This window comes from Triticum aestivum, chromosome 2A (assembly GCF_018294505.1).
Source record: "Triticum aestivum cultivar Chinese Spring chromosome 2A, IWGSC CS RefSeq v2.1, whole genome shotgun sequence".
Lineage (NCBI taxonomy): Eukaryota > Viridiplantae > Streptophyta > Magnoliopsida > Poales > Poaceae > Triticum > Triticum aestivum.
The window spans coordinates 575,067,824-575,139,912 of NC_057797.1; the positions used below are offsets into that span (position 1 = coordinate 575,067,824).

The 72,089-nt window shown below is 47.3% G+C and overlaps 2 protein-coding genes and 1 long non-coding RNA gene across 6 annotated transcripts; 2 read left to right on the forward strand and 1 right to left on the reverse strand.

The window, feature by feature from the left end:
- The first annotated feature begins 4,223 nt into the window (after positions 1 to 4,223).
- On the forward strand, positions 4,224 to 6,093 carry LOC123185611 (putative protein Brevis radix-like 5). The gene is made up of 2 exons (XM_044597468.1): positions 4,224 to 4,941; positions 5,053 to 6,093. The coding sequence occupies exons 1-2, from the start codon at positions 4,864 to 4,866 to the stop codon at positions 5,830 to 5,832; spliced, it is 858 nt and encodes a 285-aa protein (XP_044453403.1). The 5' UTR covers positions 4,224 to 4,863; the 3' UTR covers positions 5,833 to 6,093.
- Positions 6,094 to 14,322: 8,229 nt separating this feature from the next.
- On the reverse strand, positions 14,323 to 16,809 carry LOC123189512 (uncharacterized). Of its 2 annotated transcripts, none has more exons than XR_006495875.1 (2): positions 15,771 to 16,809; positions 14,323 to 14,595 (listed from the first exon to the last, which is right to left on the reverse strand). XR_006495875.1 is itself a non-coding variant. In XM_044601939.1 (2 exons), the coding sequence occupies exon 1, from the start codon at positions 16,682 to 16,684 to the stop codon at positions 16,154 to 16,156; it is 531 nt and encodes a 176-aa protein (XP_044457874.1). In that variant the 5' UTR covers positions 16,685 to 16,809; the 3' UTR covers positions 14,323 to 14,595; positions 16,145 to 16,153. The 2 variants fall into 2 exon arrangements, 1 of the variants encoding a protein (XP_044457874.1); XM_044601939.1 differs by having other exon boundaries at positions 16,145 to 16,809.
- Positions 16,810 to 52,434: 35,625 nt separating this feature from the next.
- On the forward strand, positions 52,435 to 59,097 carry LOC123189513 (uncharacterized). Of its 3 annotated transcripts, none has more exons than XR_006495878.1 (5): positions 52,437 to 52,768; positions 52,849 to 52,945; positions 54,185 to 55,107; positions 55,984 to 56,297; positions 58,719 to 59,097. It is a non-coding gene; the product is annotated as an uncharacterized lncRNA (long non-coding RNA). The 3 variants fall into 3 exon arrangements; XR_006495877.1 differs by lacking the exon at positions 58,719 to 59,097 and having other exon boundaries at positions 52,441 to 52,768; positions 54,185 to 54,264; positions 55,024 to 55,107; positions 55,984 to 56,680; XR_006495876.1 differs by lacking the exon at positions 58,719 to 59,097 and having other exon boundaries at positions 52,435 to 52,768; positions 52,849 to 53,860; positions 55,984 to 56,680.
- Positions 59,098 to 72,089: the final 12,992 nt, after the last annotated feature.

Below are 72,089 nucleotides of genomic sequence, written 5' to 3' on the forward strand. Positions count from 1 at the left end.
CCTATATATAGTGGAGGGGAGGGAGGGCATCCATACCTGAGCCCTTGGCGCCTCCCTCCCTCCCGTGACACCTCCTCCTCTCCCGTAGGTGCTTGGCGAAGCCCTGCAGGATTGCCACGCTCCTCCATCACCACCACGCAGTTGTGCTGCTGCTGAATGGAGTCTTCCTCAACCTCTCCCTCTCTCCTTGCTGGATCAAGGCGTGGGAGACATCTTCGAGCTGTACGTGTGTTGAACGCGGAGGTGTCGTCCGTTCGGCACTAGGATCATCGGTGATCTGAATCACGACGAGTACGACTCCATCAACCCCGTTCACTTGAACGCTTCCGCTTAGCGATCTACAAGGGTATGTAGATGCACTCTCCTTCCCCTCGTTGCTAGTCTCTCCATAGATAGATCTTGGTGACACGTAGGAAAATTTTGAATTTCTGCTACGTTCCCCAACAAGAGATTGATCAAGACTATGCCAAAGAGTGAATCAAGTTGATCAACACACAAAGCGTAGAAGATGTACCGAGAGGGATCAAGTGATCCCATCGTATGGTAAGCATTGTCAATTACGCTTTGTGTACTAACCCATGGTATTCACGAGAGTTCTTTGTGGGGTTAGGTTGTGGTGTGTAAGTTAAAGTGGAGCATCACGAAGAGATCAAATGCTTTAAGCTTGACGTCCATTGTGGTGACAATGTACTTGTGAAGATGTGAGGAAGAGTGGCTCACCCATAGTGGAGTATGGGGGAGCAATCAATTAGTCTTCATCGAGCCAACGCAATCAAGAAAGGTGGTCCAACTTGAGGGAGTCAAGATCGTCATCATCTAGCTCAAGTGGACCATGTGCAAGGCAAAGGTTTACCCTTGATAGGTTTTCTATTCTACCAGTCTCATGGTGGTAGTTGGGAGACCGGGTTATAGGATCGATTGTCGTACTATCAAGGGGGGCTCTCGATGAGTAGCTTGATCGTATCATTCATAGAGAGCTGAAACCATTGCATCCTTGCATCATCTTTATTGGTTCTTATTTGGTTCTTCTCCTTGTGAGATTTGGAGCTTTTGGTCATCTTGATGACAAGCTCGAGTTCATCGAAAACGGAGTTCACATGCATCTTCTATGATGTTTTCGATGTTGGAGGTTATGTCGGTTCTTCTCTATTGGAGGGTTCACTTCTCTTTTTGTTAGGCATACCTCCCCTACCTTTTCTTACTATAACCATTCCTTGTTTTGATGCTACTTGTCGTCTTGTATCCAACAAGCTTGAGTTTGCTCAATTCGGAGCTCATTTGTAGAAGTTATGGCAGTTCTGGTTTTATTGTATCCTACTGTTGTCTTTAGCTGTGATATGAAGGCAGCCAAGTGCTAAAGCCTCTGTGGTGTACGGTAGTACTGCTCAAGGGTCCAGCGGTAGTACCGCTCCTGGTGAGCGGTAGTATCGCTACCTCTAGCCCATAGCATTGTCACACACGGAAGTAGGCGCGGAAATAATTTTTTACTTCCACCCCTACGAGGTAGTACCGCTCCCTGCGAGCAATAGTACCGTGCCGGCTTTCTTCTCGAAGTTAGCTCCAGCGGATGTAGGTGTGGCAGTAATTTTTTACATCTGTGGACGCGTAGTAGTAGCCCAGCGGTAGTACCGCTACCTCACTGTGTATACTGCCGTGTGCTGCACCTGTGTGGCTGTTGAATGCTACCCATGCGGTAGTACTGCAAGGGCGGGCGGTAGTACCGCTCCGGTAGTAGCACCGCACTGTTGCCCCATTGCAGCAGTGTTTCTTTTGGCTACTGCCACCCTAGCGGTAGTATCGCTCCTTGGAGCGGTAGTACCGCTCGGTGCGGCCTGTGAGGATAACGGTTGGATTTCCCCCCTCCTATAAAAAGTGGTCTTCTTCCCATTGAACCTTATCCTTTGAGCTCGTGTTCTTCCCCCATTGTTGACCTTCTTCGAGCTTGCTATCTCTCGATCCGTCCATTGATTCTTGCTAGTTTTTGGGGGGGAAGAGAGAAGAGATCTAGATCCACATTTCCACCAATCACTTTCTCCTCTATGTGAGGGGAACCCCTTGGATCTAGATCTCAGAGTTCTTGGTGTTCTCCTTCTTATTCTTCCTCCCAATTTCCTCCCTAGCATTAGTTGCTTTGGTGGGATTTGAGAGAGAAGGACTTGGGCACTTCGTGTGCCCTTGTCATTGCATTTGATGCATCGTTTTGAGTTCTCCACGGTGATACGTGCAAGTTACAAGTTGAGAAGCTTATTACTCTTGGGTGCTTGGTGCCCTTGAGTTTGTTCCTCTTGGGTGCTTGGGCACCCTAGACGGTTGGTGGTGTTCGGGGCTCAATCATTGTGGTGTAAAGCTCCAGAAAAGCGTCGGGATCTCCAATTAGGTTGTGGAGATCGCCCCGAGCAATTTGACGGGTACCGGTGACCACCCCCAGGGTTGCCAAAGTGTACGGGTTCAGTGACCACCACCAAGGGTTGCCATTTGTACGGGTTTGGTGACCGCCCTCAAGGTTCCCTTAGTGGAATCATGACATCTTGCATTGTGCGAGGGCGTGAGGAGATTACGGTGGCCCTAGTGGCTTCTTGGGGAGCATTGTGCCTCCACACCACTCCAAACGGAGATTAGCATCCGCAAGGGTGTGAACTTCGGGATACATCGCCGTCTCTGCGTGCCTCAGTTATCTCTTACCCGAGCCCTTTACTTATGCACTTTACTTTGTGATAGCCATATCGTTCTTTGTCATATCTCTTGCTATCACATAGTTGATTATTTTTCTTACCATAAGTTGTTGGTGCACATAGGTGAACCTAGTTGTTTTAGGTTTTGTGCTTGTCAAATTAACCGGTAGGTTTATTCCGCTTTTGTTCAAGCCTAAACCGTAATTATGTTAAAGCGCATGTTCACCCCCTCTAGGCGACATCCACGATCTTTCATCGGCTTCCTTCCATTCCCACACGTACTGCAACCATGAGAGCGTGTCGTCGCAGATCCTCATCGGTCGCTCCCTCCACCGTTGCGCTCTCGTCTCCTCCAGTATCGTCGGTTGCACAGATCCGATTGGTCGCAGCATCTCCGAAAACGCCTGATAAATGAACAGGAGCAGCATCCGAGGTACCTCCACATCTCATGGCGGCTGTGGAGGAGGCGGCGAGCACGTGGATCTGCTCTGGCGAGGCATGGGACGACTAGCTGGCGCGACACTGGGTGGTGCGGTGGCGGTGGGCGGCAGATGGGGTGGGCGAGTCATAGGAGAGGGTGGATGGGGTGGGCGCCTCTTTCAATGCCCTGGATGGAATTTAATTTCTCCTCCTCTTTATTTTTGTGTTATCTGTATTAGCTATTTGTGTAGATGTTTCTACTATATGCCTAGTACGTGATCATGTGGTCAGATATCAGTGTGATATATATTTTTTTGCGAGAAAATTTCTGATCTATCCATCTTCCATCATGGCAGTACAACGAATATCAGAAATAATAAAAATTACATTCAGATCCGTAGATCACCTAGCGACGACTACAAGCACTGAAGCGAGCCGAAGGCGCGCCGCTGTCATCGCCCCTCCATCACCGCAGTCGAGCACAACTTATTGTAGTAGACAGTCGGGAAGTCGTCGTGCTAAGATCCCGTAGGACTAGCGCACCAGAACAGCAACCGCCGCGGATGAAGAATAACGTAGATCAGAAGGATCCAACCCGAAGACACATGAACGTAGACGAACAACGACGAGATCCGAGCAAATTCACCAAAAATAGATCCGTCGGAGACATACCTCCACACGCCCACCAACGGTGCTAGACGCACCGCCGGAACGGGGGCTAAGCGCGGAGACCTTTATTCCATCTTCAGGGAGCCGCCGCCGCCTCGTCTTCCTGAGCAGGACACAAACCCTAGCAAAACTGTAAGAAACGACTAAAAACGAAGCCCTCCCGCCGGCCCTTGCCGAGATCCACCGCGCCCTCATGGCCCTAGGGCCACCGGAGAGGATGCGGCGCCAGCGGGAGGCAGAAACACTAGTTTTTTTGTGGAGGAGGAGGCGGCGGCGGTAAAAAGAAAGTTTATTTCATCAGTCGTTATATATCAATACGATATTAACACTGTCAATGGTATGATCATAATTTATCTCTGAAGTAATATTTTTTCTGCTAATATACTCAACAATAACTACCCAGTTATTTTTATACAACATTAGTACTACTGGTACTCATTGAGAATAAAGTCAACCCAATATTTTCTCGGAAAGCCATTTTGGTTCCGGTGCATTTCAGTTCAAACGCGAAGATGGAGTAATAAACCTCGGCAGCGATGGTTGGGATTGCGCGAGTACGTATCACAACGCGACGTGTGAGCTGGTGCAATTTATGTTTCAGGCGTATCCCGCCGGCCCGTATCCCCTCCTTCAATGATGCGTACGTGCAGACGTTCATACCACGGGCAAGCTGGTAATGCGACGCAACGTCTGGATATGGCATGAATGAACCTGGCCTGCGCGGGGTGGAGCGATAATTCAAAATCCGCCGTACCCCAGCCCCGGTACGAGCGGGTCGGTTGGTTCGGCTTCGGCTGGCCAGTAGTAGTACCCGAGTACCGCTCCGAAATCTAATTCCACCCATAACACTCGGCAATCCGCATTAACTGCATGCGCCTCTGCTGACTGCTGCCCCGGATCAGATGGCCTCCCCTCCCTGCGTTAATCCCGTGCCGCCCCCCTCCTGCTCTGCGCAGTGCGCACGCCCATTTCAAATCCCCACCAAAACCTCCTTCCTTCCGCCAGAGTTTTCGGAGCAGGGCAGCGCAGAGCGGGGCAGGGTTTTCGCGGCGCACCCCACCGTCCAGGTGTCCTCGTCTAGGAGGAGGTCTGGATCGACGAGATGCACGCGTGCTTCCATGGCGGCGGCGGCAGCGGCAGGACCAGGACCATCAGCATCATCCGGGACCTCACCAAGAACGTACGCCGGCAGCCCAGCGCCATCCGTCAGATTCCGTTCCATCCTTCCCGTGTACGGTATGTCCGCGCGCGCGCGCGGATGCATCTAACGTGCCTGTGTGCGTGTGTGCAGATGAAGTCCATGTCGCTCAAGATGAAGGCGGGCGGCGGCGGGGGCAACGCGCGGGCGAGGCGACGGCGGCGGAAAGGGGCGGAAGGGGAGGAGGACCTGGAGCCGCAGGACAAGGACGTGGCCGCGGCGTCGGCGTCCGCCAAGATAGCGCCGGAGGAGCGAGAGGGGAAGACGCGTGCGCCATGCGACCGGTGCCGCTCCGGCCTGGAAGACGTCCCCGAGGAGGGGGAAGAGGAGGAGGAGGCGGCGGCGGCGGACCATACGACCGGGGAGGAGCAGAGCGATGGCGAGTGGGTGGCGGAGCCGGAGCCCGGGGTGCTGATGACGCTGGTGTCGCGCCCCGACGGCACCAACCACCTCCGCAAGCTGAGGTTCCGGGAGGAGCTGTTCGACGGGCCCCGGGCGGCGCAGCGCTGGTGGGCGGACAACTACGACAGCATCGTCGAGCTCTACAGCATCGTGCAGTCCACCGGAGCGTCGCACGAGGAGGAGGACGCCGAGGACGGCATCGACGACGACGAGCCCGCGACGCCGTGCCAGTCGGAGGACGACCACCACCAACCGCGGCGGTGGCCGCGGCTGGGGTGCGACTCGGCCTCCACCTCGGCCGGCCCGTCCAGCGGAAGCGGAAGCGGCAGCGGCAGCGGCGGTGGGTCGGCCAGCACCGTGGGCTCGCCAATACTGGGCCTCGTCGTCGCCACGCCTCCTAACAAGGGCGAGAGAAGCCCGGGCCAAGCACAATCACACAAACACAAGTGTCGTTCCTTGCACATAAATTAGACAGAAATGGTTATTATTTTTAGGGTTTTCTCCAGTCTTTCGTGCCCATCATCTTACAGAAGCAGGCCTGGGCACGGGTTTTACAGCTTTTGTTTATACTGATTCACTGGTTCTCATTTGTATTCGATACTTCCTGCAAGGCTGTAAACAACGGCCAGCATTTTCCTGCAAGGGGTGGCTTGGGCAGTTGGAGCAGTAAAAATCGGCTATGGCCTATGGATGGAACATTGGTATGATGACAAATGTTTAATTCTGGGAGGATGTCTTATTTGGGCACTGCTGCCTGGCTACAAAGTTCTGTTGTTAATGAACAGAATTGCTCCATTGCCCAGGCCTGAGATGCTGTGCATTCAAAGCTTCAGTTTCCTTGAACTGTTGATGATCGCCCCATGGATCAATGCTTTCACCTTTGTGAGATTGCTCGTAGTGTCTCTCTGTCTGACGAGAGAGTATGTTATGCATGGATATATGATCCATCTCGTATTCTAGTTTGTAATCGGTGAAATCCTTTTATGTCATTGTGAGTAATCGAGGATTATTCCTGCTTATACCCATTCTGCTTGGAATATTACTATTCCTAAAGTGTACATGTGTTTTCTACTCCCTCCGTTCCAAATTACTCGTCGTGGTTTTAGTTCAAATTTGAACTAAAACCACGACGAGTAATTTGGAACGGAGGAAGTAGGTTTTTAGTAACAACAAAATACTGACTAGAGATAACACCTTGCTAAACGCCGAACTGTGGATGGCTCATCAAGTCATCATGTGTGTATTTTGTGCTGAAAATGAAAGTGTCATCACTTATTCTTTGCTTGGACGTTTGCTAAAAGAACATTTTGAAGCTCGTCTCTGACGTACTTTTGCTTGACATGGGTAATTTACTTTGACCCTGTTCCTCGCTGGAAAACAAAATGCCTGTGTCAGCGTCCCTAACGAGGCCGGCCCGCAAGGCAGCTCCAAGGATCCTGTCTCCACGACCCCGCGTGCGGCCCGGCCCAGGAAACCCAACCCACGCATCGTCGGCCCAGCGTGGGTTAACTGAAGCCCGTGCGGCAGCTACTTAAGTAGAGAGGCGACAGCGAGCTAGGGTTATCCAGTGGATCACGACTTCGGCGGCTCGGCTCTATTCCCCTTCCTCCTTCTCGCTGGCTATGAACCCTAGTTCCCCATTCGTGTAATCCTCCCTGTAATCGTTACCATATCGAATCCTGAGAGTGGAATTGCTAGTAATCGAGAGGATCCACTTCCACCCTCACATCTGGTATCAGAGACCAACAATCCACCACCACCGCGCCATCCTGACGCAGATCATCGAAACCAGAGGCATCCATCAAGCCCGTACGCATCTCGTCGCCATGGATCCGGCCATCGAAGCCTTTCTCGACAGGCTCGACAACACCCTCAAGGCCCAGAACAAGGCCATCGCAGAGATCCAGACCTCCACGGCCAAAATCGACGACCTCGTCAACTGGCGACCGGATATGGAGAAGCGGGTGGCAGATCTGGGCGACGCGGTGGCGGCGCTCCAACTGGCGCAGCCACCTCCGTCCAAGCCGAGCGAGGAGCCGATTGGCGTGAGTTCGAAGCAAGGCCCTTCTGCGGCGACCGACGTCCTCCACAGGGCCGGTGGCGGCGCGGGCAACGATTCCCATGGGCCCGATGGACACGGCATCTTCAACTTACCACGGGGGAATGTGGCGGCGTCCTTCCAGACGCCGCCGCCACCCCCGGCAACAGGTCCGTCCTCCTCCCTCGCAACAATTTCCACACCACCATCATCGTTCGCGCACGCAAGTCAGATGCTGTCTGGTCTAGGCCAAACTCACCCATCTATCACATTTCCACAATTCACGGGTGATAACCCGAATTTGTGGAAAACTATGTGCGAACAGTACTTCCAAATGTTCGGCATCTTGCCTTCGTTCTGGGTACCCATGGCGGCCCTAAATTTCTCCGGGTCAGCTGCTGTGTGGCTGCAATCCATACAGAAACGTCTCGCTGAGTTCGATTGGGATACTTTCACCTCATTACTTTGCACTCTTTTTGGACGCGATCGGCACCAGACGCTGATCAGGCAGTTTTACACTGTCCGACAAACGTCCTCTGTAGCACACTACATAGAGCAATTTGAGTTAATTATCAATCATTTATCATCTTATTCTGACTCGATCCATCCCTTTTACTTCTTAACTCGTTTCGTCGAGGGTCTGCGGAGGGACATTCGAGCGGTGGTCCTCGTGCAACGACCACCGGACTTGGATACGGCGTGCGTGCTGGCATTACTCCAGGAAGAGGTGGCCGATGGCGCTTTCGGCAGCCCAGCTCGCCCACCAGAGCCACCCCCGCGAGGAGGCACTCCCATGCCGCTTCCTCCCCCTCCGGTGCGCTCGGTGCCAGCGGCGCCGGCGGCAGATCGCCGCGGCACGAACGCGGCCCGCGCAGACACAGCCAAGCTGAAGTCACTCCGGGACTATCGATGAGCTCGTGGCCTGTGTTTCAAATGCGGCGAGAGGTGGGGGCACGACCATGTGTGCCCCACCACCGTCCAGCTACATGTGGTGGAGGAGCTGCTGGACGTCTTCGGCCTCGACAGCTTCGTCGACACACAGCTGGGTCAAGACGAGCCACCACAAGAAACAGCCATGGCCATTTCATTGTCTGCAGTTACAGGGGGAGTGTCAGCCAAAGCTTTCCAACTCAGGGCGTGGCTGCAAGGCCGTGAAGTTCTCATGTTAGTGGATTCGGGCAGCTCCAATTCGTTCATCAACCAACAGCTCGCCCAACATCTTTCAGGAGTCCAACCCCTCGCCAAGCCCAGCCGTGTGCGGGTGGCAGACGGAAGTGAACTGCTCTGTTCAGAAGTGGCCACTCGATGCGCCTGGTATGCGCAAGGGCATGAGGTCTATACGGACTTGAAGGTACTGGCTCTGGGCACGTACGATGTCATCTTGGGCATGGATTGGCTAGAGGAACACAGTCCGATGCGGGTTGACTGGCGCGCGCGCTTCCTGGAGATCCCTACCCCAGCAGGACCGCTTCGCCTGCGAGGACACGACGCACCGTCGACAACTTGCCAATCCATCAACAGTCTGCAGCTGCAAAACTTGTGCAGCAAAGGCTCTGTCACACATGTCATACATCTTTGCGTGGTAGCACCGTTGCCTGAGGACTTGGAGCAAACTCCAGAATGCATTCAGGAAGTGTCGAATCAGTTCCCTAACGTGTTCGAAGAGCCAACCGGACTCCCACCTAGGAGGGCGTGCGATCATCGCATCCCTCTGATTCTAGGAGCGCGACCAGTCAACGTCCGGCAGTACAGATACAAACCAGAGCAGAAAACTGAGATAGAAGCTCAAGTGGAGGCACTGTTGAAATCAGGGGTGATTCAGCGTAGTAACAGCCCATTCTCCTCACCAGTCATTCTCGTGAAGAAAAAGGACGGCACCTAGCGTCTATGCATCGATTACAGGCAGTTAAATGCAATCACGGTGGTCGGCAAGTTTCCGGTGCCAGTAATTGAAGAACTTCTCGATGAGTTACATGGAGCAGCATGGTTCTCTAAGTTAGATTTGCGAGCAGGCTACCATCAAATCAGGTTAGCGCCCGGGGAAGAACACAAGACAACATTTTCAACTCATCGGGGGCACTTTGAGTTCAAGGTTTTATCCTTTGGGCTAGCTGGAGCCCCCCCCCCCACTTTCATTAAGGGCTGACAACTACTCTCAAAACAGTGATTCGCGTCTGTGTTCTCTGTTTCTTCGACGACATCTTGATTTTCAGTGCCACGTTGGAGGATCACATATGCCATGTCAAGCAAGTGCTGGAGCTTCTCCGTAGGGACAACTGGAAAGTGAAACACAGCAAGTGTGCTTTCGGGCAAAGCAAGATCTCGTACTTGGGCCACGTTATCAGCGCGCAAGGGGTTGCAACAGATCCAACAAAGGTGGCTGCGGTGGCAAATTGGTCTTCACCCCAAAATATCAAGGAAGTTCGGAGTTTCTTGGGACTCGCAGGCTACTATCGTCGTTTTGTGCGCAACTTTGGAGTGATCGCCCGACCCCTCTTTAACTTGCTGAAGAAAGGCGTTCCATTCCTTTGGACGTCCATCGCAAAAACTGCCTTTCAAGTTTTGAAGCAGCAGCTCATCTCAGCACCAGTGCTGGCTTTACCCAATTTTGCTCAGCCATTCACAGTGGAGACAGACGCGTGCGACCATGGCATCGGGGCAATTCTGCAACAACAGGGGCACCCAATCGCATTCATGAGCAAAGCACTCAGCCCGAGGTATCAAGGGCTGTCAACCTACGAGAAGGAATACCTGGCAATCATAGTAGCAGTGGACCAGTGGCGCCCGTATTTGCAACACGCAGAATTTGTTATTTACACTGACCAGAAGAGCCTCACACATCTAGAAGAGCAACGCCTGAACACCCCGTGGCAACACAAGGCTTTCACCAAGTTGTTAGGGCTCAGGTACCAGATCAAGTACAAGGAGCTGATAATCACGGCGCGGATGCTCTTTCACGAGCGAACCAAGCAGATACACTGCTCGTGGTCACATCATGCCAACCAAGCTGGCTGGAAGACGTCATCAACAACTACAACGGCAATCTGCACGCGCAGAAACTTCTGGAGCAACTAGCAGTGCGTGACGACCCAAAAGGACGGTTCACGTTTCAGTAAGGCATCATCAGGTTCAGAGGCAGGATTTGGCTAGGGGGGGGGGACACAGATCCAACAACATATCATACAAGCTTTTCATGACAACCCGATAGGAGGACATTCAGGATTTCCTGTCACGTACAGACGTACGACGTCTGTTCGTGTGGCCCAAGATGAAGGTGCAAATCAAGCAGTCTGTGCAGTGTTGTTCGGTGTGCCAACAGGCTAAGCCAGACAGAGCGGCCTCTCCAGATCTGTTATCTCCGTTGCCAATTCCCAACAAGCCATGGGACATGATTACTATGGATTTCGTGGATGGCTTGCCACAATCGAGCAGATTCAACTGTCTGCTGGTGATCGTGGATAAGAGAACCAAGTACAGTCATTTCTTGCCTCTGGCGCACCCATACACGGCAACTTCTGTGGCTCAACTGTTCATTCAGCAGGTCTACAAGGTACAAGGACTGCCCGGGGTGATCGTATCAGATCGTGATCCTGTGTTCACTAGCCATTTCTGGCAGGAGCTTTTCAAGGCCACGGGCACTCAGCTCAGACTCAGCACAGCCAACCATCCTCAAACGGACGGGCAGACTGAGCGAGTTAACCAATGCGTGGAAACCTTCCTGAGATGTTTCACACAATCATGCCCCCGGCGGTGGAGTTTCTGGATACCTTTGGCTCAGTTTTGGTATAACACCTCTCACCATTCGGCCATTGGCATGACACCTTTCAAAGCTATGTTCGGGTACGAGCCACGGCACTGGGGCATAACAGCAGAAAACACCTGTTCTGTCCCAGCCCTCAACTCGTGGCTCGAGGAAAGGGATACGGTGCAGGAACTGTTACAACAACACTTGAACAGAGCAAAGCAACTGATGAAAAGCCAGGCGGACAAGAAACGATCATTCCGTCAGTTTGAAGTGGGCGATCAAGTCTACCTGAAGCTACAACCTTATATCCAAACTTCCGTCGCTCCACGGGCAAATCACAAGCTGGCATTCAAGTACTACGGGCCTTTTCCTATCATCAGCAAGATCAACGAGGTCGCCTACAAGCTACAGCTCCCGTCGCAAGCAACAATCCATCCAGTCTTCCACGTCTCGCTCCTTCGACGCGTCCTGAGCACGGGTACGGCTGTTGAACCTCAGTTACCTCATTGTTCTGATGAGCTCGCAGTCCCTATGGCAGTTCTGCAATCAAGATGGCGCCAGGAGAAGGGCAAGATGAGGGAGCAGGTGCTCGTCCGTTGGTCCAATTCAGAGGCGCTTGGCGAAACCTGGGAAGACAAGGCACGGCTCAAGGAGCGCTTCCCGCTTGCGGAGGCTTGGGGACAAGCCTCTGCTCAAGGAGAGGGGATGTCAGCGTCCCTAACGAGGCCGGCCCGCAAGGCAGCTCCAAGGATCCTGTCTCCACGACCCCGCGTGCGGCCCGGCCCAGGAAGCCCAACCCACGCATCGTCGGCCCAGCGTGGGTTAACTGAAGCCCGTGCGGCAGCTACTTAAGTAGAGAGGCGATAGCGAGCTAGGGTTATCCAGTGGATCACGGCTTCGGCGGCTCGGCTCTATTCCCCTTCCTCCTTCTCGCTGGCTATGAACCCTAGTTCCCCATTCGTGTAATCCTTCCTGTAATCGTTACCATATCGAATCCTGAGAGTGGAATTGCTAGTAATCGAGAGGATCCACTTCCACCCTCACAGCCTGCAATGTTGATTTCTGCTGCTTTATCATGTACTCTTTCGAACTATCGCAATGCTATCTGTTTCCAGGGCAATAGATGAAAAGGCTCGTTGGATGTATGGGACAGATTACTCTCAACCATGCATTGCCAGAAAAGATTGTGCAAACCTACTCAGCTGGAGAAATCGGAGGATCACACGCACCAGGAGTATGGAACACATACGCGAACAACTGCTGCGACTTGCCTGCAGCGGAAACCCTTGGCGGGAGCCTTGATTGTACTTGAGGTCTTGAGCTGCACCAAAGTCTGACGCTTACCAATTCGTTCAGGCAGGATGAAGCCCTCGTCAAGCGATTGCCCTGCATTGGATGGAAGGCAAGACTCCAGATTCGTGATTACTATCCTGTGTGTGGGCCAGCTTTGCAAAAATGCTGGCAGCTCCTCGGCTTGTAATAGGATAGGTCTTTGTTACCTGGAATTTTAGCTGTACTTGTGGCTGTGTGTGACAGCACACTGAACATGATTTCTGTTTTCTGCTGGCCTCGTTTCAATAAAATGTGCCCGGGGAAACCCCTATCCTTCTAACCAAAAAAAAACATACTATAGTAGCTCAGCCTTCGGGCAATCAACCATTGTTTGGAGAGGAAAAAGCTTCAAACGATTAAGCCAGTGAAGGATTTGTTCTTGTCGCGTTTCCAGAAAGTATATTAGGCAATAGATTAACTTGATGGTCTAAATCAACCATGCTCCTGATAATGTGGAAGGTTTACAGCCTCAAGCAAGAGCTGCTGCAACTAGCAAAGAGAAATGGTGGCTCCCGAATTCTCCATCCTCCTTGTAAGATGCTCATCCTCAAGTGCTCCATCAGCGCAACACAACCTTTGGCTCGCTTGTCACCCTCTGGTTTGGCAAGGCCATCGTTTGATACACCACCTACAGCATGCGAATGCCAGTTGAAGCACAGTTTGGGTGGCTCCTTCAGCACACTCAGAGCTTTGGAATCCCAGATTCATCTGTGCATCCTACGACAGACACCAGAGACTGTGCTTACCAGGGCAGTTGGTTTGGACACCTTCACCAACCCGGCCAATACCGACCTGCCCAATCTAGTGCTTAACAATGCTCCATGGGATAAAACTCTGCAGCCGGCTCATGGCGACAGACAACACCGGTGGCAGGCTTCTCCTCAATGTGCAAGATTATGAGAGAGACCCCGTGTTTTACGCTGTGGCTGCACTCTGTGGAAACCAATACAGCTCGTCTTGGTCCAGTGACATCGTCAGGAGCGGCTCACAGCTGGTAGTACTTCACCGTGCCTTGAAAGATCAAAAATCAGCATCACATATGTGGAGATGACCTGCATGGCAGACCACCACCACCGTCCCAGCTTGAAACAGATGGCGAATTCCGGCGATGCATCTACCAAAGATGGCAGCAGCGAGCATCCAGTGGAACGTTCCTGCAACTTCATCTCAAGGGGCATCTGCAACATCGTTGTAACAGGAGATGCAAGCAGAGTATGCACGCTGAACATGTACCACAGCAGTTCAACACAAAATTAAAGCACAGGTACTGCAGATTTGACTGGACCAGGAACCAGAGGTGGGTTGCCATTTGCCAGTTCCCAACATGTTATGCATTCATTGATCAGCAGAAGTACAGAGGGTGCCAAGCAGACGTCCAAGCCCAGAGTCGTGACTTTGATGAACATCATTCAACATCCAACCAGTTTGATCTACTTTCAGTGATAGCTGTGGACTGGGCTCTTGCTGCCATGAGCACAAGTACACTATCAATCAGGATAATTGCATGAGATGTGCATGTTGAACTGTTTCTGCACTTTTTTTCACCAAGTTTTGTTTTTTGGCAGTCTGGTATTTCACCAAGTTCATTGCTGGAAGGAGCTGCTGCTGTCTAACAGAAAGGCGAAAAGCACCATGAGCAGAACACTGTATCTAAACGTGCCAAAGAACAGCAGCTCCTGATCTGAGATCAGCAATGACACGACAAGCGGAAGAAAGACAAGACATATTATTGGGTCCTTGGGACCTCTTTTGCTCCATGGACGCTCTATCCTTGTAAACCTTCCCCTCATCTACCCTTTTTGGAGCTCATATCTTGCAGGTAAAATGTTGAACAAGAAATATCTCATGAGGATAGAGCAATTCTAACGGACTGGGCTGGATATATCAATCTTCTGGTGCTGGAAGACAAGGCAGCTTCCCTTGACATGAAGAGGGTCCAGCTGTTTGTGGCAGTGGCACTGCGGTGTGTGGAGTCAACCTGTAAATAGGTTGAGTATGGCAAGTGATCGAACCAGGGAACACCAACTACTGCAATGACAGGAGCAAGCGACACGCCCTAAAATGCATAAGATGACCCAGGTGCTTGATGGAGCAGTTGAGATCCATGTGCCTCCTGATCCTGCACCAAACATCAGTCCTATTCAGTAATACAGAAAATCACTGTAACTAACTTGCAGACTCGAAAAAGATGGCTAATAAAGCTAATATGCATCTACAACATGCACTTCAATAAGAATTATCAGTTCTCGCTGCTCCCATAGGTGGCATACTGTGGTGCCACGTTACCCCTATCTGATATCTCTACAACAACAATAACAACAAAGCCTTTAGTCCCAAACAAGTTCTGGTAGGCTAGAGGTGAAACCCATAAGATCTCGCGACCAACTCATGGCTCTGGCACATGGATAGCAAGATTCCATGCACCCCTGTCCATAGCTAGTTCTTTGGTGATACTCCAATCCTTCAGGTCTCTCTTAACGGACTCCTCCCATGTCAAATTCGGTCAACCCCGACCTCTCTTGACAATCTCCACACGCTTTAGCCGTCCGCTATGCACTGGAGCTTCTAGAGGCCTGCGCTGAATATGCCCAAACCATCTCAGACGATGTAGGACAAGCTTCTCTTCAATTGGTGCTACCCCAACTCTATCTTGTATATCATCATTCCGGATCTTTTGGGTTTCATCTCCATAAGAGTGGCTGAGTTTTTACGTTGGCTCGCCAAGCCTATCACAACCCTCCTCCTTTACCCGGGCTTGGGACCGGCTATGTTGAGACAACATAGGCAGAGTTCCCTATCTGATATCACTAGTTTTTACTTTTCAGACATTCTTCCCTCAATTTTTTATTTTTTTTACTTTTCAGACACTCTCATTTCAGCCCTCACAAAGGGCCATGTAAAATTTATGAACATAGCAGCAAGCAACACTCTCCCATCACCTCCTAGCTCCTGCCGTCTCCCATCGCCTGATCCCCTCCGCCAATCTCCAATCTTCACCACCTAGGTCAAAATCCAAATCCACAAAACAATGGCTACCTATTTACGCCAAACGGCCAAAGCTCATCGAATCTTGTGAGCGGACCTCGATATCATAACCTTCATATTGGCTGGCCTATGACTCCCAATATGTCTTGCATATAATAAGTAACTACATCCTTTGTCCATAGTCCATACTTGATAAACATAAAAAGTTATAGCTTACTACTACACTATGTTTAACTTCTGTTTTATTAGCATTGCACAAGGGTCTTACTAGCATGACAGACAAAATGTATTAGAATTGCACTAGCATACATCGATTTGTTGTTTCTCGCTGAACAGTTGAACAGGTTAGCGCGGCATCTGTCCCAGACTTGTGCTTTGGAGAAGGCTAGTTCAGCAACATCTGCAGCTAAAACAGGTGATCGCAGCATCTATCTCAGACTTGAATGCTTTCTCTTTGGAGAAGCCTAGTTGAGCAACATCTGCAGCTAAAAGTTGTACGAGTAACAAATAACACTGCATTCACAAGTTCTACCCAAACTGGAAGACGCTGGAAATAGTGTCACAATTTCGCAAGCTGCAGTCGACGATTTGTTTTGTATAACAAATATGCTACTATCACACAATGTCAGTGCACCGCAGTCCACAGTTGAAGAACTCGCACGGCTGCGTGAGCATCCGCTTACCTGAATGGCTCAGAAGCGGCCAGGCCGGACCCAGAAGAGCTCGCGCATGATGACCACGATGATCACGATGTTGGGCACGGTCGTCAGCACCACCCCCGCCATGGACACCGGCGGCCGCGTCCTCATGGGCCCCCTCCGAGCCCGCCGCCGCTGCGCGTACCCCCGGAGCTCGGCCTCGGTCCACCGCTCCGGTGCCGGCTCGATGCCGGCGGAGGGCACGAGCGGCGGCGGGAACTGGAAGGGGCACCGGGAGCGCCAGGACGAAGGCGGCAGGCCAAGGCGCGCGGCGCGGGGCAGGAAGACGGAGGTGAGGGCCCACCGGAGGAGCGACGCGCCGGGGCAGAGGAAAGGCGGGTAGGAGGAGCCCCGAGGTGGGCACGGGACGCGGGACGCGAGGAAGAGCTGCGAGTGGAGCGACGGCGAGTGGGACGGGTGGGTCAGGATGTGTGTCAGGGCCTCGGTCCGTTGCGCCCATGTGGGAGCGGGAGCGGGAGCGGGAGCGGTAGTCGGTGCTCGGCCTTGGGATTTAGCGTCGGCCATGGCGACGGCGAAGGAGGCGAACTGGCGAAGCCGGAGTGGACGGCGTCGGTTGCCCGGCGAGAGGATAAAGAAGAGCCGTTCCGGCGAACACGTAAATGCGGAATACGCCTTCTTGTCTTGTTTTCCCCGGTGTTCGGCGCAGCCAGAGTATCCACGTAGATATGGCTGAATTCATAGTTAGTTTTGTCTTTGTTTCGGAGATAGATTCGAATTTCTGTTTGAGATTTTGTGACGTGATTTGTATATGTTGAATCCATGCCATTGTTTTTCCCAAATGAAAGTGCCACAGCCAGGTGGGTGACACTCCGACTCTGACGTTTTTCGATGACAATTCCAATCATGCATGGATGGCAAATTTCAACGACACACTGCAAGTTTCTATCAAAAATAAATTGAAGCAGGAAGTTGTCATGCTTACAACCTAAAGTTATCATCCTTGCTTAACTAAGCTTGCTACAAAAACGTTTGATTTGCCATGTGCCCGTACCTGATGTGTGACAATTATCAGAGTCCTTGTCTACAGTAACCTCCGCTAATGATGCCATGTCACCTCGATTATTGTTGCTAATCTCGCGTCAGTTCGAAACCCAGTTCAAATTTTAAAAATAAAGTTAAACAATAAAAGTTTCCAAACATTAAAACTAAAATGCTCTAAACGTGCCAAATAATGCATAGGTAATTATGGTTAAGAAACCACTTTTTATAAAATGTTTAAATACCCTTAGGTGAATAAAACAGTAGCAAAAACCAATATTTAAATGCTTTTATAATTAACAAAATACTAAACTGAATTGCTTTGGGGTAAAACCTATTGTTGTAGTGGGTTTTAATGTATTACTAAATTAGGGATCATTTTAATATTAGATAAAAACTAAATGAAAAAGAAACTAGAAATAAAACAGAAAAGAAATAAAAAGAAAAGAAATTACAAAATAGAAAGAAACAAACAAACAAAAAATAAAAAGAAAGCCCTCACTGGGCCTCGACCCAGCCGGCCCCGTTGGCCACCCCACTAGGCCGGCCCAAACCGGCCCAGGCCGCCCTCCCTCACTCCTTTATCCCCTGTCCCCGAACCCTAGCGGCCACTACCCCCCACTTCTCCCCGATCCCCTTCTCCTCCCCATCTGGATCGGGCAACTGCCCCGAGCCATCGCCCCACATCGCCAGCGCCCCTATCCCGTCGCCCCACTCCCCCCCCCACGTTCGCCTCCTCTTCCCCCCGATCTGGATCGGGGGGCAACTTCTCCCTCACCCGACGTGCTCGCTACCGTCGTCGCACCACCACCGCGACCAGTCGCCTAGGACAGTGCCAGAAGGACCGCCGACGACTTCTACTTCCTCCCCGACCACGTGTTCGAGCTGGAGATCCCCAAGTCAGCTGGATCGAGCCGTCATCCACCTCGCGTCACCTCTGCTCGCCGGCGCTGATGAAGCTATGTACCTAGGGTAGGGGCATGGACCTGTCCAAACTGACCTACCCAAGGACATCTCCAGAAGAAATCATCTTTCAATCAACTTGGAGGTGTTCCACTCGACAGACTCGAAGATACTCGACCAAGAAGCAACCACTCGACCAAGACCAAGCCACTCGACAGTCAGGAGACCTAAAGGCACTCCGCATGCTAACGGTCGGTTATTAAGTAGCTTTTATGGTCATCATAGCACTTTATTACTAGCGTTACCAGTAACGCCCTGCCTTAATGTACATTGAACCCTTTGTAACGTGGGCTGGCTGGGGTCCTGGCGCACTCTATATAAGCCACCCCCTCCTCCGAGACAAGGGTTCGCACCCCTGTAATTCATACATGCATAATCCAGTCGACCGCCTCCGGGCTCCGAGACGTAGGGCTATTACTTCCTCTGAGAAGGGCCTGAACTCGTAAACCTTGCGTGCTTATAACTTCTCCATAGCTAAGATCTTGCCTCTCCATACTTACCCCCCTACACTACTGTCAGACTTAGAACCACGACAGTTGGCGCCCACCGTGGGGCGGGTGTTTTAGCGTTTTGTTGGAGGAGTTGCGATCTTTTCCGACCCGAATCATCATGGTTTTCGGCGGAGTTTTGGTGGAGGGCCGCGAGATCCGTCTCGGCGCGCTCACGTTCATCGCCGACGACTCTGCTTGGCTTCAGGAGGCTCTGCTCGACGTGGACGCACTCCCTGTCCGCGGGGCAACGCACTTTAGCGCGTGCGTCCGCAGCGTTCTCCTGCGGCAACCGTCGACCCCCTACCGGTCGGCTCCTGTGTTGTCCTCCCTCCCTGTTTCCCGCCGGCGCAAGCGCTCCGGTCGGTCGAGACTTCAGCGGTGGGTGAGACACGCGGTGGCACGCCAGTCGGCCACCCCTCAAGTCGTGATGATCGAGCCCGACGAATCCCTCTACGGCCTGTTCGACCTGTCGACTGGCTCCGTAGAGACCGCATCCGAGTGCGACAGCAGCGATCCGGCGGCGGAGGTTCTGATGGTCGATGGACCGCCCGGTCCTCCCGGTTTTCCCCGCACCGACTGAGGCGCGGGTGGAGGCGACCCGTCGCGTCCCCATGAGGAATATCTTCCCGAGCCTCTCACGTCGCTGCAGAGAGAAGAACTTCGCCGCCGGAACATGGATGCACTGCACACTCCTATCGTTGGAGAAACCCCCGAGGCTCGTGCCTTGGAAGACGCGCGCCTGGCAAACTTGGCCGAGCGCATTCGACTGGAGAACCTCCAGCGAGCACTCGACAAGCGTGCGCGACAACGGGTTCCCGAATCCAGTCGACGTCAGCTCTTCCCACCCCCCGCAGGTATATCGAACTCCGATTCAGAATTTAGCAGCTGCAGCCCGTATAGCAGAGTCGATTCAGCCTTCCCAGTCGGAGGCTGGCAGAGGCTTGCTGCAGATCAGAGCGTTACTCCGGGAAGCAGGAGACCAGAATTCCGCTGTTTCTCAGTCGCCGAACAGGATTCACAGCAGATCCGTTGCCGCGGACACAGTCCAGTCGGCTCATAGCCCAAGATCGCCCCCGAGGCGTGAAGGACGTGGGGACCGGTGTAATCAGTATGGGAACCGTGAGCAATATGATCACCGATTCGATTGTGATGATCGACATCGAGTGCCCACCCCTCCCCCGAGGAGCGGGTCGTATGCGCCTCGACAACAAGATGACAGGCGCCCTCGTAGTGTTGGGCGAAGGATTCCAGTCGACTCCAGGGAGCCAGGCTTTGATGCGAGATCCATTCTCGTTCAAGGTTTGGTCGACAGGAACAGAGTTCACCGGGAAGGTCACGACAGAGATGCTCCTGCCAGCAGCAGAGCACATGTTTCAGGGCCAGAGTGCTTTAGTAGAGCCATCAGGGCCGCTGTGATTCCTCCCAACTTCAGGTTGGCGACTGGAGTCAGCAAGTTCACTGGCGAGTCCAAGCCTGATACTTGGCTTGAAGACTACCGAGTGGCCGTCCAGATTGGCGGCGGCAATGATGAAGTGGCCATGAAACACCTGCCTCTCATGTTGGAGGGCTCGGCCAGAGCATGGCTGAACCAGTTAGCACCCAGTAGCATTTACACTTGGGAAGATCTCGCCCGAGTGTTTGTCACCACATTTGAAGGAAGATGCAAGAGGCCGGCAGGGCTGACGGAACTGCGGTCTTGTGTGCAAAAGCCGAATGAAACCTTGAGGGGTTACATTCAGAGATGGATCATGTTGCATCACACGGTAGAGAATGTGCCTGACCACCAAGCAGTCTGTGCCTTCAAAGAAGGCGTCAAGTACAGAGAACTGAATCTGAAATTCGGTCGGACCGGAGATATGTCTCTGAACCGGATGATGGAGATTGCCACCAAGTACGCTAATGGTGAAGATGAGGATCGACTCAGGAGTGGCAAGCTCAAATCAGTCGCCCAATAAACCGGAGGAAATCCCAATCGGAAACAGAAGCGGAAAGCCGAGCTGGCTGCTCCTGGGGAAGCCTTAGCTGTAACCCAAGGAAAGTTTAAAGGGAAACCTAAAGGACCTTGGAACCCCAAGAAAGTTAAAGACCAGGACGGAAATGATGTGTTGGATTTGCCATGTCTCGTCCACACCAAGAAAGATGAAGAGGGTAATTTCATTTACCCGAAACATACCACTCGACAGTGTCGACTCTTGATCCAGCAGTTCCAGGGCAAGCAGCCCAAAGATAAGGAAAAGGAGTCGGACAAAATTGAGGACAAGGAAGATAGTGACGACGGATACCCTCAGGTCAATTCCACTCTGATGATTTTTGCTGATGTTGAAAGCAAAAGTCGACTGAAAGTTATCAACCGAGAGGTGAATATGGTCGCTCCGGCGACACCCAGTTATCTGAAGTGGTCTCAGACTGCCATAACATTCGACCGGTCCGATCACCCAACGCACATCGCCACCCCTGGGAGGCAAGCTTTGGTGGTCGACCCAGTTGTTGAAGGCACTCGACTGACCAAAGTCCTGATGGATGGTGGCAGTGGTTTGAACATATTATATGCTGAGACGTTGAAAGGGATGGGCATTCCGATGTCCAGACTCAGTGCCAGCAACATGAGTTTCCATGGAGTCATTCCTGGGAAGAAGGCTGAATCACTCGGCCAGATTGCTCTTGATGTGGTTTTCGGTGATTCCAAGAATTACCGCAAAGAAAAGTTGACATTTGAAGTTGTAGACTTCCAGAGTGCCTACCACGCTATTTTGGGCAGGCCGGCTTATGCACGCTTCATGGCCCGACCATGTTATGTGTATCTCAAATTGAAGATGCCTGGCCCCAAAGGTGTGATCACTATTACGGGCAATCGGAAGAAAGCGGAAGAATGTTTTCAGAAAGGTTCGAAGATCGCCGATGCTCAGATGGCAGTGGTGGAGTTGCAGGAATACCAGAAGACTGCAGACCCGAGTGATTTGTTGCGAGCCAAGAAGCCCGCTACAGAATCAGCTTTTCAGTCGACTGGCGATACGAAGACAGCTCACATCCACCCGACCGACCCCAGCGCTGCTCCAACTCATATCTCGACAACACTCGACTCCAAATAGGAAGAAGCGCTCATCCAGTTCCTCCGTGAGAACTGGGACATTTTCGCATGGAAGCCTTCTGACATGCCGGGTGTTCCCAGGGAGCTGGCTGAGCACCGCCTAAGAGTCGACTCAAAAGTAAAACCTGTCAAGGAACATCTCCGACGGTCCGCCGTCCAGAAGAGAAAGGCCATTGGCGAGGAGGTGGCTCGGCTCTTAGCAGCGGAGTTCATCCGAGAAATCTACCACTCCGAGTGGCTCGCCAACGTTGTTATGGTCCCCAAGAAGGACAAGTCACTTCGCATGTGCATTGACTTTAAACATATCAATCGGGCCTGCCCGAAAGATCATTTTCCTCTCCCCCGCATCGATCAGATAGTCGACTCGACTGCGGGATGTGAGCGACTGTCTTTTTTAGACGCCTATTCCGGGTACCATCAGATCCGTCTGTATGGACCTGACGAGATCAAAACAGCCTTCATCACTCCATTCGGGTGCTTCTGTTATGTTACCATGCCGTTCGGCCTCAAGAATGCCGGAGCCACATTCATGAGGATGATTCAGAAGTGTTTGCTCACCCAAATCAGTCGGAATGTGGAGGCGTACATGGATGATATTGTGGTCAAGTCACGGAAGGGTTCCGACCTGCTGACTGACCTTGCTGAAACCTTTGCCAACCTCAGGAGGTATGATATCAAGCTTAATCCATCAAAGTGCACATTCGGAGTTCCTGGCGGAAAATTACTCGGTTTTCTCGTTTCCGAACGGGGAATCGACGCCAATCCAGAAAAAGTCGGTACTATACTCCGAATGAAAAGTCCTGTGCGAGTGCACGACGTCCAGAAGCTTACTGGTTGCTTGGCCGCCCTAAGTCGATTCATATCTCGTCTCGGTGAAAAGGCATTGCCTCTTTACCGATTGATGAAGAAGTCCGACAAGTTCGAGTGGACTCCTGAAGCTGATGCAGCGTTTGCAGAGCTCAAAGCTCTGCTCTCCACCCAGCCGGTGCTTGCTGCCCCAATCAGCAAGGAGCCTTTGCTGCTTTACATTGCAGCCACAGGACAAGTCGTCAGTACGGTACTTACGGTCGAGCGGGAAGAAGAAGGAAAAACCTTCAAAGTTCAGCGCCCAGTATATTATATTTCTGAAGTCTTGACCCCATCGAAGCAAAGATATCCTCATTATCAGAAGCTTGTATATGGGATTTATATGACCACAAAGAAAGTTGCTCACTACTTCTCTGATCATTCCATTACAGTCGTCAGCGACGCTCCATTGTCAGAGATCCTGCATAACAGGGATGCAACTGGTCGAGTGGCAAAATGGGCGATTGAACTCCTTCCTCTAGATATCAAGTTTGAGGCAAAGAAAGCTATCAAGTCCCAGGCAATCGCAGATTTCGTCGCCGAGTGGATTGAACAGCAACTGCCGACTCAGGTTCACTCGGAGCATTGGACCATGTTCTTCGACGGCTCCAAGATGCTGAATGGTTCCGGTGCCGGAGTGGTGTTGGTCTCCCCCAGAGGAGATAAACTCAGATATGTTCTTCAAATCCACTTTGATTCCTCCAATAACGAGGCAGAATACGAAGCACTTTTATATGGGTTGCGCATGGCCATTTCACTCGGCGTCCGTCGCCTCATGGTCTATGGCGACTCAGATTTGGTGGTTAATCAGGTGATGAAGGAATGGGACGTCAGAAGTCCAGCCATGACTGGTTATTGCAATGCAGTGAGAAAGCTGGAGAAGAAATTCGAGGGGTTAGAGCTTCATCACATACCCCGACTGAAAAATCAAGCAGCTGATGATCTGGCAAAAATAGGTTCCAAAAGAGAAGCCATTCCCAGCAATGTGTTTTTGGAACACATCCACACACCATCAGTTCAGGAGGATCCCTTCACTGAAGAGGCCCCGCAGCCAAAAAGTGCCACGGATCCGACTGAAGTTGAAATTCCAGCTGTGGTCGACCTGATCATGGAAGTCTTGGTCATCACTCCCGTCTGGACAGTACCGTACATCGCGTACATCCTAAGGAAAGAACTCCCAGAGGACGAAGAAGAGGCTCGACAGATCGTCCGTCGATCCAAGGCCTTTACAGTCATAAAGGGACAGTTATATAGAGAAAGCGCGACTGGGGTCAGCCAGAAGTGTATTACACCAGAAGAAGGTCAGATGATCCTTGATGATATCCACTCGGGGACCTGTGGTCATCATGCGTCCTCTCGGACCATTGTGGCTAAAGCATACCGAGCGGGATTCTACTGGCCAAGAGCCAATGAAATGGCAAAAGAGATAGTCGACAAATGTGAAGGATGTCAGTATTACTCCAATATGTCGCACAAGCCCGCGTCAGCCCTGAAAACCATTCCACTCGTCTGGCCCTTCGCTGTTTGGGGGCTGGACATGGTTGGACCACTGAGAACGGGTAGGAGCGGCTTCACTCATGTACTGGTAGCAGTCGACAAGTTCACCAAATGGATTGAAGCCAAGCCTATCAAGAATCTTGATGCTTGCACTGCTATCAGTTTCATCAGAGAGTTGATATTCAGATATGGAGTTCCGCACAGCATCATCACTGACAATGGGTCAAACTTCGATTCCGACAAATTCAGGGCCTTTTGCGCCTCTCAGGGCACTCGGGTCGACTATGCTTCGGTCGCTCACCCCCAGTCGAATGGGCAAGCAGAAAGGGCAAACGGCCTAATTCTCAAAGGACTGAAACCCCGATTGATGCGCGATCTCAAGCACGCAGCAGGTGCATGGGTCGACGAGCTTCCATCAGTCCTTTGGGGATTGAGGACAACCCCGAACCGATCGACCGGAAGAACCCCATTCTTTCTGGTCTACGGAGCCGAGGCAGTCTTGCCGAGTGACCTGCTTCACAACGCTCCCCGAGTCGAGCTCTACTCTGAAGATGAAGCAGAACAAGCCCGGCAGGACGCAGTCGACCTCCTGGAAGAAGAAAGAGAAATGGCCATGATCCGATCGACCATCTATCAGCAAGACTTGCGTCGATTCCATGCCAGAAACGTGAAGAGTCGAGCCTTCCAAGAAGGAGACTTAGTCCTCCGAGTGGATCAGCAGAAACCACACAAACTCGCTCCTACTTGGGAAGGCCCCTTCATAGTCACCAGAGTCCTCCACAATGGAGCATACCACCTCTACAATGTCGATCGCCAGATTGATGAGCCGCGAGCCTGGAATGCGGAGCTCCTCCGCCCCTTTTATACTTGAATTCTCACTCGGATGAGATGTAATAAGAAAAAACTCCTGTAGTTTATTTATCAAAGACAAGAGCGTTATAATTTTCCCAGTGATTATTATTGTTTTTGTTTGCGTGAGAAATCCCCCAGTGGGTGGCTTAGCTGCGAATCCGCTTCGCCTAAGTTTGTAAAAATAATTTCCTACCGAGTGGCGAGCCAGCCTCCCACTCGGGGGCTTAGCTGCGAATCCGTTTCGCCTAAGTATTTAAAAAATCCTACCGAGTGGAGAGCAACCCTCCCACTCGGGGGCTTAGCTGCAGTCCAGTACTCGCCTAAGTTCTCTCACTTGGAGACTTAGCTGCAGTCCGGCACTCGCCTAAGTTTGAAAAAATCCTACCGAGTGGAGAGCAATCCTCCCACTCGGGGCTTAGCTGCAGTCCAGTACTCGCCTAAGTTCTCTCACTTGGAGACTTAGCTGCAGTCCGGCACTCGCCTAAGTTTGAAAAAATCCTACCGAGTGGAGAGCAATCCTCCCACTCGGGGGCTTAGCTGCAGTCCAGTACTCGCCTAAGTTCTCTCACTTGGAGACTTAGCTGCAGTCCGGCACTCGCCTAAGTTTGAAAAAATCCTACCGAGTGGAGAGCAATCCTCCCACTCGGGGGCTTAGCTGCAGTCCAGTACTCGCCTAAGTTCTCTCACTTGGAGACTTAGCTGCAGTCTGGCACTCGCCTAAGTTTGAAAAAATCCTACCGAGTGGAGAGCAATCCTCCCACTCGGGGGCTTAGCTGCAGTCCAGTACTCGCCTAAGTTCTCTCACTTGGAGACTTAGCTGCAGTCCGGCACTCGCCTAAGTTTGAAAAAATCCTACCGAGTGGAGAGCAATCCTCCCACTCGGGGGCTTAGCTGCAGTCCAGTACTCGCCTAAGATTCTCTCACTGGAGACTTAGCTGCAGTCCAGCACTCGCCTAAGTTTGAAAAAATACTACCGAGTGGAGAGCAATCCTCCCACTCGGGGGCTTAGCTGCAGTCCAGTACTCGCCTAAGTTCTCTCGCTTGGAGACTTAGTTGCAGTCCGGCACTCGCCTAAGTTTGAAAAAATCCTACCGAGTGGAGAGCAATCCTCCCACTCGGGGGCTTAGCTGCAGTCCAGTACTCGCCTAAGTATCTGAAAATCCTACCGAGTGGTGAGCCAGCCTCCCACTTGGAGGCTTAGCTGCATTCCAGTACTCGCCTAAGTATGAAACACATCTGAATCCTCAAGGACGACGAGGTGCAGGTCGACTGCCACCTTCTCCGTGAGAGCTTCGCCACAAATACAATGTGCGCTCCATCCTGCTCTGCAGTAACGAGGTGCAGGTCGACTGCCACCTTTTCCTTGAGAGCTTCGCCACAAATACAATGTGCGCTCCGTCCCGCTCTGCAGTAACAAGATGCAGGTCGACTACCACCTTCTCCTTCAGAGCTGCGCCACAAATACAAAAGTTGTCTCGAATGAAGAACGATTCCCACTCGACGGGGGATTCATGAAGATATTTAACGATAAACCAAGTTCAGATAAACCCTAAAGGTTCCGGACCACAGATCGAAGTGCTCGGGCTTTCAGCCCGAAAGAGTTTAACGGTTACAAAAACCACTCGGCATCCCGAGGCAAATTTAAGGTGAGGCATAAAAGTTTGTTCACTCCGCGGGAGGAGGACTAGCAGGCTCGACGAACTCGTCTAGGTCGACACCATCGGCGATCCGAATGGCTGCAGCGATGAAAGTCTCCATAAAAGATCGGAAGTCATGCTTCTGGGTGTTGGCGACCTTGATTGCCGCTAGCTTATCTTGACGCACCTCCTTGCAATGGACGCGAACCAGAGACAGGGCCACATCAGCTCCACACCGGGCAGAAGATTTCTTCCACTCCTGCACTCGATCAGGGATTTCGTTAAGTCGAGTCATCAGGGACTCGAGATCATTCTGGGGCGTGGTCTCTGGCCAAAGTGCCGGGTCGATCCGCGACATGGCGACCTTCAGTCGAGCCAAGTAGTCCACGACACCGTCGATGCGGGATTCCAGTCGGAGCAGATTCATGGCAGTTTCATCTTTTACGGGAGAATTGATTGGGTCCAAACCTGGCTCAATCCGCCCAGTCTCCTCCTCGAAGTTCTGGCAAAACTCTGCATTCACGATCCAAGGATAAGTCAATTTTCGTACACTGAGTCGACATAAAAAAATCAGTCGGAACAAAATGTGCACCTTCAAGCTTGATGAACAACTTCTTGGCAAGGCTCCTCAGATAGCTCTCCAGATCGTCCCTCCTGCGAGCAATGCTTTCCATCTTCTCGCCCAGGATGAGATTCTCCTTCTTCCAGCGCGAGCACTCCTTGTTGGCGTCATTCAGAGCAGATTTCAGCCTGGTATTCTCTTCTTCCAACTGGCCGACCGAAGCCAGTTTCTGTTCAGCTAGAGCGGTTCTGTCGTCAGCCTCCTTTCGAGCAGCATCCAAATCCTGATCCTTCTTCGCCAGAGCTTCTCTCAGTTTTTCTACAAAGAAATGATGCCTGATTCAGAAAGAGCAGAAGGGTACTCAAGCCTAAGACAGACCAGTCGACAAATTCGTTTTACCAGTGGCGTCGTCCTTGACCCTTTGCAGCTCTGTCTTGGCCAGCTCCAAGTCAAGGTTCAGTTGGATCTGCTGTTTCTCCAAGTCAGCAAAGCGAGCTCCAAGATCACAAGATTTCTGAAATCAAAGGGGAGAAGTTATTTTTACAGCGAAAAACAACAAAGTCAATAAGTACTAAGGCTACGGTCGACTGCCCGCAGTCCACCATAGCCTCGGGGACTACACCCAGTGGGTGCACTTTGCGTGCCCCCACCGGTTCTGATCCCACTCGACCGGCCCGCCGGAGTCGAGTGCAGGGAGTAAAAAAAGAAGAGAGAAAGAACTCAGACCACAGTCGACTGCCAGCAGTCGACCGCGGTCTCGGGGACTACACCCAGTGGGTGCACTTGGCGTGCCCCCACCGGTTCTGACCCCACTCGACCAGACCGAGTGGAAGAGACAAACTATCAGTTCGGTTTACACTCGACAAAATACAAAGACTACAGTCGACTGCCCGCAGTCCACCGTAGTCTCGGGGACTACACCCAGTGGGTGCACTCAGCGTGCCCCCACTAATTCAAAGTTCAATCAACGCACCCAGTGGGTGTACTAACGCAAAGATTTTCGGAGCAAAGATTTTCGGAAAGAGTCTTCAGATATCATATCCTAACAGAACAAGCGGCGACCAACTAACCTGAACGTTGCTTTGGAGAGCCGAGCTGGCGTCGTAGGCAGCCTGACTGGCGTCCCGCACCATCTTCATCTTCTCCATCATGACGCCCGCCTGGCGTATAGCTTCCCTGGCAGCATTCACTTCGTCTTCTGGGACATGATGGGTCGCAAAAACTGAAGGTGGGTCGACAGGGGCCTGAGCAGTCGACGAAGAAGGTAAGGCACTCGACAGTGGCACGGCGAAGGTAACAGAACCCCGATTGGCGTCGCCAGTGTCCTGAACGACTGGTTCCGCCCTCGGCGTCGACTGTAGCGCCTCGCTTGCAGGAGCTTGCCTATTCTTCCTCGTCAAAGACCTCTCGGGCTCTTCATCATCATCGGGGAGGTCAATAATGTTGGGAGCTGTGCAAAGTTCAATTGCCAAAATCACGTCACCCAATGATGCACATTGCAGTTGAATCGACCGAACAAAGACAGTATGGCAGAAATCATACCCAGATTAGAAGTGACCGCATCCTCCATCACCTCATCATCGTCCCTGTAAGCTGAGGTCCCGGAAGTGGCAGCGCTGACGGTTCCAAAGTTCGTCCAGTTAAAACAAGAAAAACAAACAGCGCGGAGCATCGAGTGAATACAAAGAGAGACACTCACGCGGAAGCGACGGGGATATCAATCTTGATCTTCGGCAACGCCTTCCGAGTCTTCGGCTCTGCAACTTTGGGGTGCTTTGGCGCCTTCTCAGTCGGGGTTGGTGAAGAGATCCGAGGACGCTTCGAAGACTGACCAGCCTGAGCAGTTGCCTTTTCGCGGGCGCTCGGTCGTTCTTGGTCAAGCTTGGATCGCCTCTCCCTGCGAGGGGGCGACTCGACTTCTTCTCCATCGCTTGAGTCGTCGCTTCCTCCATCCCCTTCACCGTCGGAAGTCCACTCGCCACTGTCGCCGCCACTCGCCTCGCCTTCCAGAGCTTGCTCTTGCTCTCCGTTGGGCATTGAATACATTTCAATAATGGCCTGAAAGAAAGCAGGGAGAACAAAGTCAGTCGACGCAGTATAGGCAGCTGCGCGAGTGAATTCAGATTACAAGCAAAAACTCAGAATCAGACCTTCTCTGGTGCATGAGACTGGTCGAATGGGGGAACTCTCCTGGCTCCCCTGGGGTTATCCTTGTTTCCGGTAATGCCCGACAGCCACTTCTCCAGTGTGTCGTCATCGACCTCCTCCGGGTGAATCCGAGTGGAGTCTTCAAGACCCGAATACATCCACATCGGATGGTCTCGGGCTTGAAGAGGCTGGATGCGCCGCTGAAGGAAGACCTCCAAGAGATCCATACCGGTGACCCCGTCACGGATAAGCTGGACCACTCGCTCGACCAGCACCCTCACCTGCGCTTTCTCCTCCGGGAGCACCTTCAAAGGGGATGGTTTCCTCACTCGGTCCATGGTAAAGGGAGGGAGGCCAGTCGACTGCCCTGGCGTCGACTGGTCTTTACAGTAAAACCAGGTCGACTGCCATCCGCGAACTGAGTCGGGAAGAATCATGGCCGGAAAGGAGCTTTTCCCTCTCATCTGGATACCAAGACCCCCACACATCTGGATCACTTGAGTCCTCTCGTCACTCGGATTAGCCTTTTTCACTGTCTGGGAGCGACAAGTGAAAATATGCTTGAAAAGACCCAGTGAGGCCGGCAACCCAGGAAATTCTCACACAAAGAAATGAAAGCGGCGAGATAAACGATTGTGTTGGGAGTAAAATGGTGGAGTTGTGCCCCAAAGAAGTTCAGAAATCCTCGAAAGAAAGGGTGAGGAGGCAAGGAAAATCCACGGTCGACGTGGGTGGCAAGAAGAACGCGCTCACCCTCCCGGGGTTGCGGCTCGGATTCCTTCCCCGGAAGCCGCGCCGAGTCATAGGGGATCAGCCCTCCCTCGGCCAGGTCGTCGAGGTCTTCTTGGGTGAGCTTCGAGTGGATCCAGTCGCCCTGGATCCAGCCCTTCGGCAGGCCGGTTCGCGAGGAGGATCCGCCCCGACTGGTCGCCTTCCCCTTCGACCTCGCCGTCGCCTTCTTTGCCCGCTCCAGAGCCGCCGTCTTCTCCTTCCCCATCGTCGCCGGCGAGACGCGTACGGAACGGTGGCGCGAGGGCGAGAGCGAGCGCAGCGGAGGAGCGTGAAGAGGAGAAGAGATAATGGGGACGCACTGTTCGGGAGACCCCGGTCCAACGCCTTATATGAGGCCGCTTCCGAGTGGCTGACTGGTAGGCCCGGGCGGTTCTGTCAAATCCCGTAACAATCGCGCGCGCGATACGTGGCGAAAAAGGTGGCGCGGGGATCGAGGCGGCTCCGCTCTATCCCATCCGATTACTGCGGCCTCCCCCGTCCCGCGCGCTTCCCAAAATTCGGATCCCACGAAATCTGCGGGCAGCGGAACAACTTGTCAGACCAAAGATCTCCTCCGCACCGTCACTCGGAGCCTTTCAAGTAAAGAAACTCACTCGACAAAAACCTAAGAATGGATCAAGGCGACTGGAAAGGAAGTCGCTGCCATCGCTCAGGTTCATTGATCCGAAACAAGAAATGCTCACGGCATGAAAAATGAGTCGGAGAAGTGCTCAATCCCTTTCCCACTCAAACCTCGATCCATTCGGGGGCTAATGATGAAGCTATGTACCTAGGGTAGGGGCATGGACCTGTCCAAACTGACCTACCCAAGGACATCTCCAGAAGAAATCATCTTTCAATCGACTTGGAGGTGTTCCACTCGACAGACTCGAAGATACTCGACCAAGAAGCAACCACTCGATCAAGACCAAGCCACTCGACAGTCAGGAGACCTAAAGGCACTCCGCATGCTAACGATCGGTTATTAAGTAGCTTTTATGGTCATCATATCACTTTATTACTAGCGTTACTAGTAACGCCCTGCCTTAATGTACATTGAACCCTTTGTAACGTGGGCTGGCTAGGGTCCTGGCGCACTCTATATAAGCCACCCCCTCCTCCGAGACAAGGGTTCGCACCCCTGTAATTCATACACGCATAATCCAGTCGACCGCCTCCGGGCTCCGAGACGTAGGGCTATTACTTCCTCCGAGAAGGGCCTGAACTCGTAAACCTTGCGTGCTTACAACTTCTCCATAGCTAAGATCTTGCCTCTCCATACTTACCCCCCTACACTACTGTCAGACTTAGAACCACGACAGGCGCCGCCTCGTCCATGGTCTCCTCCTCACCGGCCGATCCGAGCCCGCTGCCTTTTCCCTACGGCCCTCGTGAGCTTCCCCTCTCCTCCCCTTTCCTCCATGCTGTTGCTCCCGCCGACCACGACCCGCACGCGCGCCTTGCTCGCCGCACCGCCTCACACCGCGGTGGCCGCGCCCACCGTTTGCCCCGCTGTGGCCATCGCCTGCGCGACCATGGCCGTGCCCGTGCCGTCCCGCTCCTCGCTTCCTGTTGCGCGCTACGAGGTGCTCTGCGCCGCCCGCCTCGCCTCGCCCTCGCCACGGCCACGCGAGGCCTGCGCCTATAGCCGTCACGCTCACCGCCTCCACCACTGTGCCCCACTGCCCCACGGCACCCCTCCGTACGCCCGCACACCACCGCAGCTTGCACACCCTGTCCACGGCCTCGTCGCCGCTTCAACTTGGGGGCCACGTCGTGACGCCCCCGCGTGTTGGTCGCCGCTCGGGCTTGATCCCCGCCCGCGGCGCTCGTCGCCAGGTCCCCCCGTACCACCGCCCGTCACCCGGCTTCGCCTGGCGCCTGTAACCGCCACCCGCGCCGGTTAAGGCCCCACGCCCAATGACAGCTGGGACCCCGCCCTAGAATGTTTAAAAAAAGAAAAAGAAAAGGGAAATAAAATAAAATTGAATTAATAAACTAATGATTAATTAATTAATTGGTGAATTAATTAAGTGAATTAATCATATTTAATTAATCTAATTAACTAGTTAGTTTAATTAAACAGTAATTAGATTAGCTAAATTCCTAATTAAACTAAATAGTGTATGACAGGTGGGTCCCACTGGACCCACACGTCAGTTTTGACCAGTCAACACCTCTATTGACCGCTGACGTCATGATGACGTCAGCATGCACTGTTCTGGATAATGTTGAATTAAATTAATTAAATAAATACTAAAAATGATTTAAAACCTTAGAAAATCATATAAAATAAACCGTAGCTCAGATGAAAATACTTTCTACATGAAAGTTGCTCAGAACTACGAGACGAATCCGGATACGCAGCCCGTTTGTCCGCCACACATCCCTAACCTATCGAACTCGCAACTTTTCCCCCTCCAGTTCATCTGTCCAGAAACGCGAAACACCGGGAGTACTTCCCCGGGTGTTTCCCCCTTCGCTGATATCACCTATTACCGCGATTGGGCACCCCTAGCATCACGCTTTGTCATGTCATGGATCGTCATGCTTTTGTTTGCATTGTATTTATTGTTTCTTCCCGCTCTTCTCTCGCTAGACATCGAGACCGACGCCGCTGCTACCCAGTACGACTACGGTGTTGACGACCCCTCCTTCTTGCCAGAGCAATCAGGCAAGCCCCCCCCCTTGATCACCAGATATCGCCTATTCTTCTCTATACTACTTGCATTAGAGTAGTGTAGCATGTTACTGCTTTCCGTTAATCCTATCCTGATGCATAGCCTGTCCTTGCTACTACTGTTGTTACCTTTACCTGCAATCCTACATGCTTAGTTTAGGATGCTAGTATTCCATCAGTGGCCGTACACTCTTGTCCGCCTGCTATGCTATACTACTGGGCCGTGATCACTCCGGGAGGTGATCTCGGGCATATGATATATACTTTATACTATTACATTACTTATGATACTGTTCGGAGATGGGGGCTGAAGGGGCAGGTGGCTCCATCCCGGTAGAGGTGGGCCTGGGTTCCCGGCGGCCCCCGACTGTTACTTTGTGGCGGAGCGACAGGGCAGGTTGAGGCCACCTAGGAGAGAGGTGGGCCTGGCCCTGGTCGGCATTCGCGGATACTTAACACGCTTAACGAGATCTTGGTATTTGATCTGAGTCTGGCCACTGGCCTATACGCACTAACCAACTACGCGGGAACAGTTATGGGCACTCGACGTCGTGGTATCAGCCGAAGCCTTCGCGACGTCAGCGACTGAGCGGCGCGCGCCGGATTGGACTGGAACGCCTGCTAGGCTAGGTCTGCTTCCGGCCGCCCATGTAACGTGCAGGTGTGCAATGGGTGATGGGCCCAGACCCCTGCGCCATAGGATTTAGACCGACATGCTGACCTCTCTGTTGTGCCTAGGCGGGGCTGCGATGTGTTGATCTTCCGAGGCCGGGCATGACCCAGAAAAGTGTGTCCGGCCAAATGGGATCGAGCGTGTTGGGTAATGTGGTGCACCCCTGCAGGGAAGTTTATCTATTCGAATAGCCGTGATCTTCGGTAACAGGATGACTTGGAGCTGTACCTTGACCTTATGACAACTAGAACTGGATACTTAATAAAAACACACCCTTCCAAGTGCCAGATACAACCCGATGATCGCTCTCTAACAGGGATACGAGGAGGGGATTGCCGGGTAGGATTATGCTATGCGATGCTACTTGGAGGACTTCAATCTACTCTCTTCTACATGCTGCAAGATGGAGGTGGCCTGAAGCGTAGTCTTCGACAGGATTAGCTATCCCCCCCTTATTCTGGCATTCTGTAGTTCAGTCCACCGAAATGGCCCTTTACACATATACCCATGCATATGTAGTGTAGTTCCTTGCTTGCGAGTACTTTGGATGAGTACTCATGGTTGCTTTTCTTCCTCTTTTCCCCCTTTCCCTTCTACCTGGTTGTCGCAACCAGATGCTGGAGTCCAATAGCTGGAGATCCCGAGGATGATTCTACGTGGAGTTCGACTTCGAGGAGTAGTTAGGAGGTCCCAGGCAGGAGGCCTTGCCTTTTCGATCGTTGCTACTTTTGTGCTAGCCTTCTTAAGGCAAACTTGTTTAACTTATGTCTGTACTCAGATATTGTTGCTTCCGCTGACTCGTCTATGATCGAGCACTTGTATTCAAGCCCTCGAGGCCCCTGGCTTGTATTATGATGCTTGTATGACTTATTTTATTTTTAGAGTTGTATTGTGATATCTTCCCGTGAGTCCCTGATCTTGATCGTACACGTTTGCGTGTATGATTAGTGTACGATTGAATCGGGGGCGTCACAAGTTAGTGGACACTACACATTGATCGGACGATAGTCCTATAAGATCGATCGCCCAGACAGCCGTTCGATGAAATCGTTTGATCCTTCCGTGTGAGCCACTAAGCCTTTGCAACAAGCCTCGTGTTATGCTCAGCGCTTTTACAACACAAGTCATCCGATCTTCCCATGAGCCAATGAGCTTTTGCAAGTTGCAACAAGCCTCGTGTTACATCGTGTTTGTGTTGTGTCCGCGTGTCTTGCAACAAGGGATATGTAGCAGATACTTGATCAGGGCACGTGGCACACGGACAATGCGCCAGACGTTTCACGCCCGATCGACTGGCTGAATACAAGTATTTCCCATAAAAATTTCAAAATTTCTATAGACAAAGTCACTCTAAACACAGAAGAAAAAAATGTTGTCAAATCCTTTAAGCCGTCTTTCGCTATCACTCGGGAGTGGAGCTAGCAAAATGTTAAAGTGCGGGCACACCGTAAATTAAAGTTCTTCATTTTGTCTGTCAAAAACCACAAGTACGAGTGTAACACCCCCAGTGTCATGCTACAGTAATCCCCCGTTAATGGTGCCGTGTCATCATGTTACTATTGCTAATCTTCACTTGATCCAAATCACCATTCAAATTCAAATCCAATCTAAAGTCAAAATTCATATTTGTTAAACATGAAATCTAAAATGTTCATCGTATGGGAAATAATCTTTTGTTGCTATTGGTGGTGAACCAACATTTTTATAAGGTGTTTCACTGCCCTAAACTAAATAAAACAGTGTCCCAGTCGATAATTTAATTGCCTTTCTAATTGGTAAAAAATACTAAACTACTTAATTTGGTGCCAAGTTAATTATAGCAGTGGCCTAAGTTAAAATGGTATTTTAGGTGCAAGATTAGTTTTTTATAAAACTATTTTGCTCTCTGAAAATAAAAGAGAACAGAAAATTTTTAAAGAAAAAAAGGAAAAGGGTATGGAAGAGAAGGAAATGCTACTGTTCTTACGGCCCGACCGCGCGCAGTAGCCAGCCCAGCCCACTAGGGGGCCTTTCCCCTACCTCCTACTGCTCACCGCACACGGTGGCTGCCGGGCGTGCGTGCGTGGCCGCGGATGGCCACGCGGCAGCCATCCGGCCTCTCCCTGCCGTCTACAAGGTCGTCGTCGACCCCCGCCAACCCTAACTCGACCCCCTCCTCTCTCGCGCGCCCGCGCTTCCCCCTTCTCAGATCCCCTTTCACCCGAACGCGCCCATGGCCTCGCAACTAGAGTAACCGCGGCCACCGCCGCCCCCACGTCTCCGGAGCCCGTCCAGGAGCTCCCTCGTCCTCGCCTACGTCCGCTACGACGCCCCATTCAAGCTCATCGCCACCGCAATGCCCGTTCGAGGTCGTCTTCTACCTCCGGACCCGACGCCGTCCGTCGTCGTTTCCGGCGCCGTCGACCCACCCCGAGCCCTCTGCCATCCCCTACTGCCCCGCTGTGAGCACCGCTTCCATTCCCCCTCTCCCCTTGCTCTCCTAGGTAGCTGTAGCTCGCCCCCGTCGCGCACGTGCTCCCGCCGCCGCGGTCAAGCTCGCCCCTGTGGCCCCCCGTGGCTGCAGCCCTCGTCTGAGATCGCTGTCGTGCTTAGAACACTCACAGGAGCCGGTGGCAACCACCAGCGCCCCCTCCCATGCCTCCTAGCATCGGCTCCGACTTGCCCGTGCTTCGGCCGTCACCTGGGCTCATCGCCGGCGCCGTTTCCGGCAGCTCCAGCTCCGTCCGGCCTCACCACACGACGCGGCGGGCTCTCCCCATTCGAACACGCCCACCCGCGTCCATTTTGGCCACCAGACGGTGAATTCCGACACACGACCGCGCCCTCCGCCGTGGATTTGGCCACCGGAGTGCTCCGGCACCACCGCTGACCTGGCCGACCGGGGCCACCCCCTCGGTCGCTGACCCGTGGGCCCCTGGGGCCCAACTGTCCTGTTGATTTCGGTCAACTGCTGACTGGGCAGGCCCCAGCCACTGACGTGCGGGCCCCACCACTTATTCCTCTATCTAAAATGTTTTAATACCTAAAACTAATTAGTTTAGCTAATTAGTCTATGACTGGTGGGGTCCAGTAGCTAATTAACCTAGATTAGTTAGTTTAATACACTGTTAGACTAACAGAGGCTGACATGTGGGTCCCACTGGACCCACAGGCCAGGTTTGACCTGGTCAGCCGCCCCGTTGACTGCTGATGTCACTGTGACATCATGCTGACGCAATAAACCCTTCTGTTAATTTATTTAATTCCAGAATATTGTTAAAACTTTGAAAAATCATAGAAAATAATCCGTAACTCGGATGAAAAAGTTTTATACATGAAAGTTGCTCAGAATGACGAGACAAATCCGAATGCGCAGTCCGTTTACCTGTCAGATGCCCCTAACTATCTGAACATGGAACATTCCCTCTCTGGTCATGTGTGTGACACAGGTCCGGAACCGCGAAAACATTCCCGGTTGAATTCCCCCTTCACCTATATTGCGTAGTACTGCGTTAGTGTTGGAAATATGCCCTAGAGGCAATAATAAATTGATTATTATTATATTTCCTTGTTCATGATAATCGTTTATTATCCATGCTAGAATTGTATTGATAGGAAACTCAGATACATGTGTGGATACATAGACAACACCATGTCCCTAGTAAGCCTCTAGTTGACTAGCTCGTTGATCAATAGATGGTTATGGTTTCCTGACCATGGACATTGGATGTCGTTGATAACGAGATCACATCATTAGGAGAATGATGTGATGGACAAGACCCAATCCTAAGCCTAGCACAAGATCATGTAGTTCGTATGCTAAAGCTTTTCTAATGTCAAGTATCATTTCCTTAGACCATGAGATTGTGCAACTCCCGGATACCGTAGGAGTGCTTTGGGTTGTGCCAAACGTCACAACGTAACTGGGTGGCTATAAAGGTACACTACGGGTATCTCTGAAAGTGTCTGTTGGGTTGGCACGAATCGAGATTGGGATTTTGTCACTCCGTGTAAACGGAGAGGTATCTCTGGGCCCACTCGGTAGGACATCATCATAATGTGCACAATGTGACCAAGGGGTTGATCACGGGATGATGTGTTACGGAACGAGTAAAGAGACTTGCCGGTAACGAGATTGAACAAGGTATCGGTATATCGACGATCGAATCTCGGGCAAGTACCATACCGCTAGACAAAGGGAATTGTATACGGGATTGATTGAGTCCTTGACATCGTGGTTCATCCGATGAGATCATCGTGGAACATGTGGGAGCCAACATGGGTATCCAGATCCCGCTGTTGGTTATTGACCGGAGAACATCTCGGTCATGACTACATGTCTCCCGAACCCGTAGGGTCTACACACTTAAGGTTCGATGACGCTAGGGTTATAAAGGAAGTTTGTATGTGGTTACAGAATTTTGTTCGGAGTCCCGGATGAGATCCCGGACGTCACGAGGAGTTCCGGAATGGTCAGGAGGTAAAGATTTATATATAGGAAGTCCTGTTTCGGCCATCGGGACAAGTTTCGGGGTCATCGGTATTGTACCGGGACCACCGGAAGGGTCCCGGGGGCCCACCGGGTGGGGCCACCTGCCCCGGGGGGCCACATGGGATGTAGGGGGTGCGCCTTGGCCTACATGGGCCAAGGGCACCAGCCCCTAGAGGCCCATGCGCCAAGATATAGGAAAAAGGGGAGAGTCCTAAAGGGGGAAGGCACCTCCGAGGTGCCTTGGGGAGGATGGACTCCTCCCCCCCTCTTAGCCGCACCCCTTCCTTGGAGGAGGGGGCAAGGCTGCGCCTCCCCCCTCTCCCCTGCCCCTATATATAGTGGAGGGGAGGGAGGGCATCCATACCTGAGCCCTTGGCGCCTCCCTCCCTCCCGTGACACCTCCTCCTCTCCCGTAGGTGCTTGGCGAAGCCCTGCAGGATTGCCACGCTCCTCCATCATCACCACGCCGTTGTGCTGCTGCTGGATGGAGTCTTCCTCAACCTCTCCCTCTCTCCTTGCTGGATCAAGGCGTGGGAGACATCGTCGAGCTGTACGTGTGTTGAACGCGGAGGTGCCGTCCGTTCGGCACTAGGATCATCGGTGATCTGAATCACGATGAGTACGACTCCATCAACCCCGTTCACTTGAACGCTTCCGCTTAGCGATCTACAAGGGTATGTAGATGCACTCTCCTTTCTACTCGTTGCTGGTCTCTCCATAGATAGATCTTGGTGATTCGTAGGAAAATTTTTGAATTTCTGCTACGTTCCCCAACAGTGGTATCAGAGCTAGGTCTATTGCGTAGATTCTTTGCACGAGTAGAACACAAAGTAGTTGTGGGCGTCGATATTGTTCAATATGCTTGCCGTTACTAGTCTTATCTTGATTTGGCGGCATCGTGGGATGAAGCGGCCCGGACCAACCTTACACGTACGCTTACGTGAGACCGGTTCCACCGACAAACATGCACTAGTTGCATAAGGTGGCTGGCGGGTGTCTGTCTCTCCCACTTTAGTCGGATCGGATTCGATGAAAAGGGTCCTTATGAAGGGTAAATAGCAATTGGCATATCACGTTGTGGTTCATGCGTAGGTAAGAAACGTTCTTGCTAGAAACCCATAGCAGCCACGTAAAACATGCAAACAACAATTAGAGGACGTCTAACTTGTTTTTGCAGGGTATGCTATGTGATGTGATATGGCCAAAAGGATGTGATGAATGATATATGTGATGTATGAGATTGATCATGTTCTTGTAATAGGAATCATGACTTGCATGTCGATGAGTATGACAACCGGCAGGAGCCATAGGAGTTGTCTTTATTTATTTGTGACCTGCGTGTCAACTTAAAAGTCATGTAATTACTTTACTTTATTGCTAACCGTTAGCCATAGTAGTAGAAGTAATAGTTGGCGAGGCAACTTCATGAAGACACGATGATGGAGATCATGATGATGGAGATCATGGTGTCATGCCGGTGACGATGATGATCATGGAGCCCCGAAGATGGAGATCAAAAGGAGCAAAGTGATGATGGCCATATCATGTCACTATTTGATTGCATGTGATGTTTATCATGTTTATACATCTTATTTGCTTAGAACGACGATAGTAAATAAGATGATCCCTTACAACAATATCAAGAAGTGTTCTCCCCTAACTGTGCACCGTTGCGACAGTTCGCTGTTTCAAAACATCACGTGATGATCGGGTGTTTTATTCAGACGTTCAAATACAACGGGTGTTGACGAGCCTAGCATGTACAGACATGGCCTCGGAACACACGCGAAACACTTAGGGTTAACTTGACGAGCCTAGCATGTATAGACATGGCCTCGGAACACGAAGACCGAAAGGTCGAACATGAGTCGTATAGAAGATACGATCAACATGAAGATGTTCACCGATGATGACTAGTCCGTCTCACGTGTTGATCGGACACGGCCTAGTTTGACTCGGATCATGTAATCACTTAGATGACTAGAGGGATGTCTATCTGAGTGGGAGTTCATAAGATGAACTTAATTATCCTGAACATAGTCAAAAGGTTTTTGCAAATTATGTCGTAGCTCACGCTATAGTTCTACTGTTTAGATATGTTCCTAGAGAAAATATAGTTGAAAGTTGATAGTAGCGATTATGCGGACAGTAGAAAGCTTATGTCCTTAATGCACCGCTCAGTGTGCTGAACCCCAAACGTCGTCTGTGGATGTTGCGAACATCGGACATACACGTTTTGATAACTACGTGATAGTTCAGTTAAACGGTTTAGAGTTGAGGCACCAAAGACATTTTTGAAACGTCGCGAAACATATGAGATGTTTTGAGGGCTGAAATTGGGATTTCAGGCTCGTGCCTATGTCAAGAGGTATAAGACCTCCGATGACTTTCTTAACCTGCAAACTAAGGAGAAAAGCTCAATTGTTGAGCTTGTGCTCAGATTGTCTGAGTACAACAATCATTTGAATCGAGTGGGAGTTGATCTTCCATATAAGATAGTGATGGTTCTCCAAAGTCATTGCCACCAAGCTGTTAGAGCTTCGTGATGAACTATAACATATCAGGGATAGATATGATGATCCTTGAGGTATTCGCGATGTTTGACACCGCGAAAGTAGAAATCAAGAAGGAGCATCAATTGTTGATGGTTGGTGAAACCACTAGTTTCAAGAAGGGCAAGGGCAAGAAGGGATACTTCATGAAACGGCAAATCAGCTGCTGCTCTAGTGAAGAAACCCAAGGTAAAACCCAAACCCGAGACTAAGTGCTTCTGTAATAAGGGGAACAACCACTAGAGCAGAATTACCCTAGATACTTGGTAGATAAGAAGGCTGGCAAGGTCGATAGAAGTATATTGGATATACATTGTGTTAATGTGTACTTTGCTAGTACTCCTAGTAGCACCAGGGTATAAGATACCGGTTCGGTTGCTAAGTGTTAGTAACTCGAAATAAAAGCTACGGAATAAACGGAGACTAGCTAAACGTGAGATGACGATATGTGTTGGAAGTGTTTCCAACGTTGATATGATCAAGCATCACACGCTCCCTCTACCATCGAGATTGGTGTTTGCGTTGAGCATAGACATGATTGGATTATGTCTATCGCAATACGGTTATTCATTTAAGGAGAATAATGGTTACTCTGTTTATTTGAATAATACCTTCAATGGTCTTACACCTAAAATGAATGGTTTATTAAATCTCGATCGTAGTGATACACATGTTCATGCCAAAAGATAGTAATGATAGTACCACCTACTTGTGGCACTGCCACGTAAGTCATATCGGTATAAAACGCATGAAGAAGCTCCATATTGATGGATCTTTGGGCTCACTCGTTTTTGAAAAGTTTGAGACATGCGAACCATGTCTATTGGTGTATATGCATGAAGAAACTCCATGCAAATGGACCGTTTTGACTCACTTGATTTTGAATCACTTGGGACATGCAAATCATACCACATGGGCAAGATGACTGAAAAAGCCTCGTTTTCAGTAAGATGGAACAAGATAGCAACTTGTTGGAAGTAACGCATTTTGATGTGTGCAGTCCAATGAGTGCTGAGGCATGCAGTGAATATCGTTATGTTCTTACTTCACAGATGATTCAAGTAGATGTTGAGTATATTTACTTGATGAATCACGAGTCTGAATTATTGAAAGGTTCAAGTAATTTCAGTGTGAAGTTGAAAGATCGTCGTGACAAGAGGATAAAAGATCTATGATATGATCATAGAGATGAATATCTGAGTTACGAGTTTTGGCACACAATTAAGACATTGTGGAAATTGTTTCGCAATTAACACCGCCTGGAACACCATAGTGTGATGGTGTGTCCGAACATCATAGTTGCACCCTTTTGGATATGGTGCGTACCATGATGTCTCTTATCGAATTACCACTATTGTTCATGGGTTAAGCATTAGAGACAACCACATTCACTTTAAATAGGGCACCACGTAATTCCGATGAGATGACACCGTATGAATTATGGTTTAGAGAAACCTAAGTTGTCGTTTCTTAAAGGTTTGGGGCTGCGACGCTTATGTGAAAAAGTTTCAGGATTAAGCTCGAACCCAAAGCGGATAAAATACATCTTCATAGGACACCCAAAACAGTTGGGTATACCTCCTAATTCAGATCCGAAAGCAATATGGATTGTTTCTTGAATCGGGTCCTTTCTCGAGGAAAGGTTTCTCTCGAAAGAATTGAGTGGGAGGATGGTGGAAACTTGATGAGGTTATTGAACCGTCTCTTCAACTAGTGTGTGGCAGGGCACAAGAAGTTGTTCCTGTGGCACCTACACCAATTGAAGTGGAAGCTTATGATATTGATCATGAAACTTCGGATCAAGTCACTACCAAACCTCGTGGGATGACAAGGATACGTACTACTTCAGAGTGGTACGGTAATCCTGTCTTGGAAGTCATGTTGCTAGACAACAATGAACCTACGAGCTATGGAGAAGCGATGGTGGGCCCGGATTCCGATAAATGGCTCAAGGCCATAAAACCCGAGAGAGGATCCATGTATGAAAACAAAGTGTAGACTTTGGAAGAACTACTTGATGGTCGTAAGGCTGTTAGGTACATATGGATTTTGAAAGGAAGACAAACAATGATGGTAAGTGTCACCATTGAGAAAGCTCGACTTGTCGTTAAGATGTTTTTCGACAAGTTCAAGGAGTTGACTACGATGAGACTTTCTCACTCGTAGCGATGCTAAGAGTCTGTTGGAATTATATTAGCAATTACTGCATTATTTATGAAATCTTGCAGATAGGATGTCAAAACATTGTTTCCTCGACGATTCTTGAGGAAAGGTTGTATGTGATACAACCGGAAGGTTTTGTCTATCCTGAAATATGCTAATAAGTATGCAAAGCTCCAGCAATCCTTCTGAGGACTGGAGTGAGCATCTCGGAGTTGGAATGTATGCTTTGATGATGATCAAAGATTTTGGGTGTATACAAAGTTTATGAGAAGCTTGTATTTCCAAAGAAGTGAGTGGGAGCACTATAGAATTTCCGATGAGTACATGTTGTTAACATATTGTTGATCGGAAATGACATAGAATTTCTGGAAAGCATATAGGGTTATTTGGAAAGTGTTTTCAATGGAAAACCTGGATTAAGCTACTTGAACATTGAGCATCAAGATCTATAAGGATAGATCAAAACGCTTAATAGTACTTTCAAATGAGCACATGCCTTGACGTGATCTTGAAGGTGTTCAAGATGGATCAGTCAAAGAAGGAGTTCTTGCCTGAGTTGTAAGGTATGAAGTTAAGACTTAAAGCTCGACCATGGCAGAATAGAGAGAAAGGAACGAAGGTCGTCCCCTATGCTTAAGACATAGGCTCTACAGTATGCTATGCTGTGTACCGCACCTGAAGTGTGCTTTACCATGAGTCAGTCAAGGGGTACAAGAGTGATCCAAGAATGGATCACAGGACAGCGGTCAAAGTTATCCTTAGTAACTAGTGGACTAAGGAATTTTCTCAATTATGGAGGTGGTAAAAGAGTTCGTCGTAAAGGGTTACGTCGATGCAAGCTTAACACCTATCCGGATAGCTCTGAGTAGAGATACCGGATACGTATAATGGAGCAACAATTTAGAATAGCTCCAAGTAGAACAGTTATTTGGAATAGCTCCAAATAGAACGTGGTAGCTGCATCTAGGAGATGACATAGAGATTTGTAAAGCACACACAGATCTGAAAGGTTCAGACCCGTTGACTATAACCTCTCTCACAAGCATAACATGATCAAACCTAGAACTCATCGAGTGTTAATCACATGGTAAATGTGAACTAGATTGTTGACTCTAGTAAACTCTTTGGGTGTTAGTCACATGGGGATGTGACCTTGAGTGTTAATCACATATCGATGTGAACTAGATTATTGACTCTAGTGCAAGTGGGAGACTGTTGGAAATATGCCCTAGAGGCAATAATAAATTGATTATTATTATATTTCCTTGTTCATGATAATTGTTTATTATCCATGCTAGAATTGTATTGATAGGAAACTCAGATACATGTGTGGATACATAGACAACACCATGTCCCTAGTAAGCCTCTAGTTGACTAGCTCGTTGATCAATAGATGGTTATGGTTTCCTGACCATGGACATTGGATGTCGTTGATAACGAGATCACATCATTAGGAGAATGATGTGATGGACAAGACCCAATCCTAAGCCTAGCACAAGATCATGTAGTTCGTATGCTAAAGCTTTTCTAATGTCAAGTATCATTTCCTTAGACCATGAGATTGTGCAACTCCCGGATACCGTAGGAGTGCTTTGGGTGTGCCAAACGTCACAACGTAACTGGGTGGCTATAAAGGTACACTACGGGTATCTCTGAAAGTGTCTGTTGGGTTGGCACGAATCGAGATTGGGATTTTGTCACTCCGTGTAAACGGAGAGGTATCTCTGGGCCCACTCGGTAGGACATCATCATAATGTGCACAATGTGACCAAGGGGTTGATCACGGGATGATGTGTTACGGAATGAGTAAAGAGACTTGCCGGTAACGAGATTGAACAAGGTATCGGTATATCGACGATCGAATCTCGGGCAAGTACCATACCGCTAGACAAAGGGAATTGTATACGGGATTGATTGAGTCCTTGACATCGTGGTTCATCCGATGAGATCATCGTGGAACATGTGGGAGCCAACATGGGTATCCAGATCCCGCTGTTGGTTATTGACCGGAGAACATCTCGGTCATGACTACATGTCTCCCGAACCCGTAGGGTCTACACACTTAAGGTTCGATGACGCTAGGGTTATAAAGGAAGTTTGTATGTGGTTACAGAATGTTGTTCGGAGTCCCGGATGAGATCCCGGACGTCACGAGGAGTTCCGGAATGGTCCGGAGGTAAAGATTTATATATAGGAAGTCCTGTTTCGGCCATCGGGACAAGTTTCGGGGTCATCGGTATTGTACCGGGACCACCGGAAGGGTCCCGGGGGCCCACCGGGTGGGGCCACCTGCCCCGGGGGGGCACATGGGATGTAGGGGGTGCGCCTTGGCCTACATGGGCCAAGGGCACCAGCCCCTAGAGGCCCATGCGCCAAGATATAGGAAAAAGGGGAGAGTCCTAAAGGGGGAAGGCACCTCCGAGGTGCCTTGGGGAGGATGGACTCCTCCCCCCCTCTTAGCCGCACCCCTTCCTTGGAGGAGGGGGCAAGGCTGCGCCTCCCCCCTCTCCCCTGCCCCTATATATAGTGGAGGGGAGGGAGGGCATCCATACCTGAGCCCTTGGCGCCTCTCTCCCTCCCGTGACACCTCCTCCTCTCCCGTAGGTGCTTGGCGAAGCCCTGCAGGATTGCCACGCTCCTCCATCATCACCACGCCGTTGTGCTGCTGCTGGATGGAGTCTTCCTCAACCTCTCCCTCTCTCCTTGCTGGATCAAGGCGTGGGAGACATCGTCGAGCTGTACGTGTGTTGAACGCGGAGGTGCCGTCCATTCGGCACTAGGATCATCGGTGATCTGAATCACGACGAGTACGACTCCATCAACCCCGTTCACTTGAACGCTTCCGCTTAGCAATCTACAAGGGTATGTAGATGCACTCTCCTTTCTACTCGTTGTTGGTCTCTCCATAGATAGATCTTGGTGATTCGTAGGAAAATTTTTGAATTTCTGCTACGTTCCCCAACAGTTAGATCACCTGTAGCATCGCTTATTGTCATGTTATGCATATGTTTGCGTGTATTTACTGTTTCTTCCCCCTCTTCTCTCCGGTAGACCCTGAGACCGCTGCTGCTGCCACTGTGATCGACTACGTCACCGACGACCCTCCTTCTTGTCTGAGCAACTGATAACCCACAAGTGTAGGGGATCGCAACAACTTTCGAGGGTAGAGTATTCAACCCAAATTTATTGATTCGACACAAGGGGAGCCAAAGAATATTCTCAAGTATTAGCAATTGAGTTGTCAATTCAACCACACCTGGATAACTTAATATCTGCAGCAAAGTAATATGATAGTAGTGGTAACGGTAACAAAAGTAAAGAAAGCAAAAAAGTAATATTTTTGGTGTTTTGTAGTGATTGTAACAATAGCAACGGGAAAGTAAATAAGCGAGAACCAGTATATGGAAAACTCATAGGCATTGGATCAGTGATGGAGAATTATGCCGGATGCGGTTCATCATGTAACAGTCATAACATAGGGTGACATAGAACTAGCTCCAATTCATCAATGTAATGTAGGCATGTATTCCGAATACAGTCATACATGCTTATGGAAAAGAACTTGCATGACATCTTTTGTCCTACCCTTCCATGGCAGCGGGGTCCTAATGGAAACTAAGGGATATTAAAGCCTCCTTTTGATAGAGAACCGGAACAAAGCATTAGCACATAGTGAATACTGAAGGAAATATGCCCTAGAGGCAATAATAAAGTTATTATTTATTTCCTTATATCATGATAAATGTTTATTATTCATGCTAGAATTGTATTAACCGGAAACATAATACATGTGTGAATACATAGACAAACAGAGTGTCACTAGTATGCCTCTACTTGACTAGCTTGTTAATCAAAGATGGTTATGTTTCCTAACCATGGACAAAGAGTTGTTATTTGATTAATGGGATCACATCATTAGGAGAATGATGTGATTGACTTGACCCATTCCGTTAGCTTAGCACTCGATCATTTAGTATGTTGCTACTACTTTCTTCATGACTTATACATGTTCCTATGACTATGAGATTATGCAACTCCCGTTTACCAGAGGAACACTTTGTGTGCTACCAAAGGTCACAACGTAACTGGGTGATTATAAAGGTGCTCTACAGGTGTCTCCGAAGGTACTTGTTGGTTTGGCATATTTCGAGATTAGGATTTGTCACTCCGATTGTCGGAGAGGCATCTCTGGGCCCACTCGGTAATGCACATCACTATAAAGCCTTGCAAGCATTGCAGTTAATGAGTTAGTTGCGGGATGATGTATTACAGAACGAGTAAAGAGACTTGCCGGTAACGAGATTGAACTAGGTATTGAGATACCAACGATCGAATCTCGGGCAAGTAACATACCGATGACAAAGGGAACAACGTATGTTGTTATGCAGTTTGACCGATAAAGATCTTCGTAGAATATGTAGGAGCCAATATGAGCATCCAGGTTCCGCTATTGGTTATTGACCGGAGACGTGTCTCGGTCATGTCTACATAGTTCTCGAACCCGTAGGGTCCACACGCTTAATGTTACGATGATAGTTATATTATGAGTTTATATGTTTTGATGTACCGAAGGTTGTTCGGAGTTCCGGATGTGATCACGGACATGACGAGGAGTCTCGAAATGGTCGAGACATGAAGATTGATATATTGGAAGCCTATGTTTCGATATCGAAAGTGTTTCGGGTGAAATAGTGATTTTATCGGAGTACCGGAGGGGTTACCGGAGCCCCCCGGAGGCTATTGGGCCTTATGGGCCCAAGTGGAGGAAGAGGAGAGGCGGCCAAGGGGCAGCCGCGCCCCCCCCCCCCCAAGTCCGAATTGGACAAGGAGGAGGGGGCGGCGCCCCCCTTTCCTTCCCCCTCTCTCCTCCTCCCCCCCAAGTCCTAATCCAACTAGGAAAAAGGAGGGGAGTCCTACTCCTGATGGGAGTAGGACTCCTCCGACGCGCCCTCTCCCCTGGCCAGCCGCACCCCCTTGCTCATTTATATACGGGGGCAGGGGGCACCCTAGAGACACCACAATTGATCATTGATCTCTTAGCCGTGTGCGGTGCCCCCCTCCACCATAGTCCACCTCGATAATACTGTAGCGTTGCTTAGGCAAATCCCTGCGTCGGTAGAACATCAACATCGTCACCACGCCGTCGTGCTGACGAAACTCTCCCTCAACACTCGGCTGGATCGGAGTTTGAGGGACGTCATCGGGCTGAACGTGTGCTGAACTCGGAGGTGTCGTACGTTCGGTACTTGATCGGTCGGATCGTGAAGACGTACGACTACATCAACCGCGTTGTGCTAACGCTTCCGCTTTCGGTCTACGAGGGTACGTGGACAACACTCTCCCCTCTTGTTGCTATGCATCACCATGATCTTGCGTGTGCGTAGGAAATTTTTTGAAATTACTACGTTCCCCAACAGTGGTATCAGAGCCTGGTTTTATGCGTAGATGTTATATGCACGAGTAGAACACAAGTGAGTTGTGGGCGATATAAGTCATACTGCTTACCAGCATGTCATAATTTGGTTCGACGGTATTGTTGGATGAAGCGGCCCGGACCGACATTACGCATACGCTTACGCGAGACTGGTTTTACCATCATGCTATGCACACAGGTGACTAGCGGGTGTCAGTTTCTCCAACTTTAGTTGAACTGAGTGTGGCTACGCCCAGTCCTTGCGAAGGTTAAAACAACACCAACTTGACAAACTATCGTTGTGGTTTTGATGCGTAGGTAAGAACGGTTCTTGCTCAGCCCGTAGAAGCCACGTAAAACTTGCAACAACAAAGTAGAGGACGTCTAACTTGTTTTTGCAGGGCATGTTGTGATGTGATATGGTCAAGATGTGATGAGTTATAAGTTGTTGTATAAGATGATCATGTTTTGTTGAAGTTATCGGCAACTGGCAGAAGCCTTATGGTTGTCCCTTTATTGCATAAGACGCAAGCGCCAAATAATTGCTTTACTTTATTGCTATGCGATAGCAATAGTTGCAAGAGCAATAATTGGCGAGACGGCCATGTTACGACACATTGATATAGATCAAGATGATGGAGATCATGGTGTCATGCCGGTGACGATGGAAATCATGACGATGCTTTGGAGATGGAGATCAAAGGCACAAGATGATGATGGCCATATCATGTCACATATTTTGATTGCATGTGATGTTTATCTTTTATACATCTTATTTTGCTTAGTTCGGCGGTAGCTTTATAAAATGATCTCTCACTAAATTATCAAGGTATAAGTGTTATCCCTGAGTATGCACCATTGTGAAAGTTCTTCGTGCTGAGACACCACGTGATGATCGGGTGTGATAGGTTCTACGTTCAAATACAACGGGTGCAAAACAGTTGCACACGCGGAATACTCAGGTTAAACTTGACGAGCCTAGCATATAACAGATATGGCCTCGGAACACTGAGACCGAAAGGTCGAGCGTGAATCATATAGTAGATATGATCAACATAAATTATGTTCACCATTGAAACTACTCATCTCACGTGATGATCGGACATGGTTCAGTTGATATGGATCACGTGATCACTTAGATGATTAGAGGGATGTCTATCTAAGTGGGAGTTCTTAAATAATATGATTAATTGAACTTTAATTTATCATGAACTTAGTCCTGGTAGTATTAGCATATCTATGTTGTAGATCAATAGCTCGCGATGTTGCTCCCCGTTTAATTTTTATATGTTCCTAGAGAAAACTGAGTTGAAAGATGTTAGTAGCAATGATGCAGATTGGATCCGTGATCTGAGGTTTATCCTCATTGCTGCATAGAAGAATTATGTCCTTGATGCACCGCTAGGTGACAGACCTATTGCAGGAGCAGATGCAGACGTTATGAACGTTTGGCTAGCTCAATATGATGACTACTTGATAGTTTAGTGCACCATGCTTAACGGCTTAGAATCGGGACTTCAAAGATGTTTTGAACATCATGGACCATATGAGATGTTCTAGGAGTTGAAGTTAATATTTCAAGCAAATACCCGAGTTAAGAGATATGAAGTCTCCAACAAGTTCTATAGCTAAAAGATGGAGGAGAATAGCTCAAGCAGTGAGCATGTTCTTAGATTGTCTGGGTACTACAATCACTTGAAACAAGTGGGAGTTAATCTTCCAGATAAGATAGTGATTGGCAGAATTCTCTAGTCACCATCACCAAGTTAGTAGAACTTCGTGATGAACTATAGTATGCAAGGGATAACGTAAACAATTCTCGAGCTTTTCATGATGATGAAATCAGAAATCAAGAAAGAGCATCAAGTGTTGATGGTTGACAAGACCACTAGTTTAAAGAAAAGGGCAAAGGGAAGAAGGGGAACTTCAAGAAGAACGGCAAGCGAGTTGCTGCTCAAGTGAAGAAGCCCAAGTCTGGACCTAAGCCTGAGACTGAGTGCTTCTACTGCAAAGGAACTAGTCATTGGAAGCGGAACTGCCCCAAGTATTTGGCGGATAAGAAGGATGGCAAAGTGAACAAAGGTATATTTGATATACATGTTATTGATGTGTACTTTACTAGTGTTTATAGCAACCCCTAAGTATTTGATACTAGTTTAGTTGCTATGATTAGTAACTCGAAACAGGAGTTGCAGAATAAACAGAGACTAGTTAAGGGTGAAGTAACGATGTGTGTTGGAAGTGGTTCCAAGATTGATATGATCATCATCGCAGACTCCCTATACTTTCGGGATTAGTGTTGAACCTAAATAAGTGTTATTTGGTGTTTGCGTTGAGCATGAATATGATTTGATCATGTTTATTGCAATATGGTTATTCATTTAAGTTAGAGAACAATTGTTGTACTGTTTACATGAATAAAACATTCTATAGTCATACACACCAATGAAAATGGTTTGTTGAATCTCGATCGTAGTGATACACATATTCATAATATTGAAGCCAAAAGATGCAAAGTTAATAATGATAGTGCAACTTATTTGTGGCACTGCCGTTTATGTCATATTGGTGTAAAGCGCATGAAGAAACTCCATGCTGATGGGCTTTTGGAATCACTTGATTACGAATCACTTGATGCTTGCGAACCATGCCTCTTGGGCAAGATGACTAAAAAGCCGTTCTCCAGAACAATGGAGCGAGCAACAGATTTGTTGGAAATCATACATACTGATGTATGTGGTCCGATGAATATTGAGGCTCATGGCAGGTATCGTTATTTTCAGACCTTCACAGATGATTTGAGCAGATATGGGTATATCTACTTGATGAAACACAAGTCTGAAACATTTGAAAAGTTCAAAGAATTTCAGAGTGAAGTGGAGAATCATCGTAACAAGAAAATAAAAGTTTCTACGATATGATCGCAGAAGTAAAATATTTGAGTTACGAGTTTGGCCTTCAGTTAAAACAATGTGAAATAGTTTCACTACTCACGCCACCTGGAACACCACGGTGTAATGGTGTGTCCGAACGTCATAACCGTACTTTATTAGATATGGTGTGATCTATGATGTCTCTTACCGATCTACCACTATCATTTTGGGGTTATGCATTAGAGACGGCTGCATTCACGTTAAATAGGGCACCATCTAAATCCGTTGAGATGACACCATATGAACTATGGTTTGGCAAGAAACCTAAGCTGTCATTTCTTAAAGTTTGAGGTTGCAATGCTTATGTGAAAATGTTTCAACCTGATAAGCTCAAAACCCAAATCGGAGAAGTGCGTCTTCATAGGATACCCAAAAGAAAATGTTGGGTACACCTTCTATCACAGATCCGAAGGCAAGATATTCACTGCTGAGAATGGATCCTTTCTAGAGAAGGAGTTTCTCTCGAAAGAAGTGAGTGGGAGGAAAGTAGAACTTGATGAGGTAAGTGTACCTGCTCCCTTATCTCTACTCCTAATGAAGCAGTTGGTAGTCTCCGCCGGTTATTTTTCTTCCCACCTTTTCTGTTTTTTTCGTCCTCCGCCCGATCCGATCTACGGTAAAAAAACCGATCAACGATGACTAGCGATCCCCTTCGCACAAACAAAAAATTGGAGACGCCCTAGCCTCCCTCGCATGAAAAAAACCCTCCTCTCAATCCACCCCTCGTGCGACCACTCTCTTCCCATCTCTTGCTCCGCCGCCGCCGCCGCCCCTGCCTCCCTCCCGCTCAGCCACCTCCACCGCTCCCACCCTTCTCCCCATTGTCGAATCCGCTTGCATATTGTCAAGGTTAGGCGGCGAAGCTCCACGTCCGCGACGCGCACATGCTCGTTAAGGAAGCGGCTCCCGGATCTGAGGTCGCGCGGCCGTGACGGAAGGGCTCGAGGTGGCCACCGAAGACCAAGTCCCCACAATGTCTAGAATCGCTTCCTCCATCGTGTTCCACTGAGGAAGGAGCCGTCGCCGCCGATCGTCTTCCTCGATGGTCGCCGTCTTCCCTGCCAGTCCCCGCGGATCCTCCGATCACTGTCTTGTGGTCGGCGAACTCAACAGCTATGCTCTAACGCACGGGATCCGGCCAGGGTACATCACTACAACCGCCTTGCCCCTCTCTCTTGCTATAGCAGATGAGAGTCGGTAAGAGGGGAGGCAGAGAGGATCTCAAGAGGTGAAGAACAGAGGGCGAGGGATGGAATTGGAAGGAGGAGGAGGAGATCCCCGCGGCATGCAGTGCCAAATCTCGTGCTCGCCATCCCCATCGCTGCGTCCTCTGCTCCCATCAGTGGCTCGCCATTGTTGACCGCACCTGCAGTTGGCTCTCTGTCCCGGCCATGGTCTCATCACCTCCCCTCCATACCTCAGCACTGCAACACCCTCAACGCTGCCAGGCGATGAGTGCAGAGACGAATCTCACATCCATCAAAGCTTTCAGGTTGTCCCCTTCCTTTCCCCTTCCCCACTTTTTTGTTTTACCAGTGCATGAACTTACCCACCCACGCCATCTGTTTCCTTTCCACGCCATTGTAACATTTTCTTGTTACAATGCTTTATGGGAATAAAATTGTCAGACATCATATTGGTTCTGGTTTTACCAAAGATGTATGCTTTATGAGCAGGAGGACTTTATGACTCGACAAGTTCCTCTGCATCATACGGGTGTGGCAACTCCCCACTTGGTGAGGATCTTATTGTTGAGTAGTCAACGACGTCACCTGCATCAACCCCTCCCTGGTTGCCATCCATGCGCGACCAACCGTCCAACTTATTTTCACGTGGGAGTACATTATATCGACGCCCTTTTAATTTACAAGTAAGTTTCAGATTCATGTTCGTCTACACTCTTGTCACTATATATTCATGCAACAAGTTACAACTTGCTAAAAATTGTAGGGAATGGCTGAGAAGCACGGATTTATTTTCATGGGCACAAAAATAATAATCAAGACCTTAGCAGACTGGTTGTACCTTGATGAGAGTGTGCTTTCAGGTCATATTCTCACTTTTACCAGCCTTCACCCATCACTGTCTCTCACAATTTGCTCCAGATTGTTCATACGCATTTCATCGATTGATAGCACCAGCAAAACAGAGCACGGCTATTGCTACTTGTCTCTGTATATCCTAGATACAGGGTTATAGGTCACATTCAAAATAGCAAGCACCCTGGTAACAGGCATAATCAACCAGAAAGACCGTCTAGGATATTTGCTTCCTGTCTCGGTGATCCACGTACTCCACCTTCGAGGAAAGAGAGGAGGAAGATGCATTGGCCTTAAAATCACATTTCAGATGAAAGAATATAGCACATGGCAACAATGTTGCGCCGCGGTGTAGCTTTACTGTGTGGCTACCTCTCCACTCTCACACATGCATTAGTTCGACGAAAGTGTTGGGCAAAGTCTAAGTCTTGGATAAACAGTAGTCTCAGTAAAACTGGGCTGGTGTTATGCATACAAAAAGAATGTCGTGTGATTACTCTCAGGATGAGGGTGATGATGCAGAGTGTCGTTCCACTTCAGCAATGCAAAGAGATCGAACACAGGACACTGAGTGTGTGTCTGAATAAAGACTGAAAATGTCTGTCAAAACATGACAGCGGAAATTATGGCCAGTATTCCACCAAGCTGCAAGCAGACATGCGCGGACTGAAATTTCCAGTCTAATCTCTTGGTAGCAGAGAACAGACAACCATAGAGCCTGATGTGTGAGGCAATGTGGTAGAAGATTTACCTCTACATTTCCTAGCCTAGCTAGGTGCTTAAGACAGAAACGGTTCAGAAAATTCAGTCAACCGGATTGTTGTACGTCTGATTTCCTACCCAGGAGAGCCGCTTCCTTGCCGTTGCCGTCACCAGCATTGTATCCTATGGGGCCTTCCATTAATTTGAAGTAAAAAATGGAGGTAATATCTATGCTTATGTTGCGTTGTACAGGAATAACCAAGGTTGTTGTAGTAATAAAATGAGCCCGACATTGTCTACTGATCATTGTATATTGGATGGGCAAGTAGGAGGTTTTTCTCATCTTAGTCCTATAACTTCGTTTGTCTACTCTATTGTCATTTACACACTAACTTTTATGCCACATTAGGGAATATTCCTTTTATGCCATAGTTTTCTATTGGAAGACTTCTATTTCTCACATTCCAGGGATGCTAGGCTATGTAAGCAGCGACACTGTAATTTTTATTGATCTGAATCTTCGGGATCTGTTTTCAAATTTTCAGCTACCAACGCTTGATCGGGACCACGCCCAAGACAACGGGTCCAATGTTTGGAAAGGATCGCGAAAGTGACATGTGTCATGGTGAGGCCAGTTTCCATTCTGCATGTTGCCTTATTTTCTTCTATATCAGCAATTTGCGAGGTAATTTTAAATCATTTTGTATGCTCATCGATGTTGATCTATGGCAAGAGTCTGGTTCATCACAACATCGGTGTTGTTTGGTTCTTCTTTTCTCCAAGCATGGTTCTGGCTCGGCAGTGCACCATAACTAGAGTTTTCACACCTGACAGTCACGCCCACCTAAAATGGGCATCCTTTGTCATTGTTGCATTCCTCTCACGTATTCTTAATCATGAAGCTTCTCGTAGGAACAAAAAAATTAAACAAACAAGTATGAATGGATAGAGAAAGTTTGTTGTCTGTCAAGTACCTCGGCAGTCAGGTAGGAGTACTTATGCAGGAGTGACCGTTTCGAGCAAACGGGTGGCGGAAGATACTGACCCTTCTTGTGGTCTGTGTCTCGATCACGCAAGGAGCAAAGGTTAGCTCTTGTGGATCATCACTCGACCTGAGCAGGAGTAGGATGTTCACACTCCACTCCACGGTCGCATGAAGAAATCTTATGCCAATTCCAGTTTGCCTTGCCTTGCCCATGTGACCAACCGTTGGTCTCGTCTCGATCGACCACACTCCATAGTCGCATTTCGATCGAAGTTTCTCCTTTTAGCATTATGGCTATGGAGATAAAGAACAATGGGAACGAATGGTGTGACATCAGTGATGATGTTGCTGAAGGAGAGGGTAAACAGACATGATGTGTTTCTGACTAATGGGCTGCAGGGTTGGCACAAGGAAACTATTGTTATGCCTTGTGAGGTCCGACGACGGTGACCGGATGACTGAGCAAAGCTGTGAAAAAATCGGGTATGTTTTCCACCAAACTCAAGTTGTTATGCCCAAATGCATGGCTTTCTGAATAAATGCAGACTATTTGTTTACTCATTGTCAAAATCTTTGTACCTCTATGCCTACAGCCTACAACCTGAGCCACTCGACGACCAATCTGCAAGTAGATGTTACAAATATAGATGCAAATATGTTAATTCTAACGTGGCATCGAATTCCTAATAATTCGTACCTGAATAAAATTGTGTTTTATTCGCTATCTTACTATCCTATCTGCGTCAAGCACAACCGAATGCATCTATTTCTGATGAGGCCAACTATCCAGAATCCTCCCACCATCTTAAATCCATTTATGATTTTTTGTTAAAGGCTTTGTTCTATGTAGATACTGAAATTAGCACGGCCAAACTTAACTTTTGGACTCTCCTTTCCGTATAGAACTTGGCTGGCCTTAACTTTCAGTTTTTGTCATAATTATGGACTTTCTTGTGTTTGTTTGTGCATGGTTGCTTCTAGTGATCCGTAATTCCATTGGTGTTGCTGCTTGTAATTTAACTTGTACTGATCGATGCCAACTGCATAATTATTTACTAGTTTGGTTTGTTAAAGACCATTAGTTTTTTAAAGGCCATTAATTAGCTAGCTTGGTTTTGATTTTGGACTTGTATCCTGTAGCTAGCTCGCATTTCCTAGACATCATATTTGGCGCCTCTCTCATCATTTAGACAAGTGAGAGAATAATGACATGCATACATGAAGGCTATCTCCCATATTGTTAGATCTGGAGTTTATTCTACAAATGGTTTACTCCCTTATTATTCTGTTGGATTTGCCAGTACATTTACTTATGCAATTGGGAAGCGAAAACTAAAGTTCAATTCCAGTTTTTTTCAGAAACATAAAACAGTGACCTACAATATAATGCATCAGCGGAAGAGGAGGAGGCAGCATATGAAGCTGAGAGAGGTGACGGGGAGCACGAGAAACTGCTCCCGCTGCAAGAGAGGGAGCCATGCCAATAGTCAGTTGTGGGCTTGTGGCGCTGGTCGCGACCGCCGCATCACCAACCATGATCGTCCAGGCTGTGGCATGGGGGTCGTGCTTGCTGCTTGCGCGGCGATCCCCCATCGTGATGATAAGGCGACTCCCCAACCCTGATGATAAGGCTTCATCCATTCAATTTTGACACTGTAGACAACTAGCTTTTGGTAAGTGCAGCATGCTCAAGTTTACTTTGTAGCTATTTTCATGTTCTGCATTTCAATGGTACAAGATTGTGTCGCTCAATCTTGGCCTAGAGGTGCTCCCATTTTAGGTCAAACACAGTCTATTATGAAACCATTGCATATTTTGCTGAAATGCTTCAAGGTGGTTTTACTATGACAGTATGACCATGCTTGTAATGCCAGCTTGGCTTGAGAGGTCGGCTAATTCAGTAGGCTTATTCAATGGCGAATAGGTCCATGTATTAGATAGGATCAACAAGAGTTGGCTGGCAGCTGCTATGTATATGTTATGGATCAGAGGCAATTAATCTGTCTTTGCCCCCCTTTTTTTAATTCAAGCCCTTAAGATTATGCTCTTAAATGCATACACATGACTTACTTCCAGATTTAACAAGACTGCATTCTACAATGAGCTATATAGCTGATGTTGATCATAATCAGTACATGTATAGAGCAGTTTTAAGATTTCCTATTTTCTTCATATTGAATACCAATTGCGCAGTATGTGTATTTGGAGCATATTGCAGACTTGCAGTGAAGTAGTGCCTGCTATACATGAGATGTACCTTTTTTAGATAACTTTTCTTAAAATTAAAAATACTAAATGCACATGTTTCTATCAATTTATTGGTACTCGATGACTTCCTTATCCAGGTTGTGATTTGCTATACAATTTCTTACATGTTAGAAGGTACATATGAGATATAGTAAAGTTGATTATATATGGGATATAGACTAGAAAATTATAAGGCGTCATATGCAAGTTGTCTGAAAAATCTTAGGAATGCATTGACTTTGGCCGAACACGGGGCTAGACATGAACGTGATGCCTGATAGTTATCGTCGCTGCACCTTTGCATCTGCTTCTATTTTGTTGCAATATCCTGCATTGAATGAGAGCTGTTACCATGCACATGTTTGCGATGCAGGTTCCAACACTACCACAAAGCTTGGTTAAGCCATGGGTCACTTATTGATAAATGTAGTTGAAGTCTATTATTTTGCAAAATGAAATATATATGCTTGGTTTAATGACTTAGTACATATTGTTTCAAAACTGCTTACATTGATTTTTGTGCTAAGGTTGAGATAACTAGGTAATTATCTAGCCATGTCAGTAACATATATGCCTTGAGTATTCAAACATGGTAATACAAATTTCACAACTTGAATTCTTGCAAGGAATATTGTTGTTTGCCCGATTAACGAGATACTTGAGTCACTTCACAAAATGTTACGTCTTTGGAGGCATTCACAGGGAAGGCTACTGGTGTTGGCATCGTTGTTGCCAGTTATAAACTAAATGATCTTTAGCGTGATGGAATGTTATCAACTCTTGTGGTGAACACTAATGACCTTTAGCATTGCATACTCAGTATGAGATTGGGCCTCCCGTCTTTGGTAGCCGTCTAAGTTGTATAGGAAGCATATATTGCTTATTATTGGCATTAATTGCATTGTGCTTCCGTTCTTTGGTGGAAATTCACTTTATGTCCATTGCCTAATTTGTACAAAAAACATAGAATGCTATTGGCATAATTACTTTTCCTCGAGAGCAGAGTTTCTGAAGTGTATGGAGACGAGAAAGGTATGTGCTACCATATCCTGATCGTCAAGAGTAAATGTGTGTGTGTGGTTTTCATGCAAGTCACTGTTCTAAAGTGTCTTTGCAACTTCAGATTGTGATTTTAGTGTTGCTATTTCTTACATGTTAGAGGGCACACATTATTTTTCACATTCCATCTTTGCAGAGTAGTTGTGATCTATAATCAGATAGTGTAAGAAATGAAAGGTTTTTTTGTCTTAGCATCAAAATGTTAAATATTAAAATATGCATGACGTCATATTCAATACACATATCCGAATTATGCCAAATTTGTTTGATCAGTGCAAAATTGCATATGCTATTCTTTTTGTTATTCCGTGCCAACACATGTGTATTTATCTAGGCATATATAGGCGGTGTGCTATTTAGTTGGCCGGTAATAAGTTCTTAAAAGCATCCTCCTTCAAGAGCCAAATTTTTGTAAAATTTAGAGTGAATAAATCTTTGTTCTATATACATGTAATGCTTGTCATCAACTTTTAGTTTCTTTTACCGGGAGTATTAGTTTCTTTTACAATTTAGAATTTGTTGTTTGTTTATTTCTTCTCATTAGATCGGAGTTCATTGGTTTGTTTGTTCCTTTTTATCAGTCATCTACCATGGAATGTTCTATACAAGTTTTTTGTTTTTTGTCCAAAGAGATATTTTCTCTCATGTGCTTTAATATGCACACATGGTTGCGCGTGCAGTATTAAAACCAGTTAATCATTCCTTTTTATGATGAATTTAAGAGTTTTTATCTTGAAAGTAGTCTTACGACATCTATTTTATTTTTAGACTAAAATTTTGAATTGTAGGGTCTATGCCAGTGATGTGATGGGCAATCAACTCATCTGTTGATTGGATTGGGAGTGGCATGAACAAAGTAAATGTGAAGAAAGCAAGCTTGGACGCTAGGTGGCGGCACCAACAGGGGAAGTGTCAGGCGTGAACCAAACATCTATGGCTTGTTGCTTTGAATCTTGCCGGTCTAGGCAAGGTTAGCTCTTGTCACGATGCAATGATCAACCTCTAAGAAATTCTTGCGTACATGTCTTTTAGTACTATTTTCCCATGGTCCATCTGTGTATGTCATTTCCATGATGCGGTGATTTTGATAATTTTTCTTAAAATCTTACTTATTAGTTGTGGATATCTTCTCTAGAAATAACAAAAGTATAATATAGGCAAGAATAAGTATCAGAACTAACGCCATGGTGCTCATGTAAGTCTAGCCGTGGATTAAAAAGTTTACAATGTGAAGTCATTTTTTCTTGTTGTACAGATTATAATCATTAATTTGTGTGATCCAGAATTTCGAAAAGTTATCTTAGCCTGTATAAAAATTAAAATTTCAAGTTAATGTTTAAGCTTCTAGGATGTTTACCGTAGCTGCCGAACGTTAACACTGAGCAAAATTGAGCTGAGCCAAAAATTAAGTTTTGAGTCGAGGGAAAGGGGTTTGTGTGTGAGAGACAAAAGAGAGACATGGTGAGACTGAGAGGTGGACCAGTTAATGATGATGATCATGTAACTTCAGATCAAGTTACTATCGAACCTCGTAGGTAAACCAGAGTGAGATCCACACCAGATTTGTACAGTAATCCTGTTCTGGAGGTCATGTTACTTGACCATGACGAACCTACGAACTATGAGGAAGCGATGATGAGCCCAGATTCCGCGAAATGGCTTGAGGCCATGAAATCTGAGATGAGATCCATGTATGAGAACAAAGTATGGACTTTGATTGACTTGCCCAATGATTGGCGAGCCATTAAGATTAAATGGATCTTCAAGAGGAAGACGGACACTGATAGTAGTGTTACTATCTACAAAGCTAGAATTGTCGCAAAAGGTTTTCGACAAGTTCAAGGTGTTGACTACAATGAGAGTTTCTCACTTGTATCTATGCTTAAGTCTGTCCGAATCATGTTAGCAATTGCCGCATTTTATGAAATCTAGCAAATGGATAAACAAAACTGCATTCCTTAATGGATTTATTAAAGAAGAGTTGTATATGATGCAACCAGAAGGTTTTGTCAATCCTAAAGGTGCTAACAAAATATGCAAGCTCCAGCAATCCATCTATGGACTAGTGCAAACATCTCGGAGTTGGAATATACGCTTTGATAAATTGATCAAAGGATATAGTTTTATACAGACTTGCGGTGAAGCCTGTATTTACAAGAAATGAGTGGGAGCACTACAACATTTCTGATAAGTATATGTGTATGACATATTATTGATCGAAAATAATGTAGAATTATTTTGCAAAGCATAAAGGAGTGTTTGAAAGGAGTTTTTCAAAGAAAGACCTCGGAGAAGCTGCTTACATATTGAGCATCAAGATCTATAGAGATAGATCAAGACACTTGATAAGTTTTTTCAATGAGTACATACCTTGACAAGATTTTTTTGAAGTAGTTCAAAATGGAACAATCAAAGAAAGAGTTCTTGCCTGTGTTACAAGGTGTGAAATTGAGTAAGACTCAAAGCCCGACCATGGCAGAAGATAGAAAGAGAATGAAAGTCATTCCCTATGCCTTGGCCATAGGTTCTATAAAGTATGCCATGTTGTATACCAGATCTATTGTATACCCTACACTGATTTTGGCAAGGGAGTATAATAGTGATCTAGGAGTAGATCACTGGACAGCGGTCAAAATTATCCTTAGTGGAATAAGGATATGTTTCTCAATTATGGAGGTGACAAAAAGGATCGTCGTAAAGGGTTACGTCGATGCAAATTTTGACACTAATCCAGATGGCTCTAAGTCTCAATCTGGATACATATTGAAAGTGGGAGCAATTAGCTAGAGTAGCTCCATGCAGAGCATTGTTGACATAGAAATTTGCAAAATACATACGGATCTGAATGTGACAGACCCGTTGACTAAACTTCTCTCATAAGCAAAACATGATCACACCTTAGTACTCTTTGGGTGTTAATCACATAGCGACGTGAACTGGATTATTGACTCTAGTAAACCCTTTGGGTGTTGGTCACATGACGATGTGAACTATGGGTGTTAATCACATGGTGATGTGAACTATTGGTATTAAATCACATGGTCATGTGAACTAGATTATTGACTCTAGTGCAAGTGGGAGACTGAAGGAAATATGCCCTAGAGGCAATAATAAAGTTATTATTTATTTCCTTATATCATGATAAATGTTTATTATTCATGCTAGAATTGTATTAACCGGAAACATAATACATGTGTGAATACATAGACAAAAAGAGTGTCACTAGTATGCCTCTACTTGACTAGCTCGTTAATCAAAGATGGTTATGTTTCCTAACCATGGACAAAGAGTTGTTATTTGATTAACGGGATCACATCATTAGGAGAATGATGTGATTGAGTTGACCCATTCCGTTAGCTTAGCACTCGATCGTTTAGTATGTTGCTACTGCTTTCTTCATGACTTATACATGTTCCTATGACTATGAGATTATGCAACTCCCGTTTACTAAAGGAACACTTTGTGTGCTACCAAACGTCACAACGTAACTGGGTGATTATAAAGGTTCTCTACAGGTGTCTCCAAAGGTACTTGTTGGGTTGGCGTATTTTGAGATTAGGATTTGTCACTCCGATTGTCGGAGAGGTATCTCTGGGCCCACTCGGTAATGCACATCACTATAAAGCCTTGCAAGCATTGCAGCTAATGAGTTAGTTGCGGGATGATGTGTTACAGAACGAGTAAAGAGACTTGCCGGTAATGAGATTGAACTATGTATTGAGATACCAACAATCGAATCTCGGGCAAGTAACATACCGATGACAAAGGGAACAAGGTATGTTGTTATGCGGTTTGACCGATAAAGATCTTCGTAGAATATGTAGGAGCCAATATGAGCATCCAGGTTCCGCTATTGGTTATTAACCGGAGACGTGTCTCGGTCATGTCTACATAGTTCTCGAACCCGTAGGGTCCGCACGCTTAACGTTACGATGACAGTTATATTATGAGTTTATAGGTTTTGATGTACCGAAGGTTGTTCAGAGTCCCGGATGTGATCACGGACATGACGAGGAGTCTCGAAATGGTCGAGACATGAAGATTGATATTGGAAGCCTATGTTTGGATATCGGAAGTGTCCCGGGTGAAATAGTGATTTTACCGGAGTACCGGAGGGGTTACCGGAACCCCCCGAAGGCTATTGGGCCTTATGGGCCCAAGTGGAGGAAGAGGAGAGGCGGCCAAGGGGCAGCCGCGCGCCCCTTCCCCCCCCCCCAAGTCCTAATTGGACAAGGAGGGGGCGGCGCCCCCCCTTTCCTTCCCCCTCTCTCCTCCTTCCCCCCAAGTCCTAATCCAACTAGGAAAAAGGAGGGGAGTCCTACTCCCGGTGGGAGTAGGACTCCTCCGGAGCGCCCTCTCCCCTGGCCGGCCGCACCCCCTTGCTCCTTTATATACGGGGGCAGGGGGGCACCCTAGAGACACAACAATTGATCATTGATCTCTTAGCCATGTGCGGTGCCCCCCTCCACCATAGTCCACCTCGATAATACTGTAGCGGTGCTTAGGCGAAGCCCTGCGTCGGTAGAACATCAACATCGTCACCACGCCATCATGCTGACGAAACTCTCCCTCAACACTTGGCTGGATCGGAGTTCGAGGGACGTCATCAGGCTGAACGTGTGCTGAACTAGGAGGTGTCGTACATTCGGCACTTGATCGGTCGGATCGTGAAGACGTACGACTACATCAACCACGTTGTGCTAACGCTTCCGCTTTCGGTCTACGAGGGTACGTGGACAACACTCTCCCCTCCCGTTGCTATGCATCACCAAGATCTTGCGTGTGCGTAGGAATTTTTTTGAAATTACTATGTTCCCCAACAAATACATGAACTCCTCAAACTATGGTCATCACCGGGAGTGGTCCCGATTATTGTCACTTCGGGGTTGCCGGATCATAACACATAGTAGGTGACTATAGACTTGCAAGATAGGATCAAGAACTCACATATATTCATGAAAACATAATAGGTTCAAATCTGAAATCATGGCACTCGGGCCCTAGTGACAAGCATTAAGCATAGCAAAGTCACAGCAACATCAATCTCAGAACATAGTGGATACTAGGGATCAAACACTAACAAAACTAACTCGATTACATGATAGATCTCATCCAACCCATCACCGTCCAGCAAGCCTACGATGGAATTACTCACGCACGGCGGTGAGCATCATGAAATTGGTGATGGAGGATGGTTGATGATGACGACGAGGACGAATCCCCCTCTCCGGAGCCCTGAACGGACTCCAGATCAACCCTCCCGAGAGGTTTTAGGGCTTGGCGGCGGCTCTCCATCGTATCTACTTTTCCAAACACTTTTACCCTTGTTTTGGACCCTAACTTGCATGATTTGAATGGAACTAACCCGGACTGACACTGTTTTCAGCAGAATTGCCATGATATTGTTTTATGTGCAGAAAACAAAAGTTCTCGGAATGACCTGAAACTCCACGGAACGTCAAGTTAAAAATAATAAAAAATCCTCGCCAAAGATGAAGACCAGGGGGCCCACACCCTATCCACGAGGGTGGGGGGCGCGCCCCCCCTACCTCGTGGGCCCCCTGGAGCTCCTCCGACGCCAACTCCAACTCTATATATTTGCTTTCAGGGAGAAAAAATAAAGGAGAAGAAATCATCGCGTTTTACGATACGGAGACACCGCCAAGCCCTAAAACCTCTCAGGAGGGCTGATCTGGAGTCCGTTCGGGGCTCCGGAGAGGGGGATTCGTCGCCGTCGTCATCATCAACCATTCTCCATCACCAATTTCATGATGCTCACCGCCGTGCGTGAGTAATTCCATCGTAGGCTTGCTGGACGGTGATGGGTTGGATGAGATCTATCATGTAATCGAGTTAGTTTTGTTAGGGTTTGATCCCTAGTATCCACTATGTTCTGAGATTGATGTTGCTATGACTTTGCTATGCTTAATGCTTGTCACCAGGGCCCGAGTGCCATGATTTCAGATCTGAACCTATTATGTTTTCATGAATATATGTGAGTTCTTGATCCTATCTTGCAAGTCTATAGTCACCTACTATGTGTTATGATCCGGCAACCCCGAAGTGACAATAATTGGGACCACTCCCGGTGATGACCATAGTTTGAGGAGTTCATGTATTCACTATGTGCTAATCCTTTATTCCAGTTCTCTATTAAAAGGAGGCCTTAATATCCCTTAGTTTCCATTAGGACCCCGCTTCAACAGGAGGGTAGGACAAAAGATGTCATGCAAGTTCTTTTCCATAAGCACGTATGACTATATTCGGAATACATGCCTACATTACATTGATGAATTGGAGCTAGTTCTGTGTCACCCTATGTTATGACTGTTACGTGATGAACCGCATCCGGCATAATTATCCATCACCGATCCAATGCCTACGAGCTTTCAATATACTGGTTTACGCTTATTTACTTTCCCGTTGCTATTGTTACAATCACTACAAAATACCAAAAATATTACTTTTGTTTTCTTTACTTTTGCTACCGTTACCACTACTATCATATTACTTTGCTACTAAACACTTTGCTGCAGATATTAAGTTATCAAGGTGTGGTTGAATTGACAACTCAGCTGCTAATACTTGAGAATATTCTTTGGCTCCCCTTGTGTCGAATCAATAAATTTGGGTTGAATACTCTACCCTCGAAAGCTGTTGCGATCCCCTATACTTGTGGGTTATCAAGACTAATTTCTGGCGCCGTTGCTGGGGAGCATAGCTCTATTCTTTGAGTCACTTGGGATTTATATCTGCTGGACACTATGAAGAACTTGAAAGACGAGAAAACAAAAATGTATCCCTCAACTACGAGGGGAGGTAAGGAACTGCCATCTAGCTCTGCACTTGATTCACCTTCTGTTATGAGTAAGCTTGCGACACCTAAACCTGCGTTTGCTATTCGTTCCGATATGTCGCATGTTATTGATGATTCCACTTCTGCTATGCATGATACTTATGATGAAACTACTTCTATGCCTGATAATACTGTGCCCCTTAGTGAATTTCTTGATGAACAAATTGCTAGGGCTAGAGAGAAAGAAATTATTGAATCTGATTATATTGATGAAATTGATGATGAAGAGAGGCCTGTTATTCCTGAGGGTTATGTTTTTGATTTGGAAGCTTTTGCAGCTATTTTAGCTTGCAGAGATAGTCGTGAACTTAAGAGGCTATTAATTAAATGGAGTAAAGAATCTCTTAGAGATAAAATGAAACCTGACCCTGCTTTTGCTACTTCACCTATTTGTGTTCCCAATAAGGATTATGAATTCTCTGTTGATCCTGATATAATTACTTTGGTTGAATCTGATCCTTTCCATGGTTATGAATCTGAAACTATTGTGGCACATCTTACTAAATTAAATGATATAGCCACCCTGTTCACTAATGATGAGAGATCTCGCTACTTTTATATACTTAAAATATTTCCGTTCTCATTAAAGGGTGATGCTAAGATATGGTTTAATTCTATTGAAACTGGTTGTGTGCGTAGTCCCCAGGATATGATTTATTACTTCTCTGCTAAATATTTCCCTGCTCATAAAAAACAAGCTGCTTTAAAGGAAATATAAAACTTTGTGCAAATTGAAGAAGAGAGTCTCCCACAAGCTTGGGGGAGGCTTCTCAAGTTACTTAATGCCTTGCCTGATCATCCTCTTAAGAAAAATGAAATACTTGATATATTTTATAATGGACTAACCGATGCTTCCAGAGATTACCTGGATAGTTGTGCTGGTTCTCTTTTCAGGGAAAGAACACCGGATGAAGCTGAAATTCTATTGAATAATATGTTGGCAAATGAAAATAATTGGGCACCTCCCGAGCCAGCTCCTACTCCGATTACTGAGCCTATTCCTAAACCAACTCCGAAGAAGAGAGGTGTTCTATTTCTCAGTCCTGAAGATATGCAAGAGGCAAAGAAATCTATGAAAGAAAAAGGTATTAAAGCTGAAGACGTTAAGAATTTACCTCCTATTGAAGAAATACATGGTCTTAATCTACCGCCTGTTGAAGAAACATATGATCTTGATCCATTATCTATTGAAGAACCTCCTAATCCCGATAACCCGACACAGGTAGTAAAGGTAAATTCTCTCTATAGATTTGATGAAGGTGATATTCCTCACTATAAGTCTGCTAGACAATGCTTTGATGAGTTTGATAATTTTATTGTCAAACAAGAAAATTTTAATGCTTATTTTGGTAGACAATTGAAATACGATTCCGATATGATTAAACACTTGGGTGATTATATGGCTAATATTAGAGGTGAACTAAAACTTGTTAGCAAACATGCTTCTATGGTTACCACTCAAGTAGAACAAGTACTTAAGGCTCAAAAAGAATTGCTCAATGAAATGAATAGTAAGAAAAATGATTATGCTGTTAGAGTGGCTACTAGAACTGGTAGAATGACTCGGGAACATTTGTATCCTGAAGGTCACCCTAAGAGAATTGAGCAAGATTCTCAGAGAAATAATATTGATGCACCTAGTTCTTCTAAAAGAAAGAAAAAGAAAAATGATAGGACTTTGCAAACTTCTAGTGAACTTATTGCTGAACCACCCGAGAATCCAAATGATATCTCTATGTCTGATGCTGAAACACAATCTGGTAATGAACATGAACCTAGTGAAAAGGTTAATGATGATGTTCATGATGATGCTCAACCTAGTAATGATAATGATGTAGAAGTTGAACCTGCTGTTGATCTTGATAACCCACAATCAAAGAATCAACGTTATGATAAGAGAGACTTTGTTGCAAGAAAACATGGTAAAGAAAGAGAACCATGGGTTCAGAAACACATGCCTTTTCCTCCCAAACCATCCAAGAAAAAGGAGGATGAGGATTTTGAGCACTTTGCTGAAATGATTAGACCTATCTTTTTGCGTATGCGATTGACTGACACGCTCAAAATGAATCCTTATGCTAAGTATATGAAAGATATTGTTACACATAAAAGAAAGATACCGGAAGCTGAAATTTCCACCATGCTTGCTAATTATACTTTTAAGGGTGGAATACCAAAGTAACTTGGAGATCCAGGAGTACCCACTATACCATGCTCCATTAAAAGAAATTATGTTAAAACTGCTTTATGTGATCTTGGAGCCGGTGTTAGTGTTATGCCTCTCTCTTTATATCGTAGACTTGATTTGAATAAGTTGACACCTACTGAAATATCTTTGCAAATGGCTGATAAATCAACTGCTATACCTGTCGATATTTGTGAGGATGTGCCTGTTGTGGTTGCAAACGTGACTATTTTAACAGACTTTGTTATTCTTGATATTCCAGAGGACGATAGTATGTCTATTATTCTTGGAAGACCTTTTCTTAATACCGCAGGGGCTGTTATTGATTGCAACAAAGGCAATGTCACTTTTCATGTTAATGGAAATGAGCATACGACACACTCTCCGAGGAAACAACCTCAAGTTCATAGTATCAACTCTATTGGAAAAATTCCATCGATTATATTTGGAGGTTTTGAATTTCCTCTTCCTATTGTCAAGAAGAAATATGATATTCTTATTATTGGGGATGTGCAACGAGTGTCTCCAACTAGCAACAATCCTAGGGGGAGTTTTGTTTGCAACTATTTTGATTTAGTTTGCATAAAGCATGGGACTGGGCATCCCGGTGACCAGCCATTTTCTCGTGAATGAGGAGCGGAGTCCACTCCTCTTGAGAATAACCCGCCTAACATGGAAGATAAGGGCAGCCCTAGTTGATACATGAGCTATTCGAGCATACAAAACAGAATGTTTATTTGAAGGTTTAGAGTTTGGCACATACAAATTTACTTGGAACGGCAGGTAAATACCGCATATAGGAAGGTATAGTGGACTCATATGGAATAACTTTGGGGTTTAAGGGATTGGATGCACAAGCGGTATTCCCGCTTAGTACAAGTGAAGGCTAGCAAAAGACTGGGAAGCGACCAACTAGAGAGTGACAACAGTCATGAACATGCATTAAAATTAATAAACATTGAATGCAAGCATGAGTAGGATATAATCCACCATGAACATAAATATCGTGAAGGCTATGTTGATTTGTTTCAACTACATGTGTGAACATGTGCCAAGTCAAGTCACTTAAATCATTCAAAGGAGGATACCACCCCATCATACCACATCACAACCATTTAATAGCATGTTGGCACGCAAGGTAAACCATTATAAATCATAGCTAATTAAGCATGGCATAAGCAACTATGATCTCTATTTGTCAATGCAAGCATGTTTATTCATAATAAGATGAATCAGGAACGATGAACTCATCATATTTACAAAAACAAGAGAGGTCGAGTTCATACCAGCTTTTCTCATCTTAGCCAGTCCATCATATATCATCATAATTGCCTTTCACTTGCATGACCGAACGATGTGAATAATAATAAGAGTGCATGTGCATTGGACTAAGATGGAATCTGCGAGCATTCAATAAACAGGAGAAGACAAGGCAATATGGGCTCTTGGTTAAATCAACAATAAAGCATATAAGAGCCACTTCAACAATTTAATCATGGTCTTCTCCTATCGACCCCAAAGAAAAGAAAAGAAATAAAACTATTTACACGGGAAAGCTCCCGACAAGCAAAAGAAGAACGGGAAATATTTTTGGGTTTTATTTTAATTATTACTACTACAACAAGAATAGTAAACTAGCTGGAAGCTATTACTAATTTTTTTTGGTTTTTCATAAGGTTTAACAAACACACAAGAAGAAAGCAGGACAAAGAAAATAAAGTAACATGGATATTACAGTGAAAGAGTATGAGCACCGACATCTAGCAATGAGTGTGTGAACATAAATGTAATGTCGGTGGGAAATACGTACTCCCCCAAGCTTAGGCTTTTGGTCTAAGTTGGTTTATTGCCACAGATGGTTTGCCGGATACCCATAGTTGTAGCTGCGGTCGTACTGAGATGCAGCGGCTATATATCGCCTCCTGAGCTGCAGCGTGGCGTCGAGCTGCCTCCGCCCTCCTCTCGTACTCATCTGCCTCCTCTATGGTAATAACATATCTTCCTTTTTCCTGATAATAAAAGAAGGCAGGAGCAGGGAGAGTAATACGGACAACACGCCGTTTGTCAAAGATTAGTCAATACTGGAGAGGTGATTCATTCCTCTCGATAAACTGATGGTAGACCATAGAATTATAGTCTAAATAAGTAGGAGACAACTCCATATCATCCTCACGAATGTCCACATCGAGATAATCAGCTAAGCGGGTTGCATAAATTCCTCCAAAGAAATCTCCATTAAATCTATTATGATGCAACCTACGTGCAACAATGGCTCCCGTATTATAAGATTGGTCTCCTAACCCAACACTCCTAAGAATACTGAGCTCAGGCACACACATATGACATGCTTCATCCTTACCATTTATGCACCTACCTATGAAGAGAGCAAAATAATGTATAGCAGGAAAGTGAATGCTCCCTATGGTAGCTTGTGCTATATCTCTAGATTCCCCTACGGTTATACCATCAAGAAAGTCTCTAAATTCAAATTTACAGGGATCACTAGCACTACCTCATTGTGGAAGTTTGCAAGCAGAAGTAAGATCCTCTAAGTCCATGGTATAAGATTTTTCATAAAGATCAAACATGACAGTTGGAGAATTACGTGAAGATGAAAATTCAAACCTCCTCACAAATGAGCTAGTGAGATGATGGTACTGGGGGCATTTGTCTGCCTCAAAGCTCACAAGATCGGCGTTACGCAAATATGCGTTAAACTCCTCTTTGATTCCCGCTCGATCCATAAAATTTTCTGAAGGCCATTCACAAGGACGCACTGGAGCATCCCTTGGTGGCTCATCATCAGCGTCACGCATTGCAAGCCTGGGTCCTTGCTTCCTTGAAGAACCACCTTGGAACATTTTCCTAAACATATTTCTTCCTCTGAAAAATTTCTGAAATTTTTAGTAACTTCAAACAAAAGTGAACCAAGCTCAACAAAATTGATAGCAACTACTCCTACAAGTGCCTAGAGGATATATCATGCATTAGAACTACTTGGAACCATATAAATTTGACATGCAAGCTCAAGAACATGGTCACCTAGGCAGCAAAAAATTGCAATGAATAAAGCACTAGAGCAAAAACTAATTGGACCAATGGAGGAGTTACATACCAAGGAACAATCTCCCCAAGCAGTTTTGTGAGAGGTGCTTTGAGCAAGGAGATAGAAAATCACAGCAAAGTGAGCTAGAACTCGTGCTTGAGCTAGATATTCGTGTTTGTGGGAGGAAGAAGAAGTGGATGGGTGCAGGAATAAGTGGAGGAGGGCCACCATGGGCCCACGAGGCAGGGGGCGCGCCTTGGGGGGTAGGGCGCGCCCTCCACCCTCATGCCCAGGTGGTTGACCCCCCTGCGGTGTTCTCAGTTCCATAAATCCTCAAATATTCTAGAAAAAAATCATATTTCATTTTCAGGGCATTTGGAGAACTTTTATTTTTGGGGTATTTTTATATGGCACAGATAAATCAGAAAACAGACAGAAAAATACTATTTTTACTTTATTTCAACTAAATAATAGAAAATATAAAGAGGGTACAGAAGGTTGTGCCTTCTAGTTTCATCCATCTCATGCTCATCAAAAAGGAATCCACTAACACGGTTGATCAGGTCTTGTTAACAAACTCATTCCGAATAACATGAAATCGGAGAAATTTCGAATAACACTATGTTACCTCAACGGGGATATGCACATCTCCAATAATAAGAATATCATATTTCTTCTTGACAGTAGGAAGAGGAAATTCAAAACCTCCAAATATAATCGATGGAATTTTTCCAATATAGTTGATACTATGAACTTGAGGTTGTTTCCTCGAAAAGTGCACCGTATGCTCATTACCATTAACATGAAAAGTGACATTGCCTTTGTTGCAATCAATAACAGCACCTGCAGTATTCCAAAACGGTCTTCCAAGAATAATAGACATACTATCGTCCTCGGGAATATCAAGAATAACAAAGTTCGTTAAAATAGTAACGTTTGCAACCACAACAGGCACATCCTCACAAATAGCAATAGGTACAGCAGTTGATTTATCAGCCATTTGCAAAGATATTTCAGTAGGTGTCAACTTATTCAAATCAAGTCTACGATATAAAGAGAGAGGCATAACACTAACACCGGCCCCAAGATCACATAAAGTAGTTTTAACATAATTTCTTTTAATGGAGCATGGTATAGTAGGTACTCCTGGATCTCCAAGTTTCTTTGGTATTCCACTCTTAAAAGTATAATTAGCAAGCATGGTGGAAATTTCAGCTTCCGGTATCTTTCTCTTATTAGTAACAATTTCTTTCATATACTTAGCATAGGTATTCATTTTGAGCATATCAGTTAATCGCATACGCAGAAAGATAGGTCTAATCATTTCGGCAAAGCGCTCAAAATCCTCATCATCCTTTTTCTTGGATGGTTTGGGAGGAAAAGGCATGGGTTTCTGAACCCATGGTTCTCTTTCTTTACCATGTTTCCTAGCAAAAAAGTCTCTCTTATCATAACGTTGATTCTTTGATTGTGGGTTATCAAGATCAACAGCAGGTCCAATCTCTACATCATTATCATTACTAGGTTGAGCATCATCATGAACATCATCATTAACATTTTCACTAGGTTCATGTTCATTACCAGATTGTGTTTTAGCATCAGACATAGAGATATCATTGGGATTTTCAGGTGGTTCAGCAATAGGTTCACTAGAATTTTGCAAAGTCCTGTCATTTTTCTTTTTGTTCCTTTTAGAAGAACTAGGTGCATCAATATTATTTCTCTGAGAATCTTGCTCAATTCTCTTAGGGTGGCCTTCATGATACAAAGGTTCCTGAGTCATTCTAACAGTTCTAGTAGCCACTCTAACAACATAATCATTTTTCTTACTATTCATTTCATTGAGCAAATCATTTTGAGATTTAAGTACTTGTTCTACTTGAGTGGTAACCATAGAAGCATGTTTGTTAACGAGTTTAAGTTCACCTCTAACATTATCCATATAATTGTTGGGGAACGTAGTAATTTCAAAAAAATTCCTACGCACACGCAAGATCATGGTGATGCATAGCAACAAGAGGGGAGAGTGTGATCTACATACCCTTGTAGACCGACAGCGGAAGTGTTAGCAC

Coding starts and splice junctions, on each gene's coding strand:
- LOC123189512 (XM_044601939.1), bottom strand. CDS start 16,684: ATGGCCGACGCTAAATCCCAAGGCCGAGCACCGACTACCGCTCCCGCT.
- LOC123185611 (XM_044597468.1), top strand. CDS start 4,864: ATGCACGCGTGCTTCCATGGCGGCGGCGGCAGCGGCAGGACCAGGACC. Junction 4,942..5,052: donor TCCGGGACCTCACCAAGAAC/GTACGCCGGCAG, acceptor GCGTGTGTGCAG/ATGAAGTCCATGTCGCTCAA.